We start from the raw sequence: 72,089 nt of genomic DNA, 5'->3' as shown, positions 1-72,089 counted from the left end.
AAGGCTTAGAGTGGTTTCCTGCTTACATTCAAGCCATAGCACAACTCAGAAGTTGTCAGCTCTCACATAATGCCTAAAACAAAAGAATTATGTGAAGCCACAAAGGCAGCCATCTTGGCACTGCTGGAAATTGGCATGAGTGAGAGACAGGTAGCAAAAAAACTAAAGATCTCCAAGACAGCTGTTCATTACAACAAGAAAAAACAAGCCGAACACGGCACTACCAAATTGCTACCTGGCCGCGGCAGGAAACGTCTCTCTACCCCACGAGATGACCGTGCACTCGTCCGTTCCTGTGTCAGGAATCGTCGTCAGACCTCCAGGGACCTTAAAAATGAGTGGGCACTGTCGAGAAATGTGACTTGTTCGGCAAGGACAGTTCGAAACCGACTTGTTGAAGCTGGTCTGAAGTCACACAGAGCACGGAAGAAGCCCTTCATCAACGAAAGGCACAGGAAGGCCCGGTCACTCTTTGCTAGGGATCACAAGGATTGGACTGTTGATGATTGGGCTAAGGTTCTCTTCAGTGATGAATCCAATTTTGAGTTGATGCCCACTCCAGCTAACTTACTGGTTAGGAGGAGGCCTGGAGAAGCCTACAAACCAGACTGTCTTGCCCCTACAGTAAAACATGGGGGTGGATCAGTGATGATCTGGGGTTGTTTCAGTATGAGTGGAACAGGGCAAATGCAATTGTGTGAAGGGCGAATGAACCAGGTCATGTACAGGGCTACTCTTGAAAACAGTCTTCTTCCATCAGCTGGAAAACTCTTTCCTGCCTCGAATGACTGGATTTTCCAACAAGACAATGCCCCTTGCCACACAGCAAGGTCAGTTAAAGCCTGGATGGAGAACCACAACATTCGCACCATGCCTTGGCCTGCTCAATCACCAGATCTGAATCCAGTTGAAAACCTATGGAAAATCATCAAACTCAAAATGGAGAACCACAAGCCCAAAAACAAAGCAAATTTGTTTGAATTTGTGCAACAGGAATGGGCTGCTGTGACAGCAGAACAATGTCAGAAGCTGGTGGAGAGCATGCCAAGACGCATGGCTTCAGTCATCAAAAACAATGGTTACGCAATCAAGTACTAACTCCTGTGTGTATCATGTGTTTAAAGCAAACAGAAAAGAAAACATGGAATGCTTAAAAGCAGTGTTTTTGGCAGTACAGTGCCATAGCTATTGATGTAAGAACTTAAGTGATTTTGGTTACTATCAAGAAAACCATGGAAAATGGCTAGATATCAGCTCTTAAATTAAACTCTTACGAGCTATTTTTGTTGTTATCATTATATTTGTCCAAACAAACGTACCTTTAGTTGAACCAGGCATTAAAATGAACAAGAAATTGAAGAAAACAAGGGTGGTCTAATAATTTTTTCCATGACTGTATATGACGATGTAGATCACTGAGCTGTTTCACTCGAAGCTTAATCATATTTTACTATCTTTACGACCAATTCATGGCACAAGTCAAACGGGATCAAAAATGTGACTCTTGCCGTTAACTCCCATACATATGTTTTCTAAAATAAGGTCCAGTGGGGCACACCAGAAGGTTGTGTCGCTCGGCCCAACACGCTCCAGAACAAGGCACTCAAACTCTCTATTATCCATTAAATGTTATGATGCAATTTATGGTTTTCAAAGCATTAGTCTTAATTCTGTTGGCCCTTGAACTTTCAGTACTGAGTACTGCCACTCTGCATTTTGCTCAACAGCCATGTAGAAATCAGAGATATTGGTATGGATGTAGAAAAAGCAGTAAAATTAATCTGTCTGAGTTCATCTGAATTAGTGGTAGATCTAGAAAGCAAACCTGTGTCACAGTGGTGAACAATTCTTCACTATGCTGTTGCACAAGTCAGCCTGTCAGAAAAAGGTGCCTATATGTTCTTTAGTTCAGCTGGTGTAGTGAGATCCAGGCTGAAATTGAAAGCACCAAAAGCCATCTGTTGTTTCTCTATGTATGGATGGATGTTTGTCTGTATGGATCAGGAGTGTTTCGGCGGCAGCTCGGTGTCTGTCCCTGAGATGGAGGGAGTGTTGTGGCTTAAAGAGGACGGGAAGAAGTCGTGGAAGAAACGCTACTTTCTGCTGAGGGCTTCTGGCATTTACTATGTCCCCAAAGGAAAGGCCAAGGTGGGTGTAATGAAATCAGTTGGGAGAATATATTATATAACAGTAATTATTTTGTTTATTGTTAAACAAAAAAATATTCACTTTAAATTCAATGTGTGTGTTTGCGTAGGCATCCAGAGACCTGGTGTGTTTCCTCCAGTTGGATCATGTTAATGTGTATCATGGCCAGGACTACAAGAGCAAGTACAAGGCTCCTACAGACTACTGCATGGTGCTGAAGGTACACTCTCAAACACAAACCCAAAGCACATCACAGAGTAATGAGGTTTGGGATGAATTACTGCTGTCTGGTTTGTGGCACTGGTCTTTCACTGCCTCCTAGTGGTGTGACAGAGTAGTGATAGCTCTGTTTCAAAGAAAAGACAGATACTATAATGATAGATAATACAATAATATTTTTGATTAATGTATTAATAGGGCAGTGTTTTGATTTTAATTTTAGACAGTATAACTCCCCCTCCCCCATTCATTATCAAGGTCCCTTTCACCTCCCATCATTTAAAATGCAGGCTAGTTGTCTAACCCTGAATTTTAATATTAATTATTATTCTGTTTATTTAATTGAAAAAGCATGTCATTGAATACCAAATAACAGATTTGATTTAACCGGACAGTTGGAATATCATTAGGCCTATCATTAGTTTTTCAGCGAGTAAAATGGTGACGTGAATAGAAATTCTATTTACGAATGTTTAATGCACTTGTGAGAAATTAGACAGAAATAGACATTCGAACTTTAAGTAGGTCTCAGTGATTGAGAACAGCAGCCAGTCTGAAATGCCAAACAAAGAGCAGTCTTGTTAATCAGAACAGCATGCCAAGGAAAAAGTCTGATACCACTGGGAAAAAAGCAGGAGGATACGTGGGCTTTCCGCAGATTATAGGCCTGTTTATTTTGACTCTTTTTCTTTCTCTAACTGTTTTCGGTGCAGATTTTTAGACTATCCTATTCTGATATTGTTATTTTTATTGCTATTTAGTCTGCTTAATCTTTTTTTATATTTATAATGCATATAGACCTATGTATTCAGACAAGTCAACACACTGCCCCCCTTGAGAAACGCTACTTTGAAGTGTTTGCAGCATCAGTGGTGACAGGAGTTGTAGTAATAGTACAAGTAGTACTTCCAAAAGTAATAGTTACTATTCCAGAATCTTATAATGAACAATATTCTACAAAATCACTGCTACAGAAAACAACATCTTTAACAGTGTACAATCACCACCATGTAGATATTGTAAAGAGAAAGAGCGGTAACATCTCTTTTTTATTGTCCATATGGTGCAAGACTGTGGGCCAAAATCCAAAATGGGTTAATGCTACTTAGCCTTCATTTTAAATTTACACACTTAAACATTATGTTGGGGAGTCCAGATGACACTTGTCTAAGATATTAAACACAACCATTCTGTCAGGTAAAATATTTAGATTTAAATCTCAATCAAGAGCCAATAGTTGTTGTTTTTTTTTTATGTATTACAAAGCCAATTCATTTTGGAAAGGATCATTACTACAAAGTAGCACAGCACAATATGAAAAGAGAGAAAATTTGTTCTAGTGGAGCTTGAGACAATATATCAAATCTGAATATGCTCTACAACTGTCATGGATTTTTCAGTTTTTGTAAATTCATTTGTTTTGTCTGCTTGAATATATTAACTGCTGAAGGGATCTAGCTAAATTTTATTTTATTTTAATTTTTTTTTCCATAGCTTTTTTTGGCCTGACTGTCCTTTTGTCTTTTGTGTAGGATGTATTGTATGTCATCACATAGTCATGTGTTCCTGTGTATTTTGCCTGTATTAAATTAATTACATTGTTAAAGAATAAGTAGTGATAACAATACTCATAAACAAAGTATTCTTTCAAGTAATACTCTGCATGTGTGTGTGTGTAGCACCCTCAGATCCAGAAGAAGTCTCAGTACATCAAGTACCTCTGCTGTGATGACGTCAGAACCCTCCAACAGTGGATCAACAGTATTCGCATCGCCAAGGTAGTAACTCATCCTGTGGTACAACATGAAACGCTGCTGCCTGTATCATCTGTTAGTGCCTGATGCTGTAGAAACACTGTCATTTATACACTAACAGTCTCCACGCTGCATTATGCTTAGTGTGGTGAACATGAAGCTCTATTTAATCATTTCAGGATCGGATTGCTTCACTGCAGTCATTGCAGTCAGATTCATGTAGCTGCATATCTGTCAAAACCTGTTGTCTGTCTGTCTTTCTGTCAGTATGGGAAGCAGCTGTACATCAATTTCCAGGAGGCAATGAGAAGGACAGAAGCGGCCTATGATTGGTCCTCCCTCTCTTCTTCCTCCATCAAGTCAGGATCCAGCTCCTCCAGCCTTCCAGGTCTGTCTGTCTGCTTTGGTTGAGATAAATCTATGGCAAGTTCGAAAGCCAAATGTTAGATTTTTAGAGATTTTTTACAGGTTATACAAAAAAACCAATTAATTTTCAAATAAATGTTTGTTTGTTTTTTTTAAACGAATAAGCATTATCAGTAGTAAAAAATCAAACAAAGCTTCTGCTTGTTGCCTCACACCCACAGAGTCCCAGTCCAACCACTCCAGTCAATCAGACAGTGGCGTTTCAGAGATGACATCATCAAGCCACACCCGCTCCCAGAGTGCTGTTAGCTCCATCTTCTCCGATGCATGGAGGAGAGGGACGCAAGGAGAGGTGTGAACACACACAAACACACTCTGTCCTATCCTTTCCTGTCTTTGTCCTGTTGACTTGTGGATACATTTCCCATATTTCACCTCTGCTTCCCTGCCAGCGGTCAAAGGTGAAGGGACGTATGCCAGTTCCTCTTTGTGCAGGAGGAGGAGGAGGGAGTGGAGGTTAGACAGGAAGTGATGTAACAGGCATGGTAACAGTTTGGCTGCAGCCTTTGAAATGCTAAGCTGTTTGTGTTGGTGTTTTGAAGTGACCTGGGTTTGTGTAACCAGTTTATTTTCCCATCGGCAGTTTGTGTAAGATGTGCTCACCGTCTGGTGCTTTAGGTAGCAACACAGGGGTAGATAATGTAATTCTTGATTTTCACATTAAGATTTCCTGTTACATTAAAGTCACGAGCAAAAACACTGCTATCATCACATCCAACCCTTCAACCCGTTTGCGAGAGTCAAATTAACTTTTGACTCTCTCTAAAGAATATAATAGACAAATCTGTTCGGTATCACAAAATCAAATATTTTAAAAACCTGTTTTTGTGGGGATATTTTTGTTTTGTTAGATCTTACAGGTGTTCTAATTATCTTAAAACTGAGCAGCACAAAAATGATCTATGACAATATAATAGTAGAAAAGTAAAAAAATGTAATTAAAGCAAATATTGGTTTACCTATAGCCACATGAATATAAACTTGCACACACACATACACACACAAGGGCGTGTACACATCTGATCTCTACAGGAAGTGGATTCTCGAGTTAAGGGCCCTGACAGCGAAAGCCCATCCCTTCTGGTCACAAAATTTGGACTTGTATTTTTCAGGTTTCATTTCATGTCATGACCAGTGTGAGGTGATGTCAACTTTGTATATAAGTAGTGTGAGCTGTCTGGTGTAGTGGGTCTTTTAAATGGCTGCAGCTGAACTGTTGATTTGTTCTAACCCAGTGGTGTGATGGAATGTCCTAACCAACAAGTAATATAACAAAAACTTTGGACGGTTAGGGGAACTTTTGTCACATTCAAGATCCAGTTTACAGCCTATTAGACTCAGATTATAGCCAATTAAATGTTATTTGGCATCTTGTTTAAAAACTTTTTGACGGTTAACCAAATAGCTGAGAACCTGTTCGATACCAGTTAAAGGCAGTCTGATAGAGGCTGGTGCTCTGTCATGTAGCATCATAGCTGCAGCTAAATCAGATGTATGATAAAGGTGCCATGAGATCCACCCAGCACAGGGTTTCTGAGAACACAACATCATAATCGTCTGTGTAATTGTCTAAGGGCACAGCAATGGGATTTAGGAGACCACATGATTTTGTTCTGGACAACACAGGTTTAAATCTGCATAAACTGCAGCTAAGCTAACAGCCAACAGCCCTCTTTTTTCGAATCAGTTCAGAATGTGTTTTCCAACATTTTAAATCAGTTAAGCATTAAGCTTGGTTAAACAGTTCAGTAAATGGACAGATAGATGGACTAACTTCAGCTGATCCATAGTACCTTCTTCACTTTCCTTGAAGCTGCCAATGAAAATTTGACAATGCCCTAAAAGAAATATGAAGTCAAGATGATTATTGATTAATGATTGTAGGACAGTAGAGTTAAAAGGTTTCATGTTCTAATTGCAAATTCACCTTATTCACATGTGTTTGGAGTTGCAGACTGCACTGGTTGACTGTTTGATTTATTGCATCTTGTCTTGGATTGTTTGGTTTCACAAACATGACATTGGTCGAACTGTTTGTTACTTGTTCTAATTTTGTCTTTCTCCCTCCATCTCATCACCCCTTTCTCTTGTGTCTTCTACTTTTCTCTTGACTTCTCTACCTATATGCTTCCTCTTCCTCTCACGGTTCCTCCCTCTCCTCTCTTTGGTTACCTTACTCTCTTTCTCCTTTCTCTTTCTTTCTTTCCCTCTTCGCCATTTCTCTCTCCAGATGATGAGGATCGACCCTATCAGTAGGCCTATCCCTGTCCAGATACCTTCCCTGTCCCCACAGCCGCTCTCTCTCTCTCAGCCTCAGACTCCTCCCTCTCGGAGCAGCTACACCGATGGCCTCATCCCATCCGACGATTCCTCCCCGTCACCGCCGTCGCCTCCTCCACCTCCGCCTCCCCCACCTGTCATGAGTGTGGCCCATCAGTCAGCACCTACCTCCTCGTACATCAAGTACAGCACGCTGGCACGCCTGCAGAGCCAGAACCAGTCCAGGACACAGCCAGCAGGAGCTGCCCCACTTACCCTTCCAACCCAGTTTTCTAAACCCAACTACAATACCCTCCCAGCTGTTTACAGCACCTCGCCTCCACTACCACCATCTCCTCCCCCTCCTCCCCCACCTACGGTGCCAGCTCCTGGCTCAGCTATGGCCGCACTGAAATTTGGTCCATCAAGCCCCTCTGGTCTCCCACCTCCACCCCCACTGGAGGAGGACGTGCAGGACATCCACTACCTCCCACCTCCTCCACCAGAGAACCTGGAGGCCAATGGGTTGCCTCCACCCCCGCCACCAGAATCCATCTTCGACTCCTGCACTCAACTCTCCAACAGTGGCCTCCAGCAGTTCCTGTCACAGAAGTTTCCCAACATGGTGTACGACTTCAGCCCACCATTGGACGATAATTCTCCTCCTCCACCACCTCCAGCTGAGCTCTCTCCTCCTACCTCCCTACAAGTTCTCCAACCTCTGTCCCCCAATGCACCCCCTCCTGCACCTCCCAAAACATTCACTGGTGGTTTTCCCCCTCAAACTGCCCCCAAACCCTCTGGTCCTTCTTCCCTACCAATTGCCCTCTCACCTGTGTCACCAACACAGCCCCAGAGTGGCCACGGGCCAGTTAAAAAGCAGCAAAGTTTCTCGACAGGACATTCCCCAAATCAGCCACCTCCCACTCTGCCAAAGCAGCACAGCCTCTCCTCCAAAAACCTGGCCATCTCTCCCTCTTCCTCCTCTTCTTCAGTCTCCATTGCAGCAGCTACCTCCTCTTTGGTCAAACAGATTGTCAATCAGTTCCCTGGAAACTCTGCCCCTTCCTCTCTGCCTGCCTCCAACTCCATGGAAGGATCTAAATTCTCTGCTCCTCAGTCCCCTCCAGCGGTCAAGGCCAAACCAAAGTGGCAGCCAGGAGGCGTCATGGCTCCACAGTCCCCAGAGTTCCCTCCACCCCCTGCTGACACCTCCCTCGGAGATTTCCCTCCTCCTCCCACTTCGTCCTCCTCAAAGACAGGCTCCCCCATAAAGAAGTCGCCTTCCACCTCGTCCACAGGATCCAGCAAAAGGGGGCCTCCACCAACCCCACAGAGAGCTTCCTCCATCCGGGGCAGCTCAGGTGATACCCAGGATGAGAGGCCAAAGAAGGTGGAGAGCCTGGTCAACAAATTTGGCCAAGCTCCACAAACGGGTACTTCGTCCAGCTCCTCATCAGTGACGGGGTCTCCATCAAAAGAGTCCTCTGCTGCTGCTCCGCTCCCTAAGCCAGGGAAGCTGAACTTGGCGAACCTACCGTTGGCACTCCAGGGGCTGCAAACAGGCCAACACCGTCAGTCCTCTGAGTTCCCATCCCCTCCTCCCCCACCTCCCCCCTCCCAGCCTCCTCATGTTGACACATCACCCGACTACTTCCCACCTCCCCCCAGTGACTTTGAGCTTTTTCCTCCGCCTCCCCACCCATCAGAGTTCCATCACCCACCAAAGGTTGCCGTGGTGAACCCCCAGCCTCAACAGTCAGCAACATCTTCCTTGTCGTCGTCATCATGGAAACAAGGCTCACTGAAAAAGGGGGCAGTAGTCCCTCCTCCAACACTAAATCGGCGGACCAGTACCACAGCCCAGTATGACAATACAACTTCGATGCCCCTGTCTCCACCTCCTCTATCCCAGACCCCACCTCCCTCCCTGTCCTCTTACTCTTCCTCCTCTTCTCCTGTCCCCCCCACATCCCCAAAATCAGCGGGGCCGTGCTCCCTGGCACTGAAGCCTCTCTTCCTGGAAGACCTCAACCGCACCCTTAAGAGGAAGTCTGTAGTCCGCCATGGCTCGCTCACCTCCTCCAGCCTCATCCCCTCCTCTAAGATGGAGCCTGTGGGCACCATGGACGACATGGCACTCCTCCCTCCTCCTCCCCCTGAGCTCCTGCAGCAGCAGCATGGTGTCCGAGGACACTCCCAAACGTTGTCTCGCCACCACACGCACTCCCACTCCACCAAACATGCCAACATCTCAGGCTATGCAACGCTGCGGCGAGGCCCGCCTCCCGCTCCTCCAAAACGGGACCAAAGCACCAAACTGACCAGTGACTGGTAGGGTGTAAAGACCCTGAGTGGAGCCTAAAGAACTGAACTGACTATTTAGGCCTCATTGTTCCTACAGAGAAAAAGTAATCAATGTCTGTCTTGACTTGTCCGTCTCTCCTCATCCTAAACCATCCCCCCCCTGGATTCCGAGCAAGTAGCAAGACGTCTTTCCTACTCTTAATCTCAGATTATGATTGTTCCTAATATCCTCATTATTATTATCATCCTCATCATTACTATCATTACGATACATGTTTAATCCAATGACATGAGTAAAAATATATATATGTATATATATATATATATCTGTATACAAGCAAGCCAGAAAAATCACCTATCAAGCTTTTTTCACAATGTCTGTGCAGCTTTGCATTGAAATATACAAAGACAAGACTTGAACGACAACGGCAACAGAGACAGTTTGCTGCAAAATAACTGGTACTGCATGGAGCCGTGGCAATGGAAGTAGCATTACTGATGAAGGGAAGGAGGGATAAATGGAAGGAACAAGAGATGCAAAAGCGGGATGGTGTTTATGTGTGTATGTTGTGAACTAGGGGTGTGGGAGTATTGCCATTTATTTCAAACTTTTCTGTGTGTGTTTTTATATAAGATTATTTAATACTGGAAAGATATTGTTATTATAATTATTTTAAGTTCTTAAGTTTTTAAGAAGTGTCACAAGAGAAGGAGTTCGACTGGACATGGGTCGGTTTTGTCAAAATATGTCAAAGTGTTGATCTGGGTGACCAAGATTCAAGATTAATTTAATTGTCATTATGCATTACACGATTGTATGATGACATTTCTGTTCATAATTCCCTAAGCTATATACATACATACACAAAAACAACTGCAGACTAATCAAAAAATAATAATCAAGTCAGAAAAGTAAACTTTTCAAGGTGGAGTGTTAAGGATGAGTTCAGAAGTCTCACAGCAGTGAAGCTGCTCTGTAGTCTGGTGGTGCAGCAGCAGATACTTCTGTATCTGTTGTCAGATGGCAGCAGGGTGAACAGACTGTGGCTGGGTGGGTGTTGTCTTATAGTATACTTTGGGCTCTGTGCAGACATCTTACTTCACTGTTGTCACTGATGCTCTGTAGATGGGTACCACCGCTGTAGAGCCTTCCTGTCCTGGGCCGTGATGAACCATGCCAGTTTGTGATGCTTTCTGTTGCTCCTCTGTAAAAGTTGACAAGAATCTGGCAAAGGAAATTCTTAAGTTTCCTTAGCAAGTAAAACACACAGCTAGTTTTACTGAGATTGTATTTCATCAAATCTTATTTCTCTAAATTTAGAGCTTCATGGCTGATTGGTTGGTGACTCACAAAGGATAAGACTTCATACTTAAATGTATAATGAATAAATACTTCCCATAAATCAGCTACAGAATGAGCAGGTCAGTCTTTGCTCAGATTACCAGGTGTTTTGGGATCCTAACCAGTTTAAAAAATCAAATTTGTATCAGACAATATTATTACAATTATCACACCAGAGGGAAATATACACCAGGTTGTTCTGTACTGTAAAGTTGGATGTTTTGAAGGCCATGAGGACAAAGCTTGTGCATTAAGACTGTGATGGAATTTTCCTTCTTGAGGCTAAAGGTAAAATGTCAGTTATTTTATGATCCCTTTGAAGACAGATATGACAAGGCCAAATACTTTCAGTTGTGTAGATCCTGTCTGTGATGCTAATTTGTGAAGGAATTCCTGTGAACTGGTCCTCTCGTTACTAAAGACGGTTCAGGAAACTTGGATGTTTTACACCGAGACATTTATTGAAGCTTGATCGAGGAGCTCAAGTGAGAACACTGCGTAGCGCCAGAATAATTCTGAAAGGAGAATTTAAACTTTACCAGACCCAGGAGACTAATGAAACCAAATGAGGTTACTTTTCACTCATCTATACACATGTAAGGATTCTATTGGGTATTGGAATCTAAACCAAAAAATATGCTTACCTAAGTTAGCCCAAGGCACATTGTGTGATCCTCATACTCATAGAAGACAGTCTGTCTGTCTGTAAGCCAAGTAAATCATAGCTATTGGCCTTAAGCCCAAAGAATGGAAATTCCTTCACACAGACCTGCCTTTCCTTCATCTCTACTATCTAAATAACCCATTCAAATTTAAATGTTAATATCGATCAAGTTTGCATCATTATCAGGAAACTCCACCAGAACCTCCTCTGATCTGAGCAAATCAGTCGCTCCGCAACATCAATCAATCAATTTGGACGCATTTCAGTAACAGACTTGATGACCGCCTCACTTAAGCAGGGTTTGTCTTAACTCATCTGTCAGCTTTGCAGTCACTTGGTTAGGTAATAGTTTGTTAGCAGAGCAAGCAATCAGTCCGTCACATGTTTGTCACCCTAACAGCTGGTCAATCACTTCACTGGTTAGTCATTAAAGGTGTGTGTCCACTTAGCATCTGAAATGATCAGAGAAAATCCCAAGGACTGCCCTGGGGAACAAGTGCCTGAAAAACAAAACACTCAAACTGCTCACAGGTGTGTGGTGACATCATACACTGCAGACCTGACTGTAACATCCGTGATGTCGACCATTAATCTTCTGACATTTTGAAACCAGGAGTTTTCCACACACAGCCATCTTTGTCTGATACTGCAGCCAGGAAATTCAAATGTGTAAAAAGAAGGGAGCCTGGGAGGAGCTGATGTGGGACATCGAGCAGCAACATGAGTAATAGTAAGGCCGAGACAACTGATAAATACCCCAAGAGAAAATAACCCTTTGTTTGCCTTAATCGCCATCATTGGAGCACTGATTCTGAAAATAAGTAAACCAGGCGTTTACAGGAGTCTCCTGTCACGTTCTTTACTGTCGCAGCCCTCATGAGGTCCATATCCAGTTATAATAATTCATTACTTACTTGGGGTCTTTTCTGTGTTTTGCCTCTGTGTCCGTTGTGGTAAACAATAAGATTGTTTGTTGTGACTTTAATCTGCAGCTTCCTCCACTGTGACAGGTGTCTAAATGAATCTCTGAATTTGTATGCCATATTGAAAGAAATTTGAAGTTGAAATCATTAATTGATCAACTGATTCATCAGTCAGAGGGAAATGAATCACTGATTGCAGCATCTCAAATGCTAAGATTTACTGGTTTCAATAGTCATCTATGTTGATGAACTGAAAACCTTCGGGGTTGAACTGTTGTTTGGACAAAATGATCATTTTAAATAAACCAACCTGGGCTCTGGGATTGTGATGCAGATTGTTCATGAATTTTGAGCCTAATGAAATTTACATCAAGTGTTTGCAGATAACACACAACAAAAAACAAAGGGCACTCTTTAGGAAAAAAAGCAGAATATGGTACAAGCACTCTAAAAGCAGTGGCATTTAGAAAGAGATGCCAGATGGATACACCCCCAGTCACTTTGACAGGTAGCTACAGTCAGTACATTATTTCAGACAAGTTTGATCCTGGTGTTCAGCAACATGTTGTAGTCAGTTAGGTAATCACAGTAGTATCTGTCAGTGGGTGGCTACATCAGATTAGATATCCAGCTGGATAAACCCAGTCAGTTCAGTAGTTAGTTAGTCTGCTGCTCCAACCAAGCATCCTTCCACACTCATATAGCTACAGAAACATAGTCTGTCATTTTTATCTGTGTCCAGATGGGCTGATAATGGCTTCCTAAGTACATTTTCTGATCGTAGTTTTCTATGTGTGCAGCTGAACCTACATCTGTTTCTACCTTCCTGTTTTTATCATCCATACAGTCACTAGATTCAATTTATCTGCATGACAAGACCAGTGCAACAGCACCAATGCCAAAAATGTGATATTATACTGCCCCAGTTTTGATTTTTAATGTGCAATCATTTGTTTTTGAAGTACTCTGATTTTATCTTTATTGTATAATTATGGTCAAATTATTTCAATCAGTTTAAACATCAGATCTGTCTGTTTGTGATGTTGTTGAAGGAGAGAATTCACCTGAGAGAAGTACTTCCAATGCCCACTGCCCTGCAGGATAATAATCACGAGGGCCTACATCATGATGTATTTGAGTGACACTGAGAACAAAATACAGTTTCAAACTGATCAATGTCTTGAAATGTCTTGCTCAAGGACACCTGGCAGAGCACATGGCTGTTATTGGTGTCAAACCTGCTGTTGCATTAAAAATAAAGGAGTCAAACCGAAGTGCAGATTGTAAAGTTTTTACACAGGTTGCCAGGACTCTGGGGACTGAAAGTGTGAAGGATGGGTTTCCTGGTTTTGAGAGGCTGTGGGTTGGGCAGACGTCATCAGACTGTATGTTTGAGATGTTGTGAACTGTTGTTAAACTTTTTGCAATGATGTGGTGCAGTGAGACTGGCCGGCTCCTGACAGAGTTCTGTACGCCATATTAAACCAAAAATGTCCAACTAGTTAACATACTCCAGTCGGGGAATATGAAAGAGTTACTGCCTTCAAATTAAATTTGTGCGGTCGTGTTTTTAACAAAGGAAGTTCAGTATGTCGTGTGCTTGGCTTTCAAGTCAGTCAACAATGGATGTTGTTTTTCAAAGATGGTATGTGACTTTGTTTTAATTGCATTTTTAGTGTGTTTAAGAACAAAAAAAGAGAAGACAATGGTTTGGTTCTTAGGGCTCCAACATTTTTTTAAAAGTGTACATCACTACTGTGAGCTATGAAAGAATCTTAAGTTACATAGTTCTGAATACAATATTAAAGGTTTGTTTATGTTATATGGACTATAAGTTGAAGGCATCATTAGATGAAGGTTAAATATTAGAAGGGCCAGAGGTCAGACAGACTCATTGTGTCCATAATTCTCAGTAAAGACTTGTGTGAGGCACAAAAAAACAAGGATCAGCTCCTGTTTACTTGCCCAGACGCTTATGTTAAATAAAACATTCAAACCAACTCCATGTTGTGTAGCTGTGGTGTCATGTGGGAAATCATCCTCATACTGATGAAGAGAAAATGTTGAGGAACGTCAGCATCTGGATGCAGATCGGAATGGGCACAGGTGTTATAACATCGATGGCTTGGGAATTAACCATCATCACTTTATTATTTACACCTGTGTTTCTGTTCTGCTGGGACAAGTGAAAATATCCCCTGTGAAAAAGTAAAACAATTTACAAGATGTTGTCATGAGAATACCTGAATCATGTCTGGGCATATTAGCGTGCTGAACATGGATGAACTGCGCATAATTTCCATTTAGCTGCATTTCATTGCGCATGGAAAAAAACAACCTTCAACACAAAAAAATGCAACAGAACAGTCATCCAAGTTGGAGAAAAAAACCCCGACATAAACACAGATGGCATCACAGCAGTATGGTGGCGTGAACAATTGCCTTCTATCTTTTCATCACTTTTTTACTTAGTTATTAGATGTAGTTGTTTTACGTGGTTGCCTGTGAAGTTTACAGACCTTCCATACAAACATGCCTTTGCATCAGGTGTCCATGTATCCCTGAGCAAATACACTGGGAAACATTTAAATTGGAAGTCAGGAATACCAAGTCGGAAATACAGACTTCTGACTTACAGTGGAAAGGGGTCATAATCAGACCCATGACCCCTTTCTCCAACAGGAAGTGAACTTTCCACTAAAGCCCACCACCTGTCCGTGTCTGTTGAAGAAGTTTACAGAGGTTGTAGGAATAAAATTCTGAAAGAACTTTTGTTAGGTTAGCTGGAGAATAAGTTTGTGATTTTTGTTAACCTGCATTCATAATGTTAATAACCTGTCACAAACATTTGGTCGAGATGCCAGCTGGTCAGCCGTATAGTCCACATATCCACCATTGCCAGTCCAGCAGAAACACTACTGTAACTACTGGTCATCCATCAGTTCAGCAATGAGGCACACAGCATCTTATACTGTAGATGAAGCTTCTAATTCAAGAACCCTGATGCTTTTAAAAGTAAGTGTGCAGTGTGTTACCATACTGAGACTGCTCAGCTGATGTTGGCAGACAACAGATCTGAGTTCTGAGCTGGTTGTTTGTCATGTTGGTTAAATTACTGAAAACACAGTGTGTCATTTCAGCCTCTAGGGGTCCCTCAGTCAAAACAATGAAAACAACATGGGAGCTGTTGTCTACCATTGCTGATGGAAATGTATCTGACATGACTCAGGCAGACATGTTCACAGACAGGTAATGTATTAAAGATATAGCTGTATAATGGTTAGTCATGTTGGCTGACTTCCTTCCTCAATCTTTAAAGTGTCAGGCAGGCGTCTAAATGAAAGCCACTGTTAATTTTGATACAATTTCTCTGAGTTTAAACATCGTTGGAGACATTCAGGAGAAGTACACAACTCACAAACAACAAAATATAAAACAATGACAACTGGTCGTTCTTAGACATTTGTATGCAGAAATCTTACATATCATTGTTTCAATAACACTTTCTATCTTTGTTTAACGTGTAAAATGCAGCACTGCTGTCAGAAGTCAGTGATGGAGTGTAACTTAGTACATTTACTTAAGTACTGAACTTAAGATTTTGAGGTACTTGTACTTTACTTGAGTATTTCCATTTTATGCTACTTTATACTTCCACTGCACTACATTTTGGAGCCAGATATTGTTTCCTTTTTCTCACAACATTTATTTGATAACTTTAGTAACTAGTTACTTTGTAGATGGCACTTTTGAAATTAATTTATTTTGTTGACAGTCGGCTCAAAAACCAACTGATTCTGATGATCAGAAAAATGTACTGGATCCGATAACTGGCCAGGCCTTTAATGAGTCAACAGTATATACATACATGTACATGTATGTATAATATAATATAGTATAATATAATATGTACTTGTGTTCAAGTTTCATCTGTACTGTTGACTTTCACTTTAACCAAAGTTATATTTTAACACAATATCTTTATGTGGTGGAAATTCTTATTTAGAAGTGAACAAATGATTCACACAAGGTTGTCTTTGTGTAATTTAATAAAGTGGTAAAAGCAAAGAGCAAACAGAGTTAAGCCTCATCCACCAGGCAAACCCTGGCAGAGATGGACAAAGTCACAGTTTATAGCAGAGACTCAGAGATACCTTGAGAAAGGCAGATTTTCCCAACACTATATCCGACTGGCCAGACAGCCTTGGATGTACCCACAACATCCGGCATGCGTCCAGGGAGCACAGAGTGCTACTGTGCACAAACACTTGCACATAAATCAGTGAGGTCATTGTATAAAGGTAAGTCAAACAGTTCATAGTTAGGCCAGGTCATAATTCACAGTGCGAAAAGGTGTAATGAACCGTAAGGTTATAGGTCAATACATGAAATAAAACAGTGCAAGGTAACAACAATATGTGTGGTTAAATGCAAATGATACATTTTGCTACTACACTTTACTTTTACCCAAGTATGACTTTTGGTATACTTGATACAACACTGTCAGTACTAACTCCAGCCTGAGTCTTGATTGCATACAGACAGACAGCAATAGGCATATTTAATAAACTGTGAGAGGTTTCTGTTTAGTCCACTGAGCACTTGAGAAGGAGACTGAAACATGGAAAACCAAAGAAGTCTGATATCAATCTGAGACAGGATTCAGGTTTTATTGATCTCTCCGTGGGAGGCTGATCACTGCAGTAGCAGGGGTGGATACTGGGTGGTACATGAAATAAATAATGTGTTCTAGATTCACAAAATAAAACTATTTACAAGAGGAAAGCATACAGTCAAGGTCTGTGTAAGTGAAAAGAAACCCAATGGATGAAGATTGTTAATGTAATCAAATCCTGGAACAATGAACATGCATGTGAATCATATTACAGGAATGCTGAAGTTCAGACTTGTTACAGTTTAGTAAAAAATAAATCTCTGAGGAGCTGTACAGAGGACAGGCTAACCGTTATTTAACAGGAGCAGATTTACTGTAGTAGTAAGTTACACACATTCACACCTGGAAGCTTCCCAGTGTAACCAGTCTGAGCTGCCGGTCACATAGCACCTCTACTGGAGCAGTTGGGGTTAAGGGTCTTGCTCAGGGGCACTCGAGCCTGTGTTGAATGGAGAGGGGTCAGTGTCTTGGGTCCTCCTGGTCCAATCAGGAAGCAGCATGAAAACAGAAAGAGGAAGAGGTGATGACATGTTGACACTATACATCTGATTCTCTGCTACTACTTCTTCTATGCTACTGTTAGTTACTTTGGTATTTCTGCATCCACACTCTGTGCACATTTAAAGGAAATGTCTAAAAACACTGTCATTGTGACCACGTTAGCATACTGCCTTTAGTAAATGACAGCCTCACAGAGCTGCTAGCATGGCTGTAGACTCTTGTTCTTGTTTTAAACAAGATAATGTAATTAAAGGAGCATCAATTATTCATCTGAACACAGATACATCGTGGGATTTGATTTCTGCTACCCAAATTATATACTCCATCTGAACTCATGAATGATTCAGTGTATCAATTAAAGAGGAACACTGTTATTATTGAATCAAAATGTGTTTGCCAACCCCTCAATGATAAGCCAACTATTACTTTACATCTATACAGTATGTACACATATACGTATATTTTAGTGTTGTTTGTGATGCTTCCCTCCTGGTGTTTTTTTTCCAGTTACCAGTACGTTGATCCATTGAGACTCAGTGTAGATGTACAGAGCTCTTCGGTCTGTCCGCAGCACCATCACATTCTCCCCCCGCAGCCTCCTCATCTGTTTCTCTCCATCTGCAATAAAGATCTGGAGAGGGCGCGATACAAGTCTAATTTACACAGTGAACATTTGAAAAAAAATCATTCCTATCCAGCCAAGGAGTTTTGTTAAATGTGAAGTGGAAGCGGCTTCTAAGGCACCAACAGTCCCGTGTTTAGCAGTCTACAGATGATCTACAGATGATCTTTTCAGTTGTTGTCACTCCACCTCACCTGAGCACTTACAGGTAAGTATATGAACAGCCACTGCAGTGTTTAAAACCTGAGCCGCCTGCTGAGTGTCACAGCTGCAAATTCTTTTCTTTTATCACCATTGTTATGTACGCAGCTCCTCGGAGGCAAGTAAGGGGTTTTTTTTTTGGGTGACCCATTTTCTAAGTCTGATCTAAATTGTTTTCTCTCCTGTGTTTATAACTTGAGAACTAGTGGGGGGGAAAAGTTCTGCCAGTATGATCTTTCTAAATTCTTTATGTCAGGAGAAAACTTGCTTTTTTTGTGTGTGAACAAAATCTTTTTTAGACCAGACATAGAAAATGGATCACTAGAAAAAGAAATTCCTTCACTTGCCCCTCAGGGCCTCCGTAGTTTGTATATGTGTGCCTTTTTTATTTTACGCTTAGACTGTAGAGCACCCAGTGCTTTGTTATTGAGCTGATGAGCTGTTGGTTATAACACAACAGTCACAACAAAGCAGTGATGAGTTCAAATAACAAAATGAGGAAATATGTTTCCATTAACAGTGTGTGTGTGACACTGACCGTCTTGACTCTGTCCAGCACTCGTTCTGGGGGTTGAACCGGGGAACAGTTGCATTTGGCTGATGGACCCCGATCTCCTGTGTCTCCCTGCAGGCCAGGCAGGACGTACACTACAACACAAGGTCAACAGAGCCATCAGTACCATCAGTACTACGGTAGAGGGTAATTTATTTGCCAAAAAAAAAAAAAACACACAGTAAACATGGTTACAGATAGATTTGATTGCTAGCATTTTTCTTTTCAAATTTCTATAGATATCACAACAATATGTTTATCATGAATGTGTTTGTTTGTGAAAATCTGATAGTGTGACAGCCTTAAACGTTGATGTAAACATTTGGGATACTGAAAGTACACAACTCAACAAAATATATAAACGTCTAGTCGTTTTTAGTCATTTGAATGCAGGGATGTTTCATATGATATCTTTAAAGCTACCCAGGAAAGTGGGGGGATTATGGCTACTGGTTTGCTGGTGTGGTCTCTGACCGTCAGTGTGTAACATGATGCCCAAGATTCCAACATCTGACTGCCAGCACAATGATTTAGAGTCATTTTAAACAAGCCTATTTGTACCAGTCCCCCCTATTGTTGTTGTTGTACCAATGACTCAAACCTATTGGCCTACTGTAGGTATATGTTTAGCAGGCTGTGGAACTGGGCCAGGTAGTGTGAACCCCCGCCCATTTATAATGTTCCAGTGAGGGGTCAGGAGTTAGACATGACAAAGACTGTGGTCAGTCCAAACTGGGAGACTTTTCCACTTCACACACAGAAGCAGAGCTGTATTAAGAGTCATGTTTGTTTCTACCTTCCATTGAGCAAAATTGTTGGGTAACCTCTAATCTCCCTGCTGTCATGCACCTTGTCCATGTAGTCCAGGCTCTCCAGTCAGACCAGGCAGTCCTGCAGGTCCAGGACGTCCCGGCTTTCCTGTAGGTGCGCGAGATCCCTTCAACCCCTGCACACAGTGATTTATTCAGTCATTGAATATTTGATTGGCCAAACAATTAGCTGGTTAGAAGGTAAACAGTTTCAACCAGCTGTCTCTACAGTATAATGGAGGTATGTTGCTGAATTTAGGCCTGAGCCAAGTAGATATTACTCATATCTGTATTTGGATCTGCTAGCTAGGGATGTGGCCTTTCCATGCCAAATACATTAGTAATAGTTCAGATGGTAAATGAATTAAACGTCTATAGTTTTTCTAATCTTAGCAAACACTCAAAGCTTTACAACACAAGTCAGCATTCACACAGGTGGCAGAGGCTACCATGCAAGGCACCACCTGGCAGGGCAGGAGCAATAACCATTCATATGCACTCACACACCAATGGAGCAATTTGGGGTTCAGTGTCTTGCCCAGAGGTGCTGGTGGACCACCACTCTATTGCCTGAGCCACAGCCACCAAGAAGATGACGTGTAGTTTGCTAACAAATTGACACTGTTGATCGATCAGGGATTTGTTGCTTCCCTGTGGTGTATCTGCTAATATATGGTATTTCCAAGATGGCGCCACGGCCGGCTGCCCCGGTGCTTCGTTTCGCAGTACTTTGTTTGTTTTCACACCCATCACCCACTCCAGCATCAAACAACCCTCATCACCACCCTCACCCCTCCCCACTGACCCCCCACCATCACTCAGGATCTGTGAAGAGGATGTGTGTCAGCTCTTCAGGCAACAGAAGACCAGGAAAGCTCCAGGCCCAGACGGCGTGTCACCCTCCTGTCTGAAGGTCTGTGCTGACCAGCTGGCCCCCATCTTCACCCAGATCTTCAACAGATCACTGGAGCTGTGTGAAGTCCCCTCCTGCTTCAAAAGCTCCACAATAATCCCGGTCCCCAAGAAACCGGCAATCTCAGGACTAAATGACTACAGGCCCGTCTGTGGTCATGAAGTCCTTTGAGAGACTGGTGTTGAGCCACCTGAAGGACATCACAGGCCCCCTGCTGGACCCCCTGCAGTTTGCATACCAGGCAAACAGGTCAGTGGATGATGCAATCAACATGGGACTGCATTACATCCTGCAACACCTTGACTCCCCAGGGACATATGCTAGGATCCTGTTTGTGGACTTCAGCTCGGCGTTCAACACCATCATCCCAGACATCCTCCACTCCAAACTCACCCAGCTCATCGTCCCAGCCTCCACCTGTCAGTGGATCACAAACTTCCTGACAGACAGGAGGCAGCAGGTGAGGTTGGGGAAAATCACATCCAGCACCCGGTCAATCAGCACAGGCGCCCCCCAGGGATGTGTGCTCTCCCCACTGTTCTTCTCCCTATACACCAACAACTGCACCTCGAGAGACCCATCTGTCAAACTCCTGAAGTTTGCAGACGACACAACGGTCATCGGCCTCATCCGGGATGGTGACGAGTCTGCTTACAGACGGGAGGTGGAACAGCTGGCCCTCTGGTGTGGTCAGAACAATTTGGAGCTGAACACGCTCAAAACTGTGGAGATGACAGTGGACTTCACGAGTAGCCCCCCTACACTGCCCCCCATCACCATTTTCAATAACTCCGTGCCTGCTGTGGAAACCTTCAGGTTTCTGGGATCTTCCATCTCCCAGGACTCCCAACGTAGACTCCATAATCAAAAAGGCCCAGTAGAGGATGTACTTCCTGCGTCAGCTCAGGAAGTTCAACCTGCCCCAGGAGCTGCTGATCCAGTTCTACACGGCAATAGTCCAGTCTGTTCTCTGGTCTGGATCAGCCACCAAACAGGACAGGAACAGACTGACATGGACAATCAGGACTGCAGAAAAAATCATTGGTGCTAAACTGCCCACCATCCAGGACCTATACTCATCCAGAGTCAGGAAACGCAGGAAACATCTCTGCAGACCCATCACACCCTGGACACAATCTGTTTGAACTTCTTCCCTCCGGCAGGCGCTACAGAACACTGTACGCCAAAACAACCAGACACAAGAACAGTTTCTTCCCCCAGGCCGTCACACTGATGAACACTTGATCAGTCACCCAGTGTCAGTAACCCCCTGACTCCAAAACCATCCACTCACAGTCTTTACATGTACAGACCAAATTGCACTTTATATGTATATATATATATATATATATATATATATTTACTACCTGTAGATAATTGAACAACATAAATCCTCACTGTAAATAATACAATATATATATACTTAAATATATATTTATAATAGACCGGACCTCTGAACACTTTTTAACTTACTGTTGTTGTTCTTGTTCCTTCTAGTTGAATGTTTGTTATGTTTGTTTATGTTCATGCTTACATCTATGTACATCGTGTGCAAAGAAAAAACAAGTCAAATTCCTTGTTTGTGTTTCACATACTTGGCCAATAAAGCTGATTCTGATTCTGAATATATATCCACTATATACCTACCATGGTTCCTCTGCCTCCAGGCCCTCCTCTGGTTCCTTGCTCACCCCTCAGACCTGCATCGCCCCGCTGACCTGGGTCACCCTGCGGCATCACAGTAAAGCATTTACTTATTTAATTTTTAATTTGAACCTGATGTAATCATGTCAGCCAGTCTTCTACCTTCTCTCCTGACAGTCCTGCGATGCCCCGCTCACTCTAATGACACAGATGGGTACAAACATTTCAGTTATCTGTATAAATATGTCACATTTCCAGCAAATGAGAGAAAAGAAACTCTTTCATCACCTTCTCTCCACGAAGTCCTCGCTTTCCTTTCTCACCTTTATCACCCTGATGGACAGAGAGAAATTCCAAATGCCAGTGGTGTTCAAAGTGTATAAAAACAAAAGACATGCAGGATGACTTACTTACCCTGAATCCCCTGCGCCCCTTACTGCCCTGAGAAACACACACATGAGTGTAATTAGTTCTTTTTCACACTACCATTACATGCAGACCAGGCCACAGTAACGTTCATGCTGATGTTATCCTGTTTCTCCCATTAGAAAATAATTGCACACAATTTCATAGTTGTGTTAATTATCACATAGCTTGTTTGATTTCTATCTTGTTTTTCCCCCCACTGTGTTGTTGGGCCTCATTTATGATCTAAAACATGACTCTTTACGAGGGATAGGAATGGAGAACCAGAACCGTTTAGAACCACTTCCAAATGGTCCGATCTATTGGAATGGTACGCTTCCAATCTTATCAATTCCTTTTATCAGTGCCAACATGGAGTTAAATTCCAGGAATACCAGGATGATTACACACAGACTGCTGCTATAGCAGTCTTTTTACCTAGGAGTGGTTCATTTGGGAGCAGAGGGCAGAATTCCCCCCAAACAAGATCAGCTGCACAACACTGCCTCTATTTCACCACATTGCCCACTTTTGTTGTTAAAGCCAAAACCACATCTGCTTTCCAGCTGCTGACACTATGTGAGTAGTGATGAGTAGTATTAAAGGTGCAATATATAAGAACTGGCCACTTGCTACATTCATACTCACAACAAATACAGGGCAGCATATCACCAGAGTTACCACTAACTGCACCCAACTGTAGCTGCTTTTAGCTAGTTAGATTAGTTAGCTGTGCAGCTAGCGGTCCAGGCTGGGCGCACAGAGCACCGTGGAAGGGTTTCTGTTTATACCAATAGCACAGGAGCTTTGAACCCGGAAGGGCCGGGGCTAGCTGGTTAGCATGCTAAAAATTGGAACACAACACATGGGCTTAATAACATAAAAACTGTTCTTCCTCCACATTCTGTTGATAATTATAGTTAAGTCTTGAAAGTTGTCAACCAAAATTCTTACATATTGCACCTTTAAATATTCCAACTGTGTGATACTGGATTTGACATGTTCTTCTGTATGAATTGAACACATGATTGATGAATGACAAACAATGCATCAGGTTAATAGTAAACATAATCATGTCATAGTCATAATGTGTGTAAATATAACAGCTTACATGTCCAGTTATGTGATATGACTAAACCAGGTTTATATGTAGAAGTCATAAAGGGATGAATGAATGCAGTATGAATCCAGGCTACATGGTACCTTTATCATCCCAGGAGTTCCTATGTCTCCATACAGGCCCCTCCAGCCTCTGTCCCCCTTCTCCCCCTGTGGAAACATCAAGGCACAGCATGTACACTGTTATGTTGCATTTATACAGTGTTACTAATAACATTAGTGACTTATTAGCATGTAATGTTCAAAATACTAATCACAATAGTAGTTAAAGGGAACTCTTAATGTAGAGGACAGATGTGATTTCTCTATGTTGATGCAGACAGAATTTGTGACTTTTGAAATATAGTGACCTTCTGGTTTACATTGTATTAAAGAGGAGAGCTTCTCTAATAGCTCTACATTTCTCTACTCACTGGAAGTGTGTGAGAGACATCAGTGTCATTCTGGGTTTGGCAGCTTTTAAGAGCTCTATGTATCAATTTGTAGCAATTTACATGTATTAATTAATGTTTAATTGGCCATATGTGAGCGGATTGTAACGCGACATAAAAATGAACCCTTCCTCTCTTGCCAATACAAGCCCGTGGACAGTTAGTTTAAGTAATTTAATGCTGCTGGACTGTGGATTTCTTTGTGAAAGACCCTGGTTGAATTTACTTCATGCACGTTCTCAGTGCCTCTCTCCGCTCCGCTAACAGAGAGCAACAGTAGCTAATGTTAGTTTAGAAATGGAGTGCGCTAACAGAAACTAACGAGCGGCTTCCAGTACAACACAGAAGTTCCACAGAGCCCCTTTCATGTGCTGTTTTGAACATGCTTTAATATCCCAGCACTTTCCACTGACAAGGTCACAGTTGCTGTATATTAACGCTTCATACTGCAAATGAACAAATCATTTGCTGAGACTTCAACACCAATTTTTCACACACACAACACTGGAGAAAGGACTGACAACTGGGTGACTGATTTAAATTTTCTCAGCGTATTTTTCAGGTTCCCACAGATGTTTCCGTGTAGAAGAACAGGAGTGTCTTTAAAGTTATATTCCAGATGTGAGACCACTGTATGATAGTGGGTTTGTTGAAAGACATAGGTATTCTCTCTGTGACCTTTTGACCTGGCTGTCCCATCGCTCCTTGTGTTCCAGGATCTCCCTCTGGACCCTTCACACCAGGCTGGCCCTAAAATACACATAACAGTGTGACACAATATGACTTTTCCCTTCATCACCATATGTCTGAAAAACATAGTGTGTGTGCATGAGTATGAGTGTGTTACACTGTACCTCAGGTCCTCTGGGTCCTCTGCAGCCCTTCAAACATAAACACCATTAAAGTGTTAGAGTACTGTTAAATTACACTTTTCAGATTTATAGTGGTCATGGTTTAATCTGAGGGCTGTTGTTACCTTTTCCCCTTTGGCTCCTGTGATGTGTTCAGTTATATCCACCTGAAGAGTTAAAGGCAAATCAGCGTGATTTAGTTTTACGTCATGCATGTGTTTTAACAATCGACACATTTGGAATATTTTAGGATTGGATTGTTGACGCATTTCAAATGTAAAGTATGTTCATTCACCTGCCCCTCCTGGAAGTGATAGCCACAAAATAATATGTGGTAGAAAACAGTGACTTCTGCTAAGTGTGTGTGTGTGTGTGTGTGTGTGTGTGTGTGTGTGTGTGTGTGTGTGTGTTTTATCATCACCATCAGCTCTGCTTTTCGTTTGACCGTAGGAAACAAAGGTGGTGGAAGAGGAGGAGGGATGAAGACTTCACATTTCCGAGCTGACCACCTGCTGCTAGATGGAAATCCTAAACAGACACACGGACAGACAGATGTGGTACATTTTCTGAAACTCTGAACAGACGTATTAATTTTGCCCTCTTGCATAAGCCATGATAGTTACTGTCTGTTGGATTACATTGTTTTGAGTACTTAGTAACCACATTGACGACAGTAGTTGTAAAGAAGGTGTTCGACAGCCTTTATCCATGCACAGAGCCTTATCTGCTCCACAATCATGGTGCATAATGACTGTGTAACGTGTGCTCTGCTCTGAAAGGAGACAGCTTCTTTTCTTGTAGGTAAAACCTGTGGGCCCTCAGTCTACGCCTGGTAAGGCCTCTTGGCCACAATGTTGAGAGACGTTAGGTCCACCATTACTCCCCACACCGTCAGGGAACATTTTTTACATAATCATAAACTGAGCAACAACTTCAGAGCAATATACAGCCGTGTTAGACCTCAGTGGGTTGTTCTAGTTTGATCTTAATGTCTGGTTTCCTCTTCCTCATGTTTGTACTCACTGGTGGTGACAGAGGGAGCAGCTGGCTGGAGGCAAGTGAGCAAGGCAGTCCATCCCAAAACCAGCTGAGTCAGCATCTCCTCTCTTCCTGCAGCAACAACTGAATGCTAAACATCAGTATAAAACAAATGCATACACACACACACACACACACACACACACACACATATAATAAAACACAACGTGAATATTTGCATGTATGATAGGCAAGTTAAAGGTGCATTATGTCATTTCAGGGAAGATCTTCATTGACTGATTTTTTTCTGCCTAAACAAACTAAATAATCAAACTCTCTTTGTTTCCATGACTGAATAAACAAACTGACTTTAAAGGACAACACAATTTATACTGTTTTACTTTGTTTATATGTGGCGGACCCTGCCACCTTTCTAGCTTCAAGCAGTGTTCTGGGACCATATTTTCCTCTGAGAACAACTTGTTTATTCACTTATGGAAAAATACATATTTCTGAGTTTGTATTATTACCCCATTAATATTGTATATATTGAAATCTGAGATTGAATTTCTTCTCCAAAATTACATAGCGCCCCTTTAATGGTATGATGAAAATGATCATGTGTTAACTCAGGTTCACTCTAGTTGCATACAGCCGTGCTTTCAGAAAGATTTAGAGCTTGTTTCCTTCATGCTTTGATAAATAAAGCCCCTAAAACCTTCAGCTTTAATTCTTACTTCTTTTAGTACAATGTGAGCTTCCTTGCGGTGAACATGCCTGCACTACAAAAAATAACTCTTTTACTTACAAGTAAAATACAATAAGTCTGCAGTCGGGAGGAGATAATGTCTTCAATTGCAGTGTCACTTGTTTACAGTTTTTAAATCAGAAATTCAGAAACATATTTAACCCTGACATGAGGCAGAAAACACAGATCACTGCACTGTTATCAACAAGGTACCTGTAGATTTCAAAAGTCCCACAAACTGGTTCTCATTGAATTTACAATAAGCTGGCAAATTGTTATCCAAAGACAATTAATTACTGCCAATCAGCCTCAAGAATACATACATGAACAGACTACTTAAAGATGTGTGTTACAGTCAAACACGATTCATTTTCTGAATCATCAATAAAATATATGAATGTTTGTAAAACTGCTGATCCACTCAAACATATTTACCCTGACACACGATAAATGTAGCTGCTGACTTTGACACTCATGTACAGTATATATATGAGAGGAGGTTAAATGGCTGTGTTCACATGCATTGTGATGTGTGTTGTGTGCCTTACCTCAGTGTCGTCTCCTCTGCACAGCGCTGTGTGGAGGCTCGCGTCCTGCAGTGGAGATGTCTGTTGGGGCTGCTTCTCTTCCTGGTCATCGTCCAGCAGAGCCCAATCTGCTAAGCTTGCACGCTGAGTCCGACTTATCTCAATAAACTGTGGAAATGCAACGCAGCCTCTGGCAGCACTCTGCAGAAATAATCAGATAATTACTTACACACCGAGCCAAAGAGAAGCCTGCTCATCAGGCCATGCTGTAGAGGGTGAAACAGTGAAAGCAGTCAGTGGCACCTTCTGTCATATTGTATTATATTATCATTACTGTATTTCCACTTATGTTTTAGGCTTTTGGCCAAGTTCCTCACAGCAGTCATATGACTTGAATTCTATACATTTAACTGATTTAAGGAGTCCTCAGAGTGAGGTAGAAAAATCTATGACAAGCCATCACGGGCAAAAATGTTTAAGGTAAGTGCCACATCTAAATAAGTGGTGGTTCATCATATTCTTCTTTATGCCTTATGTATTAAATTAGAGGAACCATTAAAGAAAGTTACAGTATAGCTGTAAAAAGCAGTAAAATATCTAGAAATATATCACCAAATATTTCCACTTATCTCACACAAGCAGAAAGACAACCAGACAACCTTGTTTTTGCTGACTTTCAGTGGTTTAAGCCCTCACCATGCTGCAGTAATGTAAAGTGTACTTTAGGGTGTGTCAGTACACTGTGACACCACTATTTGGTGTAGCCAGAGGTGCAACAGGGTGCAATCTCAAACCTCACTGACAAGTTGTCTGCTTGATTTGATTGGACATGATTTCCATTTCCAATTTACTTGAAGCGGCACTGTATAGTTTTGGAGAAGAAATTCAATCTCAGATTTCAATATTTACAATATTAATGAGGTAATATTACAAACTCAGAAATGTGTATTTTTTTCATAAGTGAATAAACAAGCTGTCCTCAGAGGAAAATAAGGTCCCAGAACACAGCTAGAAAGGTGGCAGGGTCCGCCACATATAAACAAAGTAAAACAGTATGAAATTGTGTTGTCCTTTGAGGTCAGTTTGTTTATTCAGTCATGAAAATAAAGAGTTTGTTTAGGCAGGAAAAAGAACAGTCACTGAAGATCTTTCTCTTCTCATTCAAATTTCTATCCCAAAACTACAGAGTGCTGCTTTAAGCACACAAGATGCTTCATTTATGTCAGCAATTCACCGCTCCTACATGGCATGTCAAACAAAATACCAACAGGACCGTGAACAAGTTAGACTATTACACACATTTTACATGGCTTATAGTGGCTGGATCCAATTTGAAAATAAACTGCAGTTCCTTTGCCAACACTTAAAAGCTGTGCAAATATGACATAAAATGTTTCCTAGATTATAAAAAAAACTTTATCAAGTAGCTTGAACTATGACGACAGGTACTGCTCACTTTTGTCACTTAATGCAAGCGTAAAATTGCAGCCCGACTGTTGCATCGCCTCACGTTGCCTGTGCCCTGCTTGTATGTTCTATGCCTACTTGAAGAGAAACAGAAGAGTCAGGACTGGATTTACAAACTGTTATGATTAAGCAGCATTTTTAGACACCTCTCTCACAAATATGGTAGTGGTCAGCCCAACAGCCAATCAGAGTGATTTCTCTCACTGACGCCTCCTTATGTGTAAATATCTAACTTACTTACATCACTTAGGTACAAACAAAAACGTACAAATGTAATTGCGTATAGGTGTTCAGTTCCATCATTTATTGAAGTATTTAAAATGAGAAAGAGAAGTGCAGAATGTCTACCATCAACTACAATATGCTTCATGACTTTAAAATCACAATAAGACATTAAAATGAAAGGAGAGCAGGTTTACAAAGCAGGAAAAACTATAAAATATACAAACGAACTGATGAGTTGAATTGTAAACAGCCTAAAAACAGGCACATGGAGGGAAGTAGTGACATGAGAGAAAGCATATTTACAAAACTGGTGGGTGTCAAACGCATGTTGAGAAAAACATTTTTTTCTTCAACATACATTTGTAATCTAACATCTGTCCTTGATACAAAGTCTACAGAGGATGGAAGGAAAAAATTCATCCATGTCAAGGTTACAACTATTAAAAATAATTTTCTTCTTTTGGCACAGCTTACAAAGTGTTAACTGTGCTTCCCTTTGAGTGTTAAAATTGTATAAACTACCCAACAGCTCAAGCTAGAAATGGAAAAATAAAAGTGCTGCTAACAGTTAATATAAAACACTGAGTAAACAAAGATCAAAGGTGGGACACAGACAAGGCATTCTCAGTTAAAACCATAAAATCCTCCTTTGTAAAAGTCTGTTCATTTTATACTTGTATCTACACAACGCTTGGGTGGGTAAAAGAAAATGTAGGTATCCTTTGATCCAGATTCCACCTGAATAGCTCTGTCTCTGTATGTGCCTGTCAGCGCCTGTCCAGCTGTCTGATCCGGCAGAAGTCTCTTCAGGGTTTGTCATCTGTATGGCACAGACGTGTCTGCAGCTCGACCACCACACGCCTCATCATGCCTCCTAACTGATCGTGCATCTGTACGAGCTGCTCCGGTGCACAGTAACTGAGTTCTAATGGCGTCATCCTGCGGGTCAGGGCCTCCACCTCTGACAGCAGCCCTTCAGGTCTCTGCTCTTTGGCAATTGTGTCAGCGGTCTGATTCTCTGAGCCGTCTCGCTCTGGCGTCGAGTCTGCAGGAACAGGCTCATCAACCAGCTCTGTTGCTGCAAATAGAAAGAGGACATTTAGATACTTAAGGAATAGTTTGTGATTTTGAGAAACAGTTATTCGTGGAGAGCTTGACAACAGGATTTGTATCTTTTATGTTGATGTAGTAAATATGAAGCAAGGGATGGTTAGCTTCAGTACCAGAAAAAAGGAATCAGTAGCTAGCTTGTCTCCATCCAAAGGTCACAACCTACCTACAAGCAACTCTAAAGCTCACTCATTAACACATGTCTGATTTGTTTAGTCTGTACAAAAACATGAGTCATCTATTTCTTGGCTTTGACCAGTAGCCAGGAAAACAGCTGGAAAGTCGTAACTTTAGATTTTTAGCTAAGAAACAGTCCTGCATGTAACCCACTGTAAAACTACAATTTTATGTTTTTTTACACATTAAATAAATGAGATATAACATGATAATTGGTGAAGTTCAGAAGCAGGCAGATTATTTAACCTAACTGAGCAAGGCTAACCATTTCCCTGTGTTTCCAGCCTTTATACTGAGGCTGGGCTCAACACTACAGGAGTTTCAAACTCCAACCCAACTGAAAATCAGGTTGCACTAGATGAACTCTAATCCAAAACATGCTCACACTACAAGATTTGAAAAAAAAACTGCGCATCGCACACCACAGGATATTATTGTGTTGAGGGAGCGATACAACAGCTCAGGTAGGCAAATGTAAATAAATGGAGACAGTGGCTCAACAACTTGCTGTAGTAATATTAGAACTCTCCCCAAACATTTTTTCATCCAGACCTGGTTTTTCTTCTTACTTTTTTTCCGGGCCATCTATTCTGCCCATTCAAACTGTAAGTTTAAATATCTGTCAACAGTAGTATGCTAGCTAACATTATCTTGAAGGGCTAAGGTTTTTTAATGTTGCTTGGCAACACCGTCAGCTGCTGCGAGATATTTCTCATTGGCTATTGTTAAAAGTACTGACATAATGACAATCTTGATATTCATCGGGGACGATGAGTCTGGAGCAGTTCAGGGGGTTTAAGACTGGATCTGTCCCCGCTTTACATCACTTAATAACGTGGGCTGACCTTCTGGACAAACCAAGCTCCAGGACCAGATTTCTCCTGCGATTGTTGGGAGGGGTGAATCTGGGTTAAATCTGCCAGGTACTCCTGTAGTGTGATCCTGGCCTATGTTAAACTAACTGGCTCCTGGCTGTAGAATCATACAGAGTTTGGATTGTTTGATGTTCTCATCAAACTTGCTGCAAGAAAGAAAGTAAATGTACTTCCCACAATGTCAAAATATTTCTTTAGTCTAAAACAAATTCATGGAAGAATTAAAAATTTTCAAACAAACTTTGCAATAAGAAATGCCACAGTATATAATCCCTGTAGCACTAAATACAGTGGACTCTCTCAACTTTGGGGGGAGAAAAAAACTGCCTGAGAGAGCTTTGTTACATGAAGAGTTTACACACCTAGAGTCTCAGCTGAGGTCTTATCCTCCTCATCCTGGTTTTGAGGAGCACTGGTCTCCTCCAGTTCAGAGGTCAACATCTCCGTTTCATCAAAACTCTTCAACTCATCACCACCTCGTCCTTTACGCTAGAGGAGAAATGTTCAGATGTCAAATAAAAAAAAGAATCTCATCATTATATATTTGTGTTAAACTGACATCATTTGTGTTTGTGCTGTGTGGTCTCAATCCACTTGCAGCCCTCTCTCCCCTGGCATACCTGCTGTTCATAGATTTTAAGTGCCTTTTTGACATTGGAGATCTTTGGGGAGCGAATTGGCAGAGTCTTGATTTCAGTGGGAGTAAGAGCACTGAGGTCACCCACTGTTTTGATGTTTCTGGCTCGAACAAGCTGCCCAAAACCACGAGACCTGTGGGGAGAATTTTTCAGAATTAACATACTTAAAAATGAAAAATATTTGAACAAATATGAAACATCTGTCCTTTCATTAACCTTATACTGTACTCACCACATGTTGGAGGATATCTGAGGCAGCACAGCTTCTACAGGTGTAGAGCAGCCAACCAGGGCAGGGTAGATACAGTCTCTGGATACAGGCCGCGGCTCTTGGCTCATTTCAGAAATCTGGAAATAAGGGTCGCAGCTACAATTAGAATAAATAGCCTTCAGTGCTTACTTGTTTTAGTGTGGGCTGCAGAGGGTGATGCTTGCAATGACGAGCACAGAGAATTATCCTCCAACTCTGCAGCTCTATGAAGGTTTTTTTAGCCACACACTCATTATGTTTACTTAACATTAACAAGGGGAAATGCACAAACTTTACACATCAAAGTCTGACTTGAGGAGCACAAGTGTATATGTGAAGAGGTGAATAAATTACTGTACAAAATGTCATGGCCACCCACCCAATGTTATTGAAATATTTTAATCTGGTCCAAAGTGGCGGACTGACTGACACTGCCATCCCTACAGCCACTCGCTTGCATTGCTAAAAAAACCAAAAAGCTAATTAAGCCAGAGCAGCCCAGAAAATTACCATTCACGCAGCTAAAGAAGGTCAAACATCGAGCAGCAATCTTTTTCAATCTTTGAAAAGCAGAATTTACAACAACAGCTTGACTTTATCCTGGTGGCTTTTTGCACGTTAAACAAAATAATAAATAACAAATAATATTCACCAAAAATAAAGATTCCTGTCCAAAAAATACAACCCTAAACAACAAAAGATTGAAATTCAGTTTGTAACGCATTTAGGTTTCTAAAGTCTGTCCCGGGCAAACCCTCTTCTTAAAGAAATCAAGAAAAAAAACCTCTGAAACATCTTCGTCTATATTGCAGTTGAATTCAGTGATCGAATTTGAAAACTAATTTCGATCAATTTTCAACTTCGATTCAAAATCGTGACGCCCCCATACCCCTCAGAAGTAGCTGGAAGGCAAATCAGGAGTAAATATTTGACTTGTGGACAGACACACAAATAAATGTTAATGTTTCTCTGTGTCTGCTTCATGTGTTTTTTGCTAACATGTTAGCCTGAGCTGTGTTTGTCAGCTTGTTTCATTTCTTATGTCCAAAGCTAATGGTGAAAGTAATGAATGCAGATTTCTCATTTGTGTGCTTACCAGGCATTTCTTGGAGCTCTTGTAACCTGGACTATGTAGATTTCTGGGACTGAGGATCAGCAAGCCCTTTGTTGGAGTAGTGACATACTAGAATAGGTAGCAGAAGGGCGTCATGTTAGATCAAACAAGATAACCTGAAGAAACATTTGTTCATTTGGATCAGAACAATGCTGGTCACATTCTTACCTTAGGCTGTGGGATATTGCTAATTTTGGACCTTCTGGGGGAGCTGGTTCTGATAGCAGGGCTGCGACGATCAATGTCATCCGCCACTTCCTGATGTTGGATTGGATTTGCAAAAGACACACGCCTGGACTGCAAGTTAGAAGGAGAAAATAGAGTGACTTTTACCTACAGTACAAACAAATACAAGTTCAGATTTTTGTTGTGTGTGTATATTTGCATTTTGTTTTGCATTATATTTCACAGGTTTGTCACCTACTTTGATAAGAGGTGAGGGAGTCTCATCCTCTAGTGGTCTCTTCTGGCCCTTTTTAAGAATACTGGTTGATGGGGAGGCCGAAGGAGACCAGGTTCCTCTGGTCCTGCTGCTGCTGGGGCTTTGGCCAACATCTGACCCCGTTACAGCCTCCAGGTCCTTCTGCTTCACTGGAGAACCCTGGAAAGCATCTTTGCTTGGTGACCCTGATGACACTGAAGTATTACAAACATCAGGCAGAGCAGAATCCAAATTTGCAACATCGTTCTCAGTGTTGGTGGTCTGAGTTTCCTCTTCATCCTGACATTCCATCGCCTGGGCTTTGCCATCTTCATTGCCCTCCTGTAGAGGTGTGATGTCATCACCAGCACTTGCCTCTGTGAGCTGGTCTGGTGAATTGCCTTCTTTAATAGAGGCAGCTTGTTCCTCATCTGTGACATTTGGACACTCCATCTGGTTTTGTCCAAAAGAGGAATTGTGAGTGTCTTCAGTCAGCTCCTCCGCTGGAACAACTGGTTGTTCTAGGTGGTTTGATTCTGAATCATCAGTCTGTTTTTCAGTAATACTGGCAGCAGGCTCCGATACTTTTTCAGTTTTCTCCTCTGACGACTCTGAGGCCAGAAGCATCCCTGTTGTCTCAGGTACCGACAGCGTGTCCACAGCAGATGACACAGATGTGTCAGAGGGCAACTTCTCCTGACTCTGTTCAGTACTGATCTCAACTGATTCAAGCATTTCAGCAGATTTTAAGTCCCCAGTGTCACTTTCTTGTAAAGAGGTATTATCAGTATTATCCTTGCGAGGTGAAACACTGAGCGATTTGCTCTTCATTGTGTTTTCAGTGTCAGGTTTCTCTACAACAGCATCAGCTTCTACTGGAGATTCGTTGTTACTTTGCTCCTCAATTTTGTGAGTCACCTCGAGTGATTCAGAACTCTGTAAATCTGGTTCCTCTAAATCAGCTGCATTTTTAGCTTCTTTGCTTTGAGTAACTGCTTTTGGAGAAGTGTCACTATCATTCTTTACCATATCACTAATAATTTTGTCTTTAATTTCCAGGGTGAGAGGACTTTGAAGAGACGCCCGAGGTTTTCTCCCTCTCTTTTTCGGCATAAGGGAATTTTCTCTAGCCTCTGAGGATTCAGAGTCTGAGGATCCTACATTGGCTACTAATACTTGAGAAGATTTTCGTCTTGCGTATCTGCCCCTGCCTTGGGAGGACTCTGTTGATCCTACAATATCTAGTGACTGAGAACTCTCCGGGGTTGAGCATGGACTTGATTTTGACTGATCCTCTTGGACCTTGCTCCTTCTGGTCCTACCTCCAACTGTGGCCTCTGCATGACTGACAGCTGACAATGCTGCCTGGGAATTGGACCTGGTCTCCCTTCCTAATGAGCCCTTAGTTTCATTCTTGTCTTCAGACTCTGCTGCCTCAGATGATGCCTTGCTTCTTCTGGATCTACGCAGAGACTGGCTATCAGATGGTGTAATCACTTGAGGGCCCTCTTGACTAAGGTTGTCATTTGTACCTGCACTGATCTTGTGTTCATCTTTGAGCTCTGATTCAGTCACTAACTTGTTTGTTGGGCTTGTTCTATCTTGGGACTCATTACTTGGAGAAGAAGTGATTATCTGAGAATCGTCCTGCTTGTCTGCCTTGTCTGCCTTTTCTATAAGCTCAAACTCTTGGGACTGGCCACTGGTTTGGAGAGGAGAAGCAACCATTTGAGAATCTTTCTTCATCTCATCATCCTTTTTGGTCTCTTCTACAAGCTCAGACTCGGTTATCATTTGAGAGTCTTTTTCTGGCTTATCTTCCTTTTCGTTCTGTTCTATAAGATCAAACTCTTGGGATTTGCCACTAGATTGAGGGGTTGGAGTGATCATTTGTGAATGTTTCTCTGGCTTATTATCTTCCTTGTCAGTCTGTTCTACAACCTCAAACTCTTTGGATTTGCCACTAGATTGAGTGATCATTTGTGAATCTTTCTTTGGCTTATCCTTTTCTTTCAGTTCTACAAGCTCAACCTCTTGGGATTTGCCACCACTTTGAGGTGAAAGAGTGATCACTTGAGAATCTCTCTTTCGTTTATCGTCCTTTTCGTTCTGTTCTACAAGATCGAGCTCATGTGTGGTGGTTTGGCTGGACTCTCCCTTGTCAAGCAAAATCTTTTTCTTCATTCCAACCTCCTCCTTGGAATCCAATGATGATTTACTCCGCCGTCTGTGCCTACTCTGTGACTGGCTTTCGGAATCAGCCTGTGAGCCTGACAGCAAGTCAGTTTGGCTGGACTCTTGCCCTCTGGCGCTTCTCCTTTTGGGTTCAGGTTTATCAAGAAACTCCTGTGAATTGCTGTACAATTTGATCCTCTTGTGAGCTCTACCTTGAGAGTCGGTTTGGCTTGACTCACTCTTGTCCCTCTGAGCCCTGGTTCGTAATCTGTCCCTGCCACTGTCCTCCTCAGTAGCCTGCTGACTTCTTGTGCTTCGTCTACTTTGCACTGAGATTGGAGAATCACTTTTAGGCTCCTCTCCAGAACGTCTCCTTTTAAACGGCACGTTTTTCTCTTCTCGTTCCTTAGGGTCCTCTCCAGGCAGCAGAGGTCTGACTCTGCAGCGTCCAGAACGTCGGGGTTCACTTGGAGAAATTTGGGTCACAGAGGATTGAGAGTCATCCAAAGTCTGTTCAGATTCCTCATCCTGGCTTGATGGTTCCAGATTATCTAATGTGGAAGGCATCTTTGTACTTTCCTTTCTCTCCAGTTCAGCCTGGGTGTCTGGAATAACATCTTCATCCTCTGTTGTGTCACTGGGCATTCTCTCAGTCAACCTTACTGGCTCACATTTCGTCACAGAGTCTTTGGGCCTTTGAGGGGACTCAGGGGCATCTTTCACAGGACACTGTGAGTTCACTTTTCCTGTCGGAGTGGACTGGGAATCCTGAGAGTTTGGACCAGTGGATGTCTGAGAAGCCGAAGAGGTCGATGTCTTGTTGGTTTTAGAGCGTTCTTGGCTGTTGGAGGTCTTTATGAGGGGACCTGTGAATGTGGACCCACTGCTGGGGCTGGCAGGCTTTCCCTCAGCATACTTTTCCAGAGTTATAAAGGACTGACGGCGACTGTTGGGTTTCTGGGGAGTCCCTGAGACCAAGTCTGAGGTGCCAGAGATGTTAGGACTTGTGTCTTCTTTGGACTCCATGTCCAAGTCTTCTGCTCTATCATCATTCTTGGCATCATCCTCCATAGAAACATCTGCTGATTCAGGGATCATCTCTTCCTGCTCATGGTTTTCTGTCATGTTCTCTTCTGCTTTGGGGCTGGCATAGTCCTGAGTCTCTTTTGTTAGAATTTCAGTGTCTTCCTCTTTTTCCACAGTCTCCTGAGGAACCTGAAAGAAAGCAAATTCAAGTAACTGTATCTGCTGCAAAGATATATATATAAAAATAGAAATATTAAATCCGGACTAACACAGATGTTTTACGAGTATGAATATGTAGAAAATGCAAGTTTGGTGCCTAAACTATACAAGTAAATCTAGAAATCTGAGTGTGTTGGTGTATTCTTCAGACATTTTAGCTATAGTGACAAAGAGTTGATTTGTATTTTCTTTGTCTCAAATGCCATTCAAATCCTCATGTATGGGTACTACTGTAAGTGTTTCAGCGCTCCAACAAACAAGCATATGCTCATCAACGGAAACTGGTATGACCGTGTCAAACATAGGGTGGGACAAATAATTGATACTGCAATATACTATGGTATGGCCTCTCTTACACTTTAACTGTAATGTGCTGATGCTAGTAGAGTAGGAGTGTATTGTTGGGGTGGGAAGACATCTTGGCTACCCTGGTTTGCCTGCTGCCACCCCAACCTGAACCACAACAAGCACCAGAAATTGATAGATGGATGATCCGATTTTTGCTTTCTGAAAAAGTGTTTTGCCGTTTCAGGGGGTATCTTTTATGGATTTTGCTAAGTTTCATGTAAATTACTATTACTATTATGAAGCAAGTCTACAATTAAGCTTATTTTTTTATGTCAATGAAGGCACACCTTTACCTGGAAAAGTCTTTTAAAGTGTGCAGACTGGTGTAAGGCCACAGCTTAGGTAGTCCGATTGTACTGAAAAATGTCTGAGAAACAGCACAATTCTGCCACTGCTTTGATTAACGCTTCTAATTATTTCTGTTGCAACACTTTTTAACCCAGAGATCTCACAGTTTAATCAATTAACACTGAAACTCCCGTTACTGTTAGTCTGAAAGAACATGTGGGCTGTGTTGGCTTTAAAGCTCTGCAAGTAACAATGTAAAAGGAGCTTTTGTTTTATTTATACGTGTTTTGGCAGAATGAAAAAAGGACAAACAAGTCCTCAGTGGTGTCTTTCCTGGCAGGGTGGATTTTTCGTTTTGCCCCCCTGCTGGGAATGTGTATTTCATTACCTTGCCAGGAGCCTCTTTACTAACGTTGTCAGCTTGTTCAGCCGGCAGTTTGTCTCTGTGGGAAAAAAAAAAAAGGTTTATTATGTGAATGCCATTTTTTTATTAGAGCGCAGAGATGTATCCTGATTCTGGTAGCAGATGCTCAACACTTACAAAGACTCTTCTTGGCTCTGTGTGTACTGGCTGAAAACCGTTGTATCCAGAGAAGCATCAAGGTTGTTGTACATGGCAGGGATGTCAACCCTGTGTCATAGAAAACATTAGCTCTTTAGACTAACAACGTGGATTTATATAAAATGTATTTTTGCAAACAGATGAACAAACAAATCTGACCTTTTAGTCCTTTTAACTTCCTTCTGGTGCTCCGTCAGGACTCGCTCCTTCGTCTCAGGAGGAATGAAGACAAAGTCGATGGAGGCCTCTTCCTCCAAAACCTCTCTGCGAGGAGGCTTGGGAGAGCCAAAGTCTAGCTTTGTCTGATGAAGGGAACACAATGGAAATCAGTTGAGCAATGATGGCTTGAGCAAACCAAACCCAAAGGAAAAGTCTGAGTACAACATAGGAGCTGTAACCTCATCCTTGCGTGGTCACACAATGTGTTCTCTTATTGCAAAATGGGAGGTTTCCCAGCTTACGTAAACATTACATAAAGAAGATAAACATCTTTTGAAGCAGTCTGTTCTAAAAAAGGCGTTTCATCACGCTGTCATGAAACAGCTGGTAAAGCAACTGGAAAAACAATGACCCCCAAAATCTTAGATTTTGAATTTCAGTGTGCATGTAAAATATATATCTGCCCTTAATATATGGCTGATCAGTTTGTCTTTGTAATCGAATAATAAAGTGGTAACCTACCAAAAAATAACATGCTAGCAGTATAGCAGTGATTGTTAACAATAGCCATGATCGTTGTTTACGTTTGTTATGATAATGTGAGGTGTTTTCTTAAATGTCAGTACGATATGATGTTGTTGGACATGGTTAGCGATGATAACAATGCCATGCGCTCACAGTACACAGTCCGAGCCAAAAACCAAGTGTGAGGCAGCAACAGATTCTCTCAGTAGCTAAAGATGGCAAGCACACACCGACCGCAGCAAGGCGTAACTGTCGCGTCAGTTAGCCTTTTTAGACGGAGGTACGTAAAGCTAAGAGACCTTGTTGAACGCATCAAACTAGCCGACTAACATCTCCCTGCTGGCCAGCGAGAGCTATGGGGCAGATGGTGTCGATGTAGTCAAACGGTGTCCATTCATTTGAGTCAGAGGAGTGGCTCTGTAGGGGGAACTGAAGGGAGGGAGTGGGATTTCGCAGTTGGATACTTTGACAAATTTTGTTTTCCTCTTGGTAGTCTCTACAAGCTTAACAACCCCAGCTTTAATTTAATAGTTGATAACTAATTATTTAATAGTTGCAGCTCCTAAACAAATGATATAATAAGCAGCACATTTAATCATAGAGCAGCAGGCTGGAACACCCAATCAAAACAAGATAAAAATCATCTAAATACATATATGGACAAGATGATCAAATCAACACATCTCTCTAAACATTTATGTTGACTTACATAGACATGAAGGTAATTTCACCACCACAGATTCAAGTCTTCTACACATCTGTATTGTGGATGTACAAGATATAACTTTAGGACAAAGGCCTGTTGCCCCCCACTCCTGTGAGAGCCTCAGCATGTCCTTGTTCAACAACCACACCTTGTATGGGACCTTCCAGTGATTCATGTTAGATGTAGTCATATCCTGAGGTTTAAGTTTTCAAACATCATCCTGCCTGACGCCATCCAGACAGATATTAAGTTCAAGCAACATGACACATCCTTTATGAAACATGTCTGGTCTGAGTCTAAACTTACAGAAACTGGCTTGGAGGTCTTTGTGGCGCTTGTGTCCTTCAGCTCAGCAGACTTTCCCAGCAGTGAGTTCCTCTTCCCCACAGATGAAACTGGCATCCCACTAAGCTTGGTCTCCAACTGGGAACTCTCACTCTGAAAAAGACAAAGACCAGTCACAAATAATAACAATGAGAACAGAGAGAGAGCGGTGTATGTAGCTAAAATCAAAGCACGGTAAGGTAAAAGGTAAAAGCAGTGTTAGTTGTAACTCACTGAATACTGTCCACTGAGCTCATCAGGAACACTGACGAGCTCAAAGCAAGGAAGAATGATTGGGGTCTTCTGCTTCACTTGGCTCAAAATTGGTCTGAGGAAAAATAATGACAACATCGATCAGATGCTGTAAGCCCACCTGACTGGACCTAAAACATTTCCCATTGTAGCGATATGTTATGATCATGAATTTATCGATACACATATCCCCAGATGCAGAAAAAAGGGACAACTAACTTTAAATAACATTCTCTCCATTTCATCCTCTACCACTGCAATGAAACAGTAACTGGTGCAACGTAATTGCTCAAAATGTGTCCCTTAAATTATATGACCTGGAGATTTTCACCTGATCTCATCGGGGTAAGTGAGGTTGGTTGAGTTGGCAAAGGTGGAGTTCCAGAACTGGGTGACCGAGTTGCGGAGCTGTTTGTTCTTGTGAGGAAACAACACACAAAGCAGAGGAGAAAGCAGAACCAGGAGTTCACCATCATACGCCAGAGTAGATCGGGTCTGCAGGCAGCCGAGAACATCACTGTAAAGCTTCTCCAACTGAAGGCAGAAAGGGAAAAGGCAGACAGTTAATGCTTAAAATGCCAAAAAAGGAGAGAAAATACCAAACAGTGTGTCTGACAAAGAATCCACCTTTCCCAGAAGATGTGGGGGGAATATGGGTGGTTCACTGCCCACTTGTTTGCAGAGGAGTGTGAGAGGTTGAATCAGAGAAGTCAGGGCTTCTTGGATAGTGTTGGGAAGAGCGAGGTTGGTGAAGAGAGCAGACAGGATGGAGACCAGGGCCAATCCTGTGGCTTCAGGGGAAGCCTCGGGGCCCTCCAGATAAACCTCTAGACACTGCACCAGCAGGGACTGGAAGGTGGACAGATTCCCCAGGACCTTATTTCTCTTTTTCATCCAGTTTACTGGAGTGTGAGGAGCTAGAAGAAGCAACAGTTGAAAAGTGAATTCTCCATTTAATCTTAGTGTTCAGACCGACATAATGCTAGCTTAAGTTCTCTTACACTTCAACTTTTGCTGAAACTGAGGAGTGTACGGCGAGAAGTCCACACACTCCACCATGACTTGGAGGATACTGGCAACAGCATTTAATGTTGAGGGAACCTGGAGGATCAGACGGCATCAATGTGTCAAACCAGGGATTTCAAAACAAATATAACAAATCATTTCACCATGTTAGGTTTTGAAAGTTGTGTGGCCTGCTAGTGTGCAGATTTAATACATTAGCAACCATCATAACTTCCAAACTATTATTTTGAAAACCCCTTAATGCGAGGATGACTCATTTAAAGTTTAAAAGTAATTCTGAACAAAATGAAGATAAAAATTGTAAGACCAATCTATCTCTACAACAATTATTTTAGTTTTTTTCAGGTTACTTTATGTTTTACCCGTAGTGGAAAATAAATCTTTGTTTAGATTTTACACATGGTCAGTGGTGCTTCACCATGATGGCAGTTTTCCTCTCCTCTACTCACCATTAGGGCATCTCTGTCTGTTGCAGCTGTCATCTTTGCACAGAACTCCTCGCAGCAGATGTTCTCCTCAGCTGTGACCACCAGGGCGGAGCAGCGAGCAAACACTTTGTACAACTTGGACCATGTGGACAACATTGACTTCTGGGTCGCCTGAATAAAATACAAGGATCACAATCAGGCCATTCCCTTTGGTCAAAGTGAAAACAGGATTTCAGACCAGTCTGGCCACTTCATGTATACAATACAATCATCTTGTAGGTGAAATACAATCTTAAGATAAACAGACCTGCTGTAGTGCTGTGCCAGGTAGTAGCTGTGTAATTGGAAACAACAAGGCAGAGTGCATGGCACTAAAGTTGTGCTCCAGAGCGTCACCTTGGTTGACTTCATTAGACTGTAAAAAAAAGACATGATTGAAAGTGTTACTCATGTGAGATTGAATTCATTGAGTGCTCTGTTGGCACGCTCACTTAACAATATTCCTCTGCAGTAAGTCACTTCCTCTATGACCAAAGCTTAATGTTGAGTGATCTTGTGTTTATTCTGAGTGTAATGTCATTTCTGCCTTAAAAACTTAGAATTTCTTCTTTACATCTCATTTCTCCTTTTCATCATGGAAGGTGTATTATCTAGTAACAGATTTACAGTTTAAAGTTTGAGATTATTTATCACTTCAATCTATTTTGGTCAGCACAAAGATAAATTATGGTTATGAAAATCAGGTACCAGAAATCAGCTTAAACAGCAAACAGACAGCATTCTGCTCTTGGGGTTACTGTTGATACCATTAACCTAGACTGCAGGTCAATACAAGGGTCAGATGAGAGAGGTCTGGCGCTGCGAGACTAGATATGACTTGAAAGCCACACTTGTCAGCCTCTGGTGAAATCAGCTGTTCCAACGTTAAACGTTACCCCGGGACCGCAAAAATTTAACGGTAGCCCATAATTCCTAACCCTATCGCCAGAGTAATGCATGAAAGGTATTTCAGAGAGTGGAGAATTATTTTATGAAAAAAATTATCTCTGATGTACCGTCTTTCTTAGTCACATTGAACACGCATGTATGGCTGCTGCATATCTACATTAACATACAGCAGTTACCCGTCTGTGTAAATTTGTTTACTTTAGATTAAGAAGGAGTTTAAGAGGATTTAGATATTTTCAGCAGAAGTGGCCCTCAAATGATGATGACTGACTCAGCATATCCTCCATGCAAAATGGTGAAGTACTCCCCCACGATCGGTGGAGGCTGCGCAGCCATCTGAGCCAAGTTCAGGCGATAACAATAGTTTGTAAAAGCTCCTATCGGCGCCGATTAATTGGTCAACCTCTACTATATGCTGACATAAACATGGCCATTAAACAACAACAACAACAACATTGGTCATCATTTTCAGTTCCATGAGTGATGCCACTGATTCCCTGCTGCCTACCTGTGTAATGGTGTCTGTAAGCGGGCTGACCACCACACTCCACATCCTCAACAGTTGCTCCTTGTTCTGCAGAGAAGGAGCACTGCGCCCGATGGCCCCCAGCACCGCCTCCCCAAATGCCAGAGGGGAAGTGGGGCCCGACAAACCACAGCTCACCAGCGTTTGAAGGCACTGATAAAATCTGCAGAGAGAAAAAAGCAACAACACTTTTATTAGACATACAATAACAAAGAGTATGTCCTACATTCATAAATCAAGAAGCTCCAATGCACAAGACTATTAACTATTTTTTTAACCAGAAAAAGGGCATATTTGAAGGCCACAGATATCTGCAGCTTACATTTGCACTACTAGAGGGCACCAAACCAACATCCATGGGAACAACACTCTACTCAGGTTAAATACTGCATCAGTACTGTACATTAACTGGTACTTTAAACATCACTTCATTATTCTATAGGAAAACTGATTAAAAAAAGGACTAGTAACCATAATAACAAACCATGTGTCATACCAGGTGGTAGTAGTGGATAAATAATTGAACTGCGGCTGTAGAATATTGTAAAAGAAAAATAAATAAATAAACATTGCAATTATTTTAACAGTCAAATCTTGTGATACTTTTCATGTTTAGCAGGAATGATCTTTTTACATCACAATTGTCATTTTGACTGAAAAACTCATTTTACTATGAAGGTGTGACAATTTTTGGAGTCTGTACCAAGCAAACATGTTTTCTTACATCCGGAGATTTGTAGGCCAGCACGTCTCTGCAGCACGACAGCACTTCATTATAAAGCTGTTTGTCACACATTTTTACCTTCTGCAATTTGGATATTGCACTTGACCATATTGTGATTTCAATGATATTTTGATTAATTGTGCAGATCAAATCTGAAAACACCAAAGTTTTTATTTATTTGTCACGTGTGCTTAGATATCTAAAATCTCAAGTGTCTGAAATTAAGAGCACTTTAAAAGTTACACAACTTGCTGTCAGTCACCAGACCAAAGAGTTTTTTTTCCACCTACAGGTCCGGAGCAGGGATCATGCAGGATGAACATTTAACAAAACTGTTTTATGAATGTGTTAACCGTCAGCATAGCAGGCTTGATTTTTACAGGTCTGTGTGTACCCTCCTCAGACTTCAACTAAAAAGGCAACCAGGGATTTTGTTTGCTTTGGTCTAGACTAAGACCAAAGTAAACTATAGGTGTGAGCACAAATTAAGCTGACATCTTATGTAAATAAATTAATATTGAACAATAGACCAACCTCTCATCCTCTATGTATGCTGCGAGCATGCTGCTGTTGTAGAGGAGAAGAATGAGGAACAGAGCTGGTGTCCCCTGAGGAATGAAATACAGAGTTGAACCAATCCTCTTTATGAGCATTCCCATGAATACTGAACTACTTTTAAAAAAAGTGGACCAAGTCAAACTCACATTAAGCACATCCATCTTGCCCACTTGATAGGAGGCAGAGCCAAGAACTCTCTGGGGAATACCTTTCACTGTGGCCTCGAAGAGAATCTGAGGTCAAAGATTCAACAGTTAAATGGAGCAGAGACATTTAGATTACAGCCATTTTATCCACGTCGTCTTCTAAAAACTGCAGCTGAGCAATACATTTCAAAGATATTCGAATCACAGTCAGTTTAAAGTTGCAGGTCAAGGACACTTAAGAATCACTGAAACTAAAACATAATGAAGAAACAAAGATAGTTTGGATCTCTGTCTTACCAGGACTTTGTCTGCAGGCAGAGCTTCAGAGGTGACAATGCTCTGCAGAGCCTGAAGCATCAGAGTCAGAACCTCACAGCCCTGACGGTCCTTCTTACTGCCTGTTGACAGTCAAGGATGAGATTCAGCTCAAAACAGAATGTCAAATGCAAACAGGGGCATGGGAGGAAAAAAAAACAACTTTTCAAAAATATTTTTAGGTTTTGCTTGATAGTAGGAAGTGTGTCTAATTTAAGAGAAGAGATTCATCATTGGGGACAGACCCCTCAGTGTTTCTCTCTCTTCACAGCAGTCCAGAACACAAGGCTCTGAATGCTTAGACTTAAACTGATGACAGTGAGTGAGTCGGGCAGAAGGAGAGGATGAGGTCTCACTAATCCTCCTCTCAAAAGACAGAGCCCAGACCCATCAATGTGCTCTATGTGGAGCTACGAGGCGGGACCCACAACTTTAAGAGCCCACCATGTTGAGAAGCAGCCACAATGACAGTTGAAATGGTTATCTATTAATAAAAAGCAGCAGGAATGTCATTCTTTAGGACCAATTTTATTGGTCCCATCATTTCATCACTGTAATTTGCAAGTAATTAGTGATAGTGGACATTAACGCCACACCAATAAAACCAATACCATGCAAATGTCTTTATTATTATTTAAAAAAGTAAAATTAAAAAAGGTTTTGCCATCCTCTTGTCAAATATAACAGTACATTATGATAGCATGTTTCAAAATTAGCAATGTTGCAAGTGGATCAAAAACAGAAAGCACCTCTGTGTTTACTGCTCTACAAACAAAATGCTGAGTAAGAAAATTAGTAAACAGGGAGAGCTTTAATGGAGGAGTCTGATTCTAAATCTACCTTTGGAGATCTGATGAACCCTTTATAAAGGACATAACATACATAATTACTGACTGGACTGGAGAGATGAATAGATAAGATTTTATTTTCAAAAAATATGGAACAAATGAGCCCCACATTCATTTGCAATTATTTAGTAGTGCTCTTCCTGTCACATGCAAACAATCCAGACTTATTGCCATCAAGACAACTTAACATCCAAGTACCTACCAGACTCTATAGTTGAGTTGACACAACGGACAAGACTGGTCCATAGGACAGCCAACAGAGATCCTGCAGGAGGAGCAGAGCAGGTGGAACCGTAACTGTTACATGAACTAAAGACAGCAGGTTAGAGCTGCTAAAGCAGGAGTGTGAATGTGCACTGAAATAACTTTGTTACTGTAAAACATGTTTTATATTCAGCTGTTCAGCAATCAGTAAACTTAATTTTAAACCCAAACTTGCATACTTTCAGTCATATGAACAGGTGTTTTATGGGGACTAACATACTTAAGACATTGGATTCAAGAAGAAGTGGCCTCGAGTCATAATGCTTCCTCTCATTCCTCCACAGTGCTGTCACAAAGACAGTGTCTGATGCTTTTGTGAGGCATAACTCTTGTATTAAAAAAAAAGATTAATAATAATTAAAAGAAACGTAGTTTCTTATTTATATCAGGTTACACCACATTAAGTCCAACACTGTGTAACAAATGAAATTGGAGAAAAAAAACAACCTTGAACCAGGATTAATTTTCGTCGGTATGCAGCAAGGTGCTACTTTGTAGCACAACTACTGTATTTCCTGTTTATTTCAGAATAATCATGACAGACGATAAAATAGTTGCGCCGTGGTAACTTTCCAGATTTGTTAAATCCTGTAGAACATGCGTTTTGTTTTGTGCTGTGTTCTTCTGTGACCCACAGGTACCATAAACAAAATGTCCTCACCAACACAGCCCCATGCACTGATTTAATGCAGGGCTGTTTTTGCTCTGAATGCCCGCTAAGAAGTAACTGCAGAAAAGTCAACAACAACCAGGTTACCTTAGTGCTAGGGCTCCATGATATTTTGTCAGTACTGCTTAGGTCTTGTTAAATAACTTCAAGACTTCAAATAGTCAACAACAGCTGTTTCCATATTTGTGACCTCTGAGCATTTACGCCAGCATGGCCTCCTACAGTTTATCTGGAGGCCTTGAGAATAAAATTGTCTCGATTAACAATGACAGACATTCTGCCAAATGCTGACTGGAGGCGGTGGAGAGGGGAACCCATTTAACTATTTACAAACTATAAAATCTAGACTTCAGAGACAGGAAATCTCACTTATACGACTGAAGAGAGAATGTGATTAATTTAAATCAGCTCAGTCATGTAAAGCTGTTGTTTACCTGGAGCTTCTTTGCCAATGTTGGTGAATCCATCTCTGATGTTGGAGGTGAGCACAGCAGCATGTTTAGTGAAAGAGGAGGCACCAGAAAGGAGTGGGTGGTTCAAGGGCTCTGGAGAGAAAAGACAATTTTGTTCATAAGAAACATGTTATAATTAAAATGCAGTAAATGGTGACAAATAATTTTCATTCGTTGTCACATCATTTTGGGGAATTTTGTTCTTTTTTTTTCTTCATCACTTCCCAACAAAAATTCTAAGATATGGACTGTGATTCAGACATCTAGAAAAAGGCTAATCAGAATGTTTCCCACCCATTTACTGCTTGTTAATTAGTAATGTAGGACAGGCAGAATAAACACTGTTTTGGTCCAACTTTACTGCCCTGGTTGTCTGTTTTTTTGGGCAACCTTGTTTGATAAGCCCGACTACAACTGCAATGCTCTTCATTTATTTACTTCATAAAACATTCACTCACCAAGACTCAGGATGAGTTTGTTCTTTGCTGCTGAGGCGATAACCTCTGGTCCCAGAAAATAGTGAAGCAACATCTCCAGGCCCAGCAGCTGGATGGAGGGGAAGGTGGTGGGCATCTGGACGCTGGAGTTCAGGCTCATCCGAGACGTATTGGCTGGGCTGTTGAAGCCTGCAGGGCCTGCAACGGGAGGAAAAGAAACTACAAATTACAGACTCCATGTCCTTTCTCACTCTACTGCAACTTCAGTCTCTGTTTGCTGGTCTAATGCATCACACACTGTAGGAGACTGATAGGCCTGGGTGGAGGGAGGTGGGTGTATAAACATACCAGTCTTGGGTGTGGCAGGTGTAGCAGCACCATTTTGACTGACAGCTCTAGAAGGGGTGCCTGGCACTGAGGAGGAGTCAGATCCAATGGTGCACTGGAGCAGAGGGACAGACACCTGGAGAGAGACAAATACTGTTCACTCACCCCATAACGTTTTTCCTTAATAGACATCTACATCTTGTTTTTACTGGTACGGACTGGCTGGGACAGGTGAGTAAGACGTTACAGTGGTTGAGAGAAAAAGAGTCGTGTCTAACCTGATCAAAGTTAGGGGACAGGTTTGGCCCGAGTTGGACCACCAGGTACCACCAGACCTCCACCTTGGTGAGCAGCAGGGCTTCCGTCCTGACGTTGATGGATGAGAGGGGCTGCATGAGGAGCTTCATACGTTTGCTGCTGCACAGGATGTCTTCAGGAGAGACAGAAGAAAACAAAAGTCAGCCATGGTCCCTGTGCGTTGCTAAAGTTTAGAGTTTAAAAACTGGATTAGTCCAAGGGAAAAATAAAAAACAGGGATGAGAGTCTGTGGCTTACCTGGATTGAGGGCAAAGTTGTCTATGAGGCTTTTCCAGGCAATGAAGGCAATCTTCTTGATGGTGGGAGAGGAGCTACGGAAACCAAGTTCCTCCAGATGTAGGAGAGAGTTGATGAAGGGGCCTCCTCTGTGCAACAACTGTAGGAAATACATTTATATCCGTCTGAAAAAGATGTCCTTTGCAAATACAGACCATGAGAACTTTCAGTCAGTCAGTCTAAACTTAAGATAATGATTCTCTGATGTAGAAAGTTCTGCATATACAGTCCTATAAAAAGTATTCACCCCCTTAATTGTTTTCCCATTTCATCGCTTTTATAAATGGAATCATTGTCAACATACAAAAAAATATACAAAAAAAACTCTTTACTGGCAAAGTGAAAAAAGATTTCTACAAAGTAATGTGAATTAATTAAAAATATATAATGTAAAATAGGTGATTGCATTAGGTGAAGTATTCACCCCCTTTAAATTAACTGACCTAATTTCACAGAGGACCAGCCAATTGGTGCCAATAGTCTCACAATTAGTGAAATGGAGATCACCTGAGCGCAGTGAATGTGTCTCAAGTGATTGTAGTATAAAAGACACCTGTGTCTGAAGGTCCAGTCAGTATTAATCTATATTCCTGGCCACAATTACATCATGAAGACAAAAGAACAGCCCAAGCAACTCCATGAAAAGGTTATTGAAAAGTATAAGTCGGGGGATGGATACAAAACCATTTCAAAGTCTCTGAACATCCCCCAAGTTCAGTTAAATCCATCATTAATAAATGGAAGGAATATGGCACATGTGTAGAGCAGGCCGTCCTCACAAACTGAGTGACCGTGCAAGAAGGAGACTAGTGAGGGAGGCCACCAAGACACCTATGACTACTCTAAACAAGTTAAAAGCTTCAGCAGCTCAGATGGGAGAGACTCTGCATACAACAACTGCTCTAGTTCTTCACCAGTCAAAGCTTTATGGGAGAGTGGCAAAGAGAAAGCCACTGTTGAAGAAAGCTCATTTAATCTCAACTAGAGTTCATCCAAAGGCATGTGGGAGACTCCAAGGTCAACTACAAGAAGGTACTTTTGTCTGATGAGACCAAAATGGAGCTTTTTGGCCATCAGACTAGACACTATGTTTGGTGAACACCAAACACTGCACATCACCACAAACACACCATCCCCACCGTGAAGCCTGGTGGTGGCAGCATCATGCTGTGAGGATGCTGCTCAGCAGCAGGCCCTGGAATGCTTGTAAAGGTAGAGGGTAAAATGAATGCAGCAAAATATAGGGAAATCCTGGATGACAACCTGATTCAGTCTGCAAGAGAACTACAACTTAGGAGAAGATTTATTTTCCAGCAAGACAATGATCCGAAGCATACAGCAAAAGTTACACAGAAAGGGTGTAAAGACCGTGGCCGAGTCAAAGTCCAGACCTCAATCCAATAGAGAATTTGTGGCTAGATTTCAAAAAGGCTGTTCACAGCCGATCGCCATGCAACCTGACAGAGCTCCAGCCGTATTGCAAAGAAGAATGGAGTAAAATCGCAGTGTCCAGATGTGCAAGAATGATTCAGACCGATCCACAAAGACTGAGTGCTGTGATTGAGGCCAAAAGGTGCATCTACTAAAGACTAGCCCTTTTCACAGAGAGACTCGACATTATCGCCGCAATGAAGGCTCGCCTTTACACCGCCTTTGTTTGTTCACACTGAACCAAAAAGCACCTTAAAGACAGGATGACAGACACTTTTCCATGTATAACTGCGGTATTTTTTCCTCATATAAGTTGCCAATGACACTACCAGTTAGCACATTACTGTTGTTTGGTCCTGTAACGTTGTTTTGTAGATTGAAGTATGGGACATTTCTCTTTATTTGATGAGTGAAGGATCTGTTTAGCAGACTGAACACTATCAGACTGACAAACCCCTGATGCTTTTCTGCCTAATGTACCTCACTAGCATTCCTATTCCTCAATAGACATTATTGATATTGTGATGCAATGGCCTGTGTTTCTACATGGGACACGTTCGGCCATCAGTTACCCAGCTATATTTCAGAGAGAGAACATGCAGACATAATTACCTTCCCGAGTAGTTTCACAAATAAGGGCCACAGCTTCAGGACATTGGTTTCATTCTTGGACATGAAAAGCTTCTGGAGCTCTGGGATCAGTTTCTGGGAAGACAAATAGAGGCATGTCAGCAGTTAGTTGCACTGCTCAACTCATTTTCATTTTGGCAGGTGTTCAATACAACAAAGGTTGGCAATTAGTGCTGCACTTTAATCTTGCATCTTGAATATTCATAGATCTTTATGATTATCAAAAATGTAACCAGTCAAGATCTGATGCTGCTTAAACATTGGGACAAAATATTCCCAGTCCTGTGGTGCAGTGCTTACTTTCACTGCATTTCCATTGAGTCACCATTATGGACATAGGCTCTGACACACAAAGATACTCACTGTGGACATCATCGGTTCAATGATGGCAGCCACCTCCACCTGTTTCTCCAGGAGAAGAGGCATACCCAACTCCATGGCTGCTGCGGCCCGTAGACGCACCTTGGAGGCAGAGTGGACCACCAGCGGGATGATGAGCTTCGCCCACCGTACCGCTCCATCACCCATTTGGGCCGGCACTTGCTCCAGCATTCTATAAATACCAGAAAAAAATTTGATGATTTTTTTAACCATTTACAAACATTATACCAACACAACTGCAGTATTCTAAAGCAGAAATGGGCCTCGGTGGAAATAAAGGCTACCACCACTCACATCAATCAGTACACTTCTATGAGATAAAACATCATCATTCAGGGAAAAAGGCAACTGCTGTCCAACTACCATTTCAGATCATATGATCAGACAGAAACAAAAATAAACTTTCCAGCTTGTGGAAGACATGACGTTGCTACAGGTTATTACCAAAGAGAGTTTTAAAATTACCTAAACCTTTAACAAGAGACATACAATATCATGCCACACCAATGAAAATAACCTATTGTTCTCTTACCTGATGACAACATTTAAGGCCTCGTGCTCCATTACCACAGACTGGATGTCCTCTCTGCTCCACACACTCTCCAGTGTGTCTAGTATAGACGACACCTGAGTGAGTGAAGTAACACCAGTATCATGACACCATTTACCCTTAAAACAAAAAAAGCACTACAACTGCCTCATTTTCAGTTGTGCCTCTGCTTAAAATCTCAGCTAATGCTCACTTTTTTGGCAACCATATCTTGAGGAAAGCTCTGTTTGGAGATGACCCATAATGCTCTGGCGCATGTGTTCTTATCCGTCGACTTCACCACCAGGGAGCAAAGTGCTGATAGTATTTCTGCTAGAAAAGTTTCTGGATAAATAACAAGAGACAAATCACCTTCAGCAACAGTAACATTTTCACAGAATTGAATCACAGCAGCTCACATCTGAAACTCTGATGTATAGAATATGTAAATTAATGTACCAGGCAGTCCAGAGACAACGCGAGAATGGTAAACACAAAACCCTAAAGCTTGCAAGGCAGCTTGGCTCAGCTCTGCATTTGGACTGGTTATGTGAGCCTGGAAACAACATGAGACAAGGACAGAATTAAGTATCATAGAAATCAAGCGCTTCAATATAAATATGGGAGATTCAGAGGTTCCTCCAGCTTTATGTGTATCAAAGATGTGCGAAAGACTCACCAAGGTGGCTTTACCCAAACGAGAAAAGTGCTTTTCAACTGCAGGGAGGAACTGTCGACTTTCCTCTCCACTGAGTCGGCTGCAAAAGGACAAAGAAAAATTATTTTCTAACTCATATTCTAGAGAGGCGACACCGTCACCGACTAGAAGTAGTAACATACTTGGCGATAGTGAGGTAGGCATCCGTCTGTTCCGATTGCTCAGCAGCGCTGTCTTCCAGAGACTCCAGCAGGGGGAGAAAGCTGGAGCTGCTCGGACGCTCCGCCGTCGCCATCATTATAACTCACCTCCTCAAGGCCTTTTAACAAGAGAGACATAGAAAGCAGAGTTAGAAAAAGAAAGGACAGGAGCCATTTTGGAAAAAAAGGGATTATGACTGAGTCTTGCAGGCTTTGCGGGAGCACTCCCAGGAAGTCTCATGTCAAGTTACAATCTGCTCACATATGGCCTTTAAAAATCATCAATAGATGTAAATTACTACAAATTGTTACATAGAGCCCCTTAAATGTGAAGACAGTTGTAGGCCTTTACTGTGAAACTAAGTGTTGAAAGTGCCATCTCGGGTCAGCTAACATTACCAAAGAGTCACTCAATAAAGTTTCAGATTTAGATCACTAGCATGGACATATAAAAAGCATTAACACCTCACATGATAAAAAGAAGAGCAACTCTGAACACAAGGCTTGACGTAACAGCCTGTTGACTACAAAAATTAAGCAACTTGATCACACTTAAAAAGATGCATATATGATTGTGTTCACTTGTAGTTAAACCATAAAACATATTTTAAAAAGTTTCACAGAAGGACTACAGGGACAGAAACTCACAGCCATCACATGTGTAGTGTAGGTATGCACTGGTGCAGGCCTGATGTAAACACTGATGTGTGTGGCCCATATTTGATGATCAAGCCTGATTTTGTCTACTTAAAATATTCTGTGGTTTTCACCCGTTTTACTCAACTGACTGAGATATACACCATAGCCACCTCTGGCATAATGAGTATATTAGCAGGGATAGAGAACAGATGCGAGGACATACCTCAGTGAGCTTTATGTCGAGCTGCGTTCACCCTCCACTGTATCCAGAGCTGTAGACATAGGATGAATGAGGACAAAGGTTATAAACACCATCCAAACGTGTGTAAACACGTTAGGATGAGCTGCTAATGTAAACACCGTCTCTTTAAGATCATTTGACGGGATCACTGTGTGTGCTGGATGCTACCAGAGGCCAGCAGTCCTATTTAGCAACTTCCTCTCAACACCCAGAGGCACCAAAACAAGTCCGTCAGTGTCCTGCTGTAGATAACACCATGAACTTACTGAATACACTCGACAGGTCAGGACTTCAGAAGTGTTACAACTCATGGACCAAACATTTGAATACAGTTTGTTGGACAGCGCTGATGTAGCAAGCAGCCTGCTAATGTTAAGTAGCTTTAACTAGTTAGCAGCGTTAGCAGCCTGCATGCAGAGCCTGTAGCTAGCAAAGTTTCATGCTCACAGTCACAGTGGACCCCACGGCTACTAACACCACGGTGACACTGCCTCACCCCCTGGCTCACCTGTCCACGGCAAGGGGCTCATTTAGCCCCACCGACAAGCTAATTAAAAGGGCTAACGAACAGGTATTTACGTGCTTGTTAGACACAACACACACAGCACCCACCGCTGACCACACTGGCTGCTCACCTCGGAGTTCAGGACGAAATGCGAGAAGCAGTAATGACACACACACAGCGGCCGCGCACTGCACTTTATGATGTTTGTAACTCTGCAGCACAGCTTTGTGTTCAATATTTCAGCTTCCTTGTCCTGTTGCGCTCTTCCTTGTGCTGTTACCCCGCGAAATTGCTGGCGCCAAACCACCACGCCGACGTACAAAATTACCTTTGACCCTGCGTACGTCACATTCAGGTCCGCCCACTTTACCTTATAAGGAAAACATCACATGGACACTGAAAGCAACAGCAACAACAATTTAAAGTGTTTTAGTAATGGCCCCCAACTCTGGAACTCTTTAGATAGGTCTCTTAAGCTTATATCATCCTACAAAATGTTTAGGACTAGTCTGGTGAGGTATCTTCTATCCAGGCAAAACAATACTCATGTCTAGTATAACCGAAATGAATTTGTAATTTTATGGATATTTTTCTCTCTCTGTTTGTTTGTTTATTGTGTCTTTTCTTTGTCTTTTTCCCTTTTTTGCTCTTTTATCTTTTTTTTTCTTTTTTTTTTCTATTGGTTAATTTGTTTTAGTGATTTTATATTGAGGGGGAGGAATTCATATAAGCCCTTTGGGCTTCTTTTCCTCTCCTGCACAATTATTTGCCTTTGTATTATTAAATATAATTCTTGTTTTTTTATCATTGTGCATATGAATAAATAAAAAAAAATAAAAAAAAATAAGACAATAAAGGCAATGAGGAAACATTACAACCAATAGACAGGTAAACAGACGAAAAAAGAATTACATAAAGTATAATAAAATAAAATAAAAATAACATACAGTTAGGTACAGAGAAGGTATGAGATATGACTATGAGGAAACCTGATGCATTGGCACTCTATTTATCTGATGCTTGTGATTAGGTCTGTGACTAGAGATCATTTTAACTGTTCATGAATTCCCGTGGAAATATTATATTTTATGTCCTTGACAGTTTCATAAAGCCCAGCAAGATGTCCTCAAATGTCTTATTATGTCCAATCAGCAGTCCAAAACCCAAAGATATTCAGTTTACAATGATAGAAAATAGAGGAAAGAAGCGGATCCTTACATTTGTGAAACTACAACCAGAGAAATGATAATGTAGTAATGTAGGCGCCAGATTTTGAAAAAGCAATTGACTGGTCTAGCATTGCACTCCTATAACACTGTTGGACTCATGACGGACAGCTGAAAAACAAATGATCAAAATCGATACAGCAGAACAAGAGATATCGCCTTTTTTATTTAACACATTCTCTTTCCTTTTCAAAACCTGGTGCCTACGTTATCCACAATGCAACTCAGCCACAGTGATACCACATGAGGCAGATTTCATAGCCTCTGGCTTCCTCTGGAGTCGCAAAAGGCTTTATAAAACTTTTGTTCACATATGCAGTAGTTCTCCTCAAAACCTGTAAACAAATTTTAATGTGGAAAATTGGCAGTTTTACCCTTTATTTGACTAAGTCCTGCAGCCCTACTTGCAATTCAATCTTCCTTTGATGGAGTGTAAATTAATGATAGACTGTGTTAATTAGTCATCAGAACAAGGTGAACATCTTAATGATCCATTCAGTAGTTTTTGTGGAATCCTGCTGATAAACCAATCAACCAACCAACAAACAAACAAACGGACACTCACAATCGCACATGACACCGATAACCCCCTCAATCACCACATCCATCTGGTCAGAGACTTTAAAAGGTGTAAAAGAAAAATAAAACTTATGATTTACAAAGTCTCACAAAGATTTGTGTCTGTATAGCAGTTGGAATGTAATTAAACAAATGAACACAAAAAATACATTTTAAAAGGTAAAGGTAGTAAACACAGATATTTTCTACCTAAGCCTATTTGCAGAGGATTCATTATCACATGACCCTCATGTTTGGCTAAATATAGGTAATATGTGGTGAAAGTTGTACTTAAATTACTGACATGGCAGATTTGCACGTGATAAAAATCACAGATGTCGTCCGAAATTAATACAAATTACTGGAGGTACCCATGTGATACTAGTCCTGTGTGAATAAGGCTTTAGATTTGATTCAGTCCTCCAGAACTTACACAAGAGTCTGACTTGAAAGATGCAGAAATTAGACACTAAGAGACAAAGAAACAACTGTGTTGACCCAAAACCTGTTCACAAAACACCATGGTCAATATCATGGTAAGCTTTTCAGGGTGAAAGTCGATAAAGATATCCTCAGTACAGGTGAATATATTTATATTTATAGAACGTAAGAAGAATGAGACTGCGACACAATTTAATGAACTTGTTTATTTTAATTGAATTATTTATTAAATCAGTTATAAAGAATTAATTACAGTACATGAGCTAACCAATAACATCATAAATATAGCATTACACAAGTGTATTAAAGCAGTCAGTGATGATAGTGGGTGTAATTGTTTGAATACAGAGATGCATTAAAGGCAGTATATTGTAGCTGGAAGCCCCCGGCTGTGACTGAAGCATCAGTGAGGAACTTAAGTGTCATCACGTTTCCTGTAAAAAAAAAAAAAAGAATCAGAGATCATTTAATTTTTTTTTATTCTGGTGCAGCCACATAATGTTTCCTCATTGTGACAACACAGAAACACTGTATGTTTATTACAGGTCATGATTATTATTATGAGGACATCTCACCTGTACTGATGATATCGTCAGGTAAATAATCACCACAGAATCTGTAAACAAACAGATGTTCATGTTAGACTTTCACAACACATTCTCCTCAAACAAATTTGACGATCAGTTAATCATGTTTGTGGTGTATAGGACAAAAATGCCAAATATTTTGTTTTTCCAGCTTCTCAAATGAGAGGATTTGCTGTTTTTCTATCAGTGTAAACCTGAATATATTTGTGGTTTGGAATGAGGTTTGACAAAAACAAGCAATTTGAAAAAGTCACGTTGGGATCTGTGAACTTTTGAAGGGCATTTTAATTATTTTATGACTATTTTATTAACTTGAACAATTCAACAAAATTAACAGATTAATCACTTAGTTGCAGCCCTGGTAAACAAATTAAATAAAAAACAAATTAAAAATTGACACTTAGAAGTGCTAAATGTCAGTGACTTAATCTGACAGCTACACACTAACGCATGACTGTCCAGATGCAGGAAAATAACGCGACGTGAGCTGATGTTCCTCCACAGGTCACAGTATTTATACCGTCACCACTGAAACAAATTTCATTAACGATTACTGTTTCATCTGTTATAAAAGAAACATCTGTTTGAGTGAGCCATGAGTTATTTTCACCAGGGAGTGGTAAGCACATACATTGTTGCTATGGCTACCACACGTTTAATATACAGTGACTTAGCGCGTAATGTTTATTTTTTGGTCCTGTGACCTCAGAACAATTTCTGTAAACTTTCCTGGAAATAAGAATGTAATTTGGTAGTGATTACTGGGAAGATATAAGCAGTTGTACACTTCCAATAAATCAGTTCCAATTAATTGCTAGTCTAATCTAGAGAGTCTTCATCAATGCATCAGCTGAACATGCAAAAATGTGAGATTTGTCCACATTACAACCCAAGATAGATGGAGAAAAAAGTTTCCAATGATCAGTGAATAATTACTTAATATTTATTTAAATTCAAATTGAGCTTTTCTTTTTTAATTAATTCAAAATAGTATTCTTTCCATTAGACCTCTAGGGAATTAGGAAATATTTTGTTAGTGATGGAAGACAAAAATAAGCCATTAAAGCTGCTTTAAGCGTTGTTGTTGTTTTGGATAACTTCCTGTCTGTTTTGCAGTTAGCAATCCCCTCCCTCCTCTCTACGCCACCACATGAACGTGCAGCGGTAATCACCAGACATGGCATCAAACAGGAGGATCCTGCTCTCTGCATGCTCATTAGCACACAGGACCACATCTGTATGCAGTTCTCTGTCCTGATCGGATAAAGTGGGCAGGGATACCAGACCATTTCTTTTCTCTTTTACTGCATGAGCAGGAGGAGAGACATGGGTTAATGACCAAACAATCTATAACTCTGATCACTGTTGGAATATAGAGCTATTTAACACTTATCTTCATAAAAATATATCACTTACAGCAGCTTTAACCATTTAGTGCACTGATTTAGACTTTTGGTTAAATTATCAGTTGAAGCTATATTTCTGGCGGGCCCAACTGTGATACATTTGCAATGGGCACTTGCTGACCAATCAGAAAAGAATATTTTGACCACAATATAACCAAAACAAGAGTGAGCTGGGCACTTCAGTATCATCTTGTTCCTGTCATGGTTTAAGTTGTGGTTTTGTTATTTCCTGTTTTATTTTGAAGTTCTGCCCTCATGTATCATGTTTTGCTTTTCTTTCTCTCACTTTGTGAGATTTCCTGCCCTTTTTCTGTGTTCACCTGTGTCCTATAAGTTAATCAGCCCTTGTGTATGTAATCTGTGTGCTCCCTGCTGTCTTTGTCAGTTCGTCTGTTTGGTTCCTCTGAGCCTGTCCCTTCTCCCATGGTTTGTTTCTGGATTTTATTCCTGGTGTTTTTCCTGGTTTGAACTTTGTTTTGATTTTGTGCTTTGTCTTTGTATTTTTGTATTGTATCTTTATAAATATATTCAAAATACATCAATTTCATCAATTTTTCAACTATCTGATTTTTGGTCATGTATCTTGAATGCCTCATGTGTGAATATATTTTCATCTTTGATCAGTACAGAGTATTCTATCAGCATAATGAATGTTTATATATGCCTGTTTCAGTTCCATAAAGTTTTGGGATCTACGAGTTTCAACACTTCCTACTGTTTCCCTCAATGATCCTCACCTCCCAGCAAAGCCTGAGATATCATCGTAGCTGTCATACACATCCAGGTAATCTGCTAGACACGCTGTGTCATCCTCCACATCAAATTCCCGGAAGTGGAGGTGGATCCTCTGGCCCAGGCGCACACGGATGTGCCAGTAGCAGATCTGTTGGTCCTGATACTCCTCAGGGAAGCCAGGTGACTGAATGATCTTCTGCTGGTCTGTCAGCACCCCACCACACTCCTTGGCTGTAAGATACATGGATGACATGGACTGATTAGTCTTCTCAAATACAGTTTTAATGCTGTGTTCCTTTAACATAGGTTCAGGACCCCGTGTTAGGTTACTTTATGTACAGAAAGGGCCATGCAAGATTTACAAGACATAATACATTTCTAGCAAACAATGATTTAGGCTGCATATATAGTTCCTATCTTTGGGCTGCCCTGACACAATCTGCCTCTCTGTACCTTCATCCAGCCAATCCAGTCCCACCTCTTCTTTGCTATTCTCCACTGGTCCACCAGATGCCCTCAGATATCACCTCTTTTCCCCATTGCCTGACTGCCTCACCCAATTACACCTCTGTTCTCACTTCCCTTATCTGCTCTGCAGTTACCTGGCCTGCTCTGCCCACTCTCTCACCTGTTTCCGCCCCAAACACCCAGGCCCAAAGCGGCCCATTGCAGATATTTGTAAGTAATAGATATTTGGCCTCTAGATTTCTTGAATAATAGTCCATGAGATTTTGTGATATTGCAGCTTTACTGATAATTTATTCCATTTATTCAACCTTTTATTTAGAAACTAGTCTCACAAAAATTGGAAACATTCACATATAGCAGAATAACATAGGACCTGTGAGGCACAAAGGGAAGAGTGTGACTGTCATAAAACACCGGGGGTGTGTAGTATGAAAAAGCATTTTCACCAAGTGATATTGAACACGTCCTCAGTGTCCCCTTACTAACTTTGTTAAATGATTGAAGGTATGGCATCTGAAATGTGACAATTAGAAGATACCACAGCTCTAAATATGGAGATGAAGAAGGGAAAGGAGAATCAGGTGGGTGGAGTCCTTGTTGGCTGATAGATCACAGTGTGTTAGAGTAAATGCCGCAGTGTCCTCCCCTGTTATTACCAACACTGGGGCCCCACAAGGGAGTGTATCTCCACAGTTTTATGTACTATTTATACAAATGTAAGTAGGACTAACTCATGTGATGTTTTCAATGTTAAAATCACTGATGACAGTGATTATCGGATTGATCACTGATGATGAAACAATTGTGAAGGTGGAGTTTGTTAATTGGTGTCATGCGAGTTCTCTCCAACTAAATACTACAAAACTAAACAAATGAACTTTGATATGAAAAAGGGGGACATATCAACAACTATTTATCAAGGGTGACTGTATTGAAGTTGTAAATAAATATAAATATCCAGGTAAACAGCCATGGGCTATAAACACAGGTGTTATCTATCACTTTGTACCTCAACAGGTGATAGTATGATACCCCCGCAGTTTCAGCAGAGAGATGTATATGCAGCCAGTTCACTACTCAGTCTAATAAATAAAGTTTAGCTTTCTGCTTCACTTCAGGTATTTTTCACTGTCTGTAGTTAACAAGAGCAAACTCAGTAAGAAACACAGCATGTCACTGCTTTGTGAGACACAAGTGACGGGGAAAGGAAGGGTAATCCTCACCAGGCCGGAGATACAATGTACCACCTTTGTAGACTTCCTGTGCCCACAGATCCTTTATAAAAGACCTATTCAACTGGCAGCCCGTGGGCCAAATGTGGCCCTTTAACAACCCTGTTTCCGGCCCTTTGATCATTTTGTTAGTAGGCACAACACCAATAAGCCAGTTTATTACTTGTGTCTTTTGCTAGGCACTAAAGTACATTTATTTCATTTAAAAGTTTCAACCCAGGCTGTTTAAGCAGAGGAGATCTATGAGAATCAAACTGAAAATCAGCTTTTAATAATAAAAAGGTGCTTTGTTTTTTTTCCCTGTACTTTTGTATGTATATTTTTTTCTTTTTTAGTTATGAAAATTAATGAAGAGAGCAGGAAAAATAAATAAAAATGTATTTTTAACACACTTAAAGTTCTTGCTATACAGGTCAGACATGAGGAATTTGAAAGTCCAGCCCTTTGGCACTTAGACAAAACCTAGTGATATGAGCTGTGTGTCACTGTCTAGGATCTCCATTAGCACCATAAGCATTGGCTATTCTTGCATTTTGGTATATTTACATTCTCTATTGTTGGTGATGATGTGAAACACTTTAAATGCCTGTCTTTGATTGTAATTGTTGCAATATTGCGGTGTTGTTGTCTGATAGTTGTCATGGATGCAAAAAGGATTTCTGAAAGGATAATAAACAAAACTGAGTATACAGCTTCTTTTTTTATTTAAATTGTTTTGTCTGAGACTAATGAATTCTTTTAAAATCATGAATATCCTGGAAGCTCAAGGGAGAAGTAAGCAGTAGGATCTCAGTAGATTAATACATAGTGGTCTACAAAATTGAAAACTAAAATTAATAAAGGCCCACATCTTTCTTTTCTGTGCAGGGTCACAGGGGACAGAGCATAACCCAGCACATATACAGTTTAGTCATTTACCTCAAATGTGCACAAATCAGTAATACATTGTATATCACAACAGTTAAAAAAAAGTCGTTCTGGACCACTGTCAACTGAGGACATTTGAAAAAATGTTGTGTCTGTGTTCTCAGGCAAAATGACCACTTTAAATTGGCCACAGCATATTCCTTCAATCAGCGGGTGGGATTGTGCATCTGTTCATGTGAAGAATTTTGGTTTGGGGGTCTGTCTCTTGCGTGTGAGCTCCAAATGAACTCAGAACAGGGGAAAGAACCTTTTTGAGTAAATGAAATCAAACACACATGTTGAGACTGGTGACAATGGCATCAAAAGCTTTTCCACTAGACGTCCTGAAGGGACAAGGAATTTAATGTCATTAACATCATTTCTCATTTGTAGTTCATTAAAAAAGTAGGCTAACATCCATCACTGGGGCCCAGTTTAGCCAAAATGTCTGATACAGTAAAATGGCTTCCACAGCTGACTGAAACTGTACACTTTATGGATCAGAAGGCAATAGAAATTAAAATTTGATTTAATGCTCATTTTCTTTTTTCTTTTTTAACAGAAACATCTGTATATGCATATGCTGTATATCACTCAATAAGTTAGTAGAAATAAGTAACAGAGGCAGTGCTGCAGTTACATAGTCTGTGCACCAGAGAGCACTTACAATTTATTTTTCAACTGTAGAATGTCCCTCTCTACGGAAGCCCTAAAGGGCCATGCATTCATACATTTTATTTCCTCCGTTTTCCCGTGATTTCTCGAGATCTCAAGATAACGAAACTTTGTTTTCCCGAGATAACGATATAATTACTTCGAGATCTTGAGAAAACAAAACGATAGTGTAGTATATTAAATCATTGTAGGAAACATCATTCAGTGTAGCAATGTCAGAGGAGCAGGAGCATATCGATCACCACGTCACATATCTTTTCAATCAAGGCCTGACACAGGCTGAAATAGCATTATGCCTTGCTATTACAGATAATATACACATTAGTGTGCGTAATCTAAAAAGAGGTTAGCAAGGCTTCAGCTATATCGGCGGCGCAATCTAAGTGAGCCTGATGTCGTCGTTAACTACATAGCTGACCAGCTACGAGGTCCCGGGCGTCTCCATAATCTCAGGCCTATCATATCACAGTCATTATCTCGAGATCTCAAATTAATTATATCGTTATCTCGGGAAAACAAAGTTTCATTATCTCGAGATCTCGAGAAAATTATCCCGTTATCTCGGGAAAACGGCAGTTGTTATTTCGAGATAATAACTCGAGATCTCAAGAAAACAAATGAAATTAACTCATTATCACAGGAAAGCGGAGGAAATAAAATGTATGAATGCATGGCCCTTTAGGGCTTCCGTATCTCTCAGTATATACTTACAATTCTTTAAGATTAAAACTTTTAAAATCAACATTTTTATATAAAAGTTTAGTGAGGCCTGCAGACCCGAGTGTGGTTTGCAATTGCTGTTTGGTATTGTGTGTTTTTACTGTGTGTTGTTGTATGTAATGTTTTTGTAAACTGTATATGGTGTATGTTGCTGTGAAAAGTAATTTCCCCTTGGGATAATAAAGTCTACGTCTAAAATGTATTAACGGTGGATCAAATGACTGTATGATGTGAAAGGGGACGCTCATAGTGATGAACCAATACAGAACTAACCACCAACTCAGTAACTCCCCTCAGCTCTACAAAGCTTTGCATCTTTCAGCTCATTGTTTTGAGTTTTACAACCCACAACTTCACTGTTTAGTCTCAGTCTCATTGCTCCCATAGTGTTATTTACCTCTGCAGCAGCCGGCTGTTTTCAGAGAAAATGCTCTGAAAATTCACTGTAGCCTGCCTGCTCAGCATCAAATAGCGGTCAGAGATCCAGCAGCCCTGGTAAAAATAGTGGAGCATTTAGCTGTTAAGGAGTCAAAAATATTTACCTACCCACAACTACTATTGCCTGAAATGAAAGAATCCTGATGGAAAACACAAACTGGCATGGTTCATCATGGTCCAGGACAGGAAGGATCTACAGCGGCTGATTAAAACCACCAAAACATCACTGGTACCATCTACAGAGCATCAGTGACATCAGTGAAGTGAGATCATCTGCACAGAGCCCAAAGATACTAAAAGACAACACCCACCCAGCCACAGTCTGTTCACCCTGCTGCCAAGAGATACAGAAGTATCTGCTGTCATAACACCAGACTACAGAGCGGCTTCATTCTCCAGGCTGTGAGACTCCTACACTCATCATCAATACTACACCAAAAAGAGTTGAAAAAGAGTTGTAGAATGATATTAAGCTTGAACTTTTATACTTCTACCCCACAACATCTGCTTGACAGCTGTAGATTTGCAGATGAAGAGTTTTAGACGCCAAACATTATAATTGCAAAAAATATGACAAATTTCTAACACTCTGAGAGGGACAGTGTTAGCAAACAATAGTCTGTGTACACATCTAACAGTCCGTACATTTCTCAATGAAAATGGAGTTGATGAGAACGAATTTTTGCAGGCCAAAACAATGAGAGGACAAAAGAGGACAAAGAGATTCCTAAAAATCCATGATTATATAAGAACTACTGATACAGAAGAGCTGGATATTTTCTAGGATTTGGTGGAGACCGAACAGAGCTCGTGCTGATGTTGCTTCGTGTTAGCTGGATGTGTATATGAGCAACTGTTTACTGACAAGAGCACTAACCCAACTATTAAAGGTGAATATGTTTCCATGTAGTGTTAACAGCTTGTGTCTGTTGCCTGTAAATAGTTAGTGTTATTGTCGGTTTAATTGATCTGTACATAAAAGACAAATATCAGCAAATATATAACATATATAATATATCAGTGAACTCTCAAATATTGATAAGACACATTTCCATCACCTTATAATGGACAACAAAGTTTTCCTGACCAGTTTGTCACAGACAGTCTGGTTGCGTGTTAAGTGTCTTTAGATAGAGTAAAATCGAGTAAAGTGTGATGAATCACGCAGATGGTGAAAATAATGACTTATTCTGGCGTTGTGGTTGTTAAAACCTCTCACTCATAGGCCAGCCTGTGTGTGAGTTATCACGTTCTCTACTGACGTCTTATCCACACTGATATGTTCTTGCTTCCTCCAGGTTTATTCTTGGTCTGACCATGATAACTCACAGGGAGGGACTGAGATTGTGGCTTTGAGTAAGGGCAACAAAGAGCCCTCTGATCCCACCCTGCACTGGTAGCAGTGGTGATGACAGCATCCTGAGTGAGTCTGTGGAGCCTCAGACTTGATGACTACTCTTAACCTGTGAGTCTGGGTCTGCCCCTCTGGGACTCATGGCTCTGACTCTTAACCACAGCAGTGGAGTCATCACTTACTCTTTAAACCACACAGATTCTTTTAAGTATCGGTACCCAAAAAACTACTACAGGTAAAAGCCCTGCATTCAGACATTAAAATGTGCTTCAGGAATCAATAGTTTGAATTGAATAACTCAGTATGATGATAAAGTAATAGCTCATGAACTCAATGACAATCTTTTTGTCCTCTTTTAGCTGAATGTTTTGGTTTAATGGCAAATTAATTGAACTCCATTTTCAGTCAAATATTCTGACAAACTCACTGACTTCTAGATGTGTAAATAAGTTATTGTTAGTTAACATGTCAGCCAGGACAAGTTTGTTAAGCAATGTCAGGGCAATAATTCTGTTAGTGTTTTGTTCAAGTCTTCTGCCCTCGTAGCAGCCAACAATTGTTAACTTTCAAACTTTCAAAATAAAGCTTGCTGACAAAAATTGGACATTTTCTGACTTTTGGACTGTAACGGTCGCAGTTTGGTTAGATTGAGGCCAAAAACTACTTGGTTAGGTTACCTTACTTACTTACATACAACTTAAAAACAAATCATTGGTCACATGCAGGACTCAAGCCTCGCTCTCCTGGGGGAAAGTTCAGTGTATATCCCATCCAACCATCTCAACCTTCCCCAGACTCATACTCTTCTTGCTTTTTATGCTACTGCAGTAGAGAGGTGCTTCAAGAAGTGACACTAGAGGGGTAACAAGTGTTAGACTTAGAAGAATTGGGTCACAGACCAGGCTGAAAATAGGTAAAGTACCTTATGATTGTGCAGATTTTTTTGGCCACTTAATTTCAGCAAAAAAGAGGTGTACAGATAAGATACTGATATATTTTCCCACTATAAAGTCACAATTGCTTATTTACACATTCAGCAGACACAAAGGAAATCAACAATCTTGCAGAGTGGTGCACAGAGAACAATCTACTGCTCAACGTCAGCAAAACCAAGGAGCTGATTGTTGATTTTAGAAAGAAGGAGGGAAAAAAACCTGCCTACAACAGTGGAGCCGAGGTGGAGAATGTAAACAGTTTTAGGTTCCTCTGAATAACCATCACAGAGAACCTATCTTGGTCATCACATGTCACCACCCTGGTTAAAAAGCACAGAAAGGGCTCTGCTTCCTAGGAAAACTAAGGAAGGCTAAATTCTGGAGCCAGATTCTAGTCAACTTTTACAGAGAAAGCATCCTGACTGGATGGCACTCACATTGCTTCGGCCGCAACTGCGTCTGAGCACGGTTGCCTCTCATACATACGTCATCACATCATAGTACACAATGGAGATCGCTACAAAAGATACAGAAGTATCCACTGCCATACCACCAGACTACAGAGCAGCTTCATTCCTCAGGCCTTGAGACTTTTCAATTTATCCTCCACACTTCATTTCATAAAATAAATTGTTTGTGTTTTCCAATGAATTTAAACCCTTGTGTTTAAAATAAATAAATAAATAAATGTACAAGTGCTAAATGCTCCACTTTCTTTACCAGCACTGACTGTGTCTGTCTGCTGTCTGTTGCTGGGAGTGACCTATGAGTAATTTTTATGTCAGAGAATCACAACAATCAGCAGAAAGCTCTAAAGAGGGTGAATTGGGTTAATTGTGGGTTTATCAGTGCAAGCAACACCTTTCACACATAACCATTTCATTCATTCATCAAACTATTGCTAAGTGCAACTTTAAGTTCAGTATTTCATTGTGCTTAAGCCACTGTTACTACGTAGAAAAAAAAACTTGTACTCACAGTTTGGGTTGTAGCAGTACACATCCCACTTCTCACTTTTGTTCAGCCTGTATCCATAGTCGATGATGCCAACCTTCCCAAAACCACAATTGGCACCAGCTTTGACGATGGGGTAGCCAACACGTCCTTTGTCAAACCATCCAGCTGCACACACATGGAAACCTAAACAAGAGCAGAAAAAATATTGGTTTAATGCAACAATACACTAATAATAACTACTGTGTTCTTCCAAACACAGAAAGTCTTTCAACACTGCCAACAGGGCGGACTCAAAGTAAAAACCTGGATCAGAGTCTTCTGGTGACCATTAAAAGAGTATTTGGTTGTTGGTTTGTTGTTTTTCTAATTTGTGGAGGCAGGGGCCTCAGGGTTTAGCTTAGAGTTACAATCAGCAGACCCTGGCCAGAACAGTCCAGATAAAAGAGGGACCTCCTGGGTGGACTGCTGTAGGGGAACTCAGCTGTAAAGACCTACAGGGAGGTGGATCGCACTGCCAGAGCTATGGGCTGGATTCAATCTCTGTGCCAAGGTATTGGCTGATATTACCCACCCAAGAAGGTGTTAACAGGCTTTTACAATACTCTTGGGGCTGTTTAAGATTTGGCACAGAGTCATACAACTGCAGAGCACTCGTGGAAACTTATGTTTCACTCACTGCTTCCTATTGACCTTTACCCTGTGAACATATGAACCTCTTTTCCTACATGTTAAAAGCATTCCTGCGGGTTGAGAAATGCATCACTACAGTTACATCGGAGACCGGTCCTCAGACATGATGTTTCATGGGAGAAAGGAAGGGTAAACACTGCTCTCCCTGCCTCCAGCTGGTGAAATGGACTGATAATGGAAACCGCTTAAGAATAAGTATCAAGTTAATGGGTCAAACAGCACTCAGAGACTCACGGGAACTAGTTCAGTGATGAAAGAGTGTGCCTTGAGCAAGTTGTGATGAATTATGATCCATACACTTTCTCTGGAGTGAATCTTTCTGGCAGGAGCTCTGCATGTATATTGATGGTGATGAGTCTGTGGGTGAGCTGCTGCAGACCTATTTGACGAGCTGCCTCCAGTTGTTCATAAGTGGCCAGCGTCCCTCCCTCGTACTTGCAGACAGCCTTGGCCTCTTTATATGTCAGCTGGTATCTCCCTTTGCGCGATTCCCGGTGGTAAACTCCAGCTGCTTGTTCTGTCAGAGAGAGACAACAAAAAGGCAAGTGAGGCATGGTTGTCTGTGCTATGATGGTGACATTGTCTGTAGCACCCACTGTGATTTGCATTCAGTTCACACACAATTAAAGGAATTTGCTTAATTTTGCGAGGTCTAAAAATCATCCACGGGGCTTTAGACCATATACACGTGGCAGACGTTTTCCTCTGACATCATGCTCAGGGTGGGAAGCTCAAATGTTACGCTGCTGTATTTCTGGTTTCAAGTCATATAAACATTGAAAATCTGACAAATTGTTATCATTCCACCACTTCCCGCTTGATCAGCAACTGATGAGATGATGGATGGTGAAATCTGGATGGACATCTGGACATATTTTAAGGCAAAACTAAATATTTGATATCCCATTAGTCAATGTTAGCATTCAACCACTTCCGAGCTAACATTACTGTTTGATTACATCCTGTGCATTTCACTTCCAGGCTTTAATTAATGTGTTCAAGATGTACGTTGATATTTTAGAATTAATTTGCACCTTTTCTATTAAACTGTGTAACACAAACCAATAACATTAGCTAGGAGGTGGCTGAATGCTAAGGTAAGCTTTTGTCTAATATTAGCTAACGAGTTATCAAATTTGTTGTTTTACCCCGCAATATGGGCTGATGTCCCACAGATTTTCTCTATGCATTGTCTGTTCAGCTGCTGATCGATCGGGAAGCAGTGATATGATACTGCAATAATAATGATAATGAAAAGATAAAAACATTTGAGCTTCCCAATCTGAGCGTGACATCAGAAGAAAACAGCCGCTGTGTGAATATGGTCTATAGACAAGCAGGTGACAATGTTTTTAGTGTGAGGGTGAACATTAAATTGAGCTAATAACACATGAAGGAGAAAGGCTAACTGTGTGACATTTTTCACCATTTTGGATGTTCACCAACAATTGGGTCACTTGCTCCCTGGCCTCCTCAACAGGGAGTCCACTGCTGAGCCTGTTTTGGCTTTACGCATGCATGACTGCAAAACGAGGCAGAAAGCCCACAGAAATTAGCCTCAGGTTGATATTATGATCTTTTTTCACCTGTATGATTAATGTTTTACGCTATTTAAGTGTTCATTCTCACTGCTACACTAACCTTTTTAGTTTATAATCCTTGAATGGCACACATTTTGTGTAAATAATGTTCACTCTATTAACTTTGTGTTACAGTGACCAACTTTTCAAAAGAAGAGAATCAGTGCGACCTAATGCGCCAAACATTTCCCAAAGTTTGAAAAAATATGTAACAGAGGACAGAAGTTACATGAAACGATAATAGAACATGCTGTGCTTGTGATTCAGGGAAGGCAAACTCATTAGCACTATGAAACACTCTTCTGTTACTTTCCCTCTCGCCCCATAAAAATATACAGAACAGGGTTCATTAGTGTGAGTCAGAGGTGTATGTATGGGAACGTCAGCAGCTTGTCTGATTTATATCTCAATACACATGAGTATAATATCATTTCAGCAGGATACACAAAGTGAAAGCCATTCCATCCTCAAAGGAATAGAAATAGAAAATATTTGAACTATCTTTTCTTATGACTCTGATCTGTTTGCATCTGGGAAGGCCCTGAGATGAAGTCATTTCCCCATGTTTACTGGCCTCAGGCAGCACTCAGCCAGGTCATAAACATGCAGTTTGGCACAGGGGAAAGCTGCTGGTGTGTTGACTGTTAATCCCTGTAACTCCTCACAATATGCCTTTATGTTGGGATATTTTTTGCTCTGTTTGAAAAAAACAACACAAAATTATCCCAGATGAAAGCAGTGTTAAGGAGTAGTGAACTACAGTCCTGCTCACCATTATTGGCACCCATGAAGTTTAAGTACATAATGTGGAATATTTTCTGAAAAAAATGAATCAAGTGAAACATTTTTTTTCTATAGAGAACTCGTGTTTGATACAAAAGAGCAAATGATAAACAACAATATAAAACAATTAACAATGGGAGGAAAAAATAGAAAAACTTAAAGCTTGCTGTGTCACTGGTATTGGCACCCTTTGCTGTAAATCAGTATGGAAACACATTGTGACTCACCTGTGGTAAATCACAAATGAGAATCATCTGTGATAAATTGTCTGTGCCCATGTGACATGAATTAGCCAATGAATGATGACTTCTGTGTTTTAAAAAGCCATCTGTTATCCCCTGTTCCTTTGTCAGAATGGTGAAGACAAAGGAGCTGTCTGAGGACTTTAGAAGTGCGATAATTGGCAAACACAAGACCTCCAAAGGGTATAAGGCCATCTCCAAAGACCTTGGTATCCCTGGTTCAACAGTGCGTAATGTTATTAAGAAGTTTACCTCCCTGGACGTGGGGGGGAAGAGAAAAATTAATGAGAGAAGTCTTCGAAGGTTGGTGCGAATGGTGGAAAAAACACCACGTCAAACATCCAAAGACCTGAAGGCCAACCTGGAACAGTCTGGGGTCATGGTTTCAACAAGTACCATACGGCGCACACTAAACCAAACAGGGCTTTATGGGCGAAGGCTAAGGAAGACACAATTGCTGAAGAAAAGACATAAAAAGGAACGACTAATCTTTGCCAAAGAGTACCTGGACAAACCACAATCCTTCTGGGAAAATGTTCTGTGGACAGATGAAACAAAAATAGAGCTTTTTGGCAATGCACACCAACAGTTTGTTTACAGATGGCGCAATGAAGCCTACAAGGAAAAGAACACCCTACCAACAGTTAAGCATGGTGGAGGATCCATAATGCTGTGGGGCTGCTTTGCTGCATCTGGTACTGGAGGCCTTGAACATATCACAGGAATCATGAAATCAGAGAATTATCAAGAGATTTTAGAGCGAAATGTCCTACCCAGTGTAAGAAAACTTGGTTTGAGTCGAAGATCATGGGTCCTCCAGCAAGACAAAGACCCAAAGCACACATCCAAAAGCACGCAGGAATGGTTGAAAAGGAAAAAATGGACTGTTTTAAAATGGCCAGCAATGAGTCCTGATCTCAATCCGATTGAAAATCTTTGGTATGAGCTGAAAATCTGCCATTGGGGAAAAGAAACCTGCAAACGTTCAAGAGCTTGAACAATTTGCAAAGAGTGGGAGAAAATACCAGCTGAGAAGTGCAAGAAGCTTATAGATGGCTACAAGAAACGTTTGGAGGCTGTCATCACTGCCAGATATTAAAGAGGGGTGCCATTATTGCTGCACATGCTGTTTTTTCTGTTTCTTCTTTGAAATTACAATATGTAAGTTGAAAAAACAATTTTCTTTGTTAAATTACTTTGGACCTCCAATTAAAAGTTCCTGATGATATAAATTTGGTACATTTCCATTTATTTCTGAAGATATTGTAGAGGTTATGCAAAAAATGAAGGGGTGCCGATAATAGTGAGCTGGACTGTACATGCAATCAAAGCAGTAATTTAACTACATTTTTTAATGTTTCAAGTAGTTAAACTGGCTATGAAAACTTTTTTACTATAACTTACCATTCTGAGGTAAACACTGATTGCACCGTGTACTGGCTGTAGAAAAATTACACGATCCGCATATAGTTTTGTTACGCCTGCGCCTGCCATTTCGCAACCTAAACAGGAAGAGGCATTGTTTTCCCCGGTCGTTATCCTCAGGTAACTGAGGAGCAACTGGAATAACTGTGGAAAGTCTACACTGCAAAAAAAATAACCTCGCTGATGGAGGAGAGAAAGAAGGTGAAGAGGGAGAGTGATAGAAACTGAGGTAAAACAGGAGTGAACAGACGAGCATTCACTCTATGGACAGCGCCTGTGTTGTGTCAAATACTGTGGCCCTGCTGATAGATGTCTCCTCTTACTACCTTCTTTCCACTAGATCAGTAAGTAACAAAACCCACCTGCTTATTATTACAATTATTACCACAGGCACACACTAGGAGGGGAGTTTATTTTTGCCATGTTCTGTGTAGTTATCTGCAGAAATAACAAACAATTCTGAGCCACAAAAGAAATGATTTTTTTCCTGCCTATTACTACTGATTCTCTACTGTACACTCCTTGCATTTTCCCATGAATATAGTGGAGTATTAATACGTTTCAACTTTTCCCAATAAACTCATCAGTGGCATTTTTAAAAAAATTTTGCTGGTATGTGACTTGTTGGTATCATATTGGGTAATCATTCATCTGAATTTGAGTTCAATTTAAATGAGTTGTTCTAAGTAGCTCTAGGTAACCAAACTACACTTCTCCCAAATGAAACGTTGCTGTCCTCCAACTTCTTTCTTCGTCCAAGTAGACTAATTGTAGATTGCAATATGCTTTCAAACTCTCTGTTATAGTAACTGATTACATGTGAATTACAAGTGGAATATGTTCTCACTGGTGACACTGAGACACTGTGTTTTAGTCTTATTACACTGAACGTCCAAATATAGAAGTGGTTGTTACTCGATCATTTAATTGTGTCCCGATCAGGTTTTCACCGTCCACACTCAGTAGCCTGCACTGAACAAAGTGCTGACATCTAAGCGCAGCGACGCTTTTTTATAGCTAAAACGACAAGAAGTAAGAATGAGCAAAAACAAAGAAGTTATTTACCCAGCCATATTGAATTATGAAATATTCCGTTTTTGAAGCCCCATGATCGCGCCTCCTTCAGCAGGAACCCGAGAGACAGCAGGAGAGTGAAGACGCGCATCTCTGATCCCTCTGCTGCTGCTGTTGCTGCTGTGATACTGAGGAGGTCTGAGGAGGTCTGAGGTCTGCCCCTCTGCTGCTGCTGCTGCTGCTGCTGTGATACTGAGGAGGTCTGAGGAGGTCTGAGGTCTGCCCCTCTGCTGCTGCTGCTGCTGCTGCCTTTATATACTCAACACTGACCCGGGCTGCTGCACTGCCAACCGTGAGTAA

The 72,089-nt window shown here is 41.1% G+C and overlaps 3 protein-coding genes across 4 annotated transcripts in view; 1 reads left to right on the top strand and 2 right to left on the bottom strand.

Annotated features, from left to right (window-relative positions):
• raph1a (Ras association (RalGDS/AF-6) and pleckstrin homology domains 1a) overlaps positions 1-13,316 on the top strand; it is an 81,217-nt gene extending 67,901 nt beyond the window's left edge. For both annotated transcript variants that reach the window (XM_073474379.1, XM_073474378.1), the window contains 6 exons: positions 2,005-2,148; positions 2,258-2,368; positions 4,047-4,145; positions 4,389-4,509; positions 4,709-4,839; positions 6,778-13,316. In XM_073474379.1, coding sequence (XP_073330480.1) covers positions 2,005-2,148; positions 2,258-2,368; positions 4,047-4,145; positions 4,389-4,509; positions 4,709-4,839; positions 6,778-9,144 — 2,973 coding nt within the window. In that variant the 3' untranslated portion in view covers positions 9,145-13,316. The remainder of the gene's footprint in view (positions 1-2,004; positions 2,149-2,257; positions 2,369-4,046; positions 4,146-4,388; positions 4,510-4,708; positions 4,840-6,777) is intronic.
• Positions 13,317-28,762: 15,446 nt separating this feature from the next.
• rif1 (replication timing regulatory factor 1) lies at positions 28,763-53,667 on the bottom strand. Its single transcript, XM_073473474.1, has 36 exons — positions 53,488-53,667; positions 52,835-52,883; positions 51,955-52,091; positions 51,794-51,872; positions 51,574-51,670; positions 51,329-51,459; positions 51,118-51,212; positions 50,568-50,757; positions 50,187-50,279; positions 48,105-48,243; positions 47,828-47,979; positions 47,571-47,685; positions 47,244-47,420; positions 46,768-46,878; positions 45,602-45,664; positions 44,534-44,634; positions 44,237-44,323; positions 44,067-44,140; positions 42,791-42,971; positions 41,642-41,749; positions 41,356-41,505; positions 40,882-40,981; positions 40,508-40,797; positions 40,212-40,414; positions 39,863-39,956; positions 39,611-39,742; positions 38,074-38,216; positions 37,894-37,983; positions 37,741-37,795; positions 33,300-36,686; positions 33,044-33,172; positions 32,858-32,944; positions 31,744-31,859; positions 31,494-31,644; positions 31,236-31,362; positions 28,763-29,789 (listed from the first exon to the last, which is right to left on the bottom strand). Exons 3-36 carry the CDS (start codon positions 52,068-52,070, stop codon positions 29,518-29,520), a joined length of 7,635 nt encoding a protein of 2,544 aa, XP_073329575.1. The 5' UTR covers positions 52,071-52,091; positions 52,835-52,883; positions 53,488-53,667; the 3' UTR covers positions 28,763-29,517.
• A 2,227-nt stretch (positions 53,668-55,894) lies between these two features.
• tnfaip6 (tumor necrosis factor, alpha-induced protein 6) lies at positions 55,895-71,880 on the bottom strand. The gene is made up of 6 exons (XM_073473923.1): positions 71,781-71,880; positions 67,065-67,202; positions 66,017-66,178; positions 58,313-58,541; positions 56,158-56,198; positions 55,895-56,016 (listed from the first exon to the last, which is right to left on the bottom strand). Exons 1-6 carry the CDS (start codon positions 71,878-71,880, stop codon positions 55,895-55,897), a joined length of 792 nt encoding a protein of 263 aa, XP_073330024.1.
• Positions 71,881-72,089: the final 209 nt, after the last annotated feature.

This window comes from Pagrus major, chromosome 9, assembly GCF_040436345.1.
Source record: "Pagrus major chromosome 9, Pma_NU_1.0".
Lineage (NCBI taxonomy): Eukaryota > Metazoa > Chordata > Actinopteri > Spariformes > Sparidae > Pagrus > Pagrus major.
The sequence above is the reverse complement of the archived record's forward strand: the minus strand, read 5'-3'. Positions and strand labels throughout refer to the sequence as shown.

Coding starts and splice junctions, on each gene's coding strand:
- rif1 (XM_073473474.1), bottom strand. CDS start 52,070: ATGATGGCGACGGCGGAGCGTCCGAGCAGCTCCAGCTTTCTCCCCCTG. Junction 42,972..44,066: donor GCATACATAGAGGATGAGAG/GTTGGTCTATTG, acceptor TTCTCTCTGCAG/ATTTTATCAGTGCCTTCAAA. Junction 29,790..31,235: donor GACCTCAGCTGAGACTCTAG/GTGTGTAAACTC, acceptor TTCTATTTGCAG/CAACAGAGCTGGTTGATGAG.
- tnfaip6 (XM_073473923.1), bottom strand. CDS start 71,880: ATGCGCGTCTTCACTCTCCTGCTGTCTCTCGGGTTCCTGCTGAAGGAG. Junction 67,203..71,780: donor TCATAATTCAATATGGCTGG/GTAAATAACTTC, acceptor TCTCTCTGACAG/AACAAGCAGCTGGAGTTTAC. Junction 56,199..58,312: donor ATCTCAGGCTTTGCTGGGAG/GTGAGGATCATT, acceptor GTTTGTTTACAG/ATTCTGTGGTGATTATTTAC.